The sequence below is a fragment of the Lepidochelys olivacea genome, assembly GCF_965140295.1.
Source record: "Lepidochelys olivacea isolate rLepOli2 genome assembly, chromosome: 4".
Lineage (NCBI taxonomy): Eukaryota > Metazoa > Chordata > Testudines > Cheloniidae > Lepidochelys > Lepidochelys olivacea.
In genome coordinates, this window is record NC_140414.1 from 3,683,709 (window position 1) to 3,755,234 (window position 71,526).

At 51.4% G+C, this 71,526-nt stretch overlaps 1 protein-coding gene across 1 annotated transcript; it reads left to right on the plus strand.

Moving 5' to 3' along the window:
• Positions 1 to 7,375: 7,375 nt before the first annotated feature.
• On the plus strand, positions 7,376 to 57,058 carry LOC311520111 (uncharacterized protein; the record flags this gene model as incomplete). The annotated part of the gene is made up of 5 exons (XM_084627351.1): positions 7,376 to 7,381; positions 29,627 to 29,725; positions 33,399 to 34,227; positions 56,631 to 56,766; positions 57,010 to 57,058. The coding sequence occupies 5 exons, from the start codon at positions 7,376 to 7,378 to the stop codon at positions 57,056 to 57,058; spliced, it is 1,119 nt and encodes a 372-aa protein (XP_084483477.1).
• Positions 57,059 to 71,526: the final 14,468 nt, after the last annotated feature.

A 71,526-nucleotide genomic window follows, 5' to 3' on the forward strand; every position in this document is an offset into this window, starting at 1 on the left:
AGTGGTCTACGTTCTTGGAACAGACCCATGAGGTTCGGAGGTGGAAATGCTCCAATTTGGTGAACAGAAAATAACCCACGTAGATGGGGTTGGGAAAAAGGACCAGATTCCTAGTGCTGGAGCCTGACCCAACTAACCAGCGGGTGCCTTGAAATTGAAGGGGGAAGCCACCAGTCAGGCTTAGGGGAGATTCTCCTGCCTCATATCCAGCTCCTCACAAGGAGGAGGGTGTTGGGCTTCCTACAAGAGATCTCTCCCTAGACCCTGCCTGGGGCAGCATCTCCGGTATCAGTCTGTGGCTAGTAGGTGTGTGATGGATCTGCTGGGAGAGAGGAGGGGTGTCTCTTCGCCCCCTCACCCTGGTGTTTCCTGGGTGCTCTGAGCGGGGTGGGGGTGGGACTCTGTTGACTGCGGTCCACCCAGAGTTTCGTTTGATTGGCTCCTCTCCCCCACGAGTAGTGGGGCTGTGAGTGGGGCAGCAGGTCCTGAGTGTGGGGCTCTGGCTCTTTCACGGGCCGGTGACCTTCGAGGAGGTGGCTGTGTATTTCACCAGGGAAGAGTGGGCTCTGCTGGACCCCGCTCAGAGAGCCCTCTCCAGAGACGTCATGCAGGAGACCTATGAGACTGTGACCTCGCTGGGTAAGGATTCCTGTCCCCTCGGTTCTTGGAAGGGGAACGGAAGAGATGAGGTTCACGCCACCCCCACAATGCCACCTCTGCTCTGTCCTGTTCCAGCATCACCCCAGCATGCCAGTGACACACACACGACCAGAGACCCTCCCCTGCTGCAGAACGCTGTGGGAAGAGAGCACAGGAGCAGAATCGCACAGTGTCAAATATCTCCTGTTTGCACAAGTAAAACGGGGGGTTAGGTTCAGCATAACGAGCAGAAGCTTCCTACCCCTGGCCTTCTCTCAAACCCTGAGCCTTTCCACCCAGACCAGAAAGTGCTTGGGGTGTAAGAAGCAGGCTGCTGGGGTCAGAGCGGCTGGTCCAGGGTTACTGATCACACAGACCTTGAATGCTGGCTGGGACAAGGGAGCTCCAGCAGCAGAACATTGAAACTCAGCCAGGATTACACTGCTCCGGATTGCCCCGTGCATGGGACAATGGCCTCGGTTGCTGGTGAAAATCCTTGAGACCTGGAGAGTTGCTTCCCCCATCCCCATGTGCACTAACCACAATCTACCTTCTCTGCAGACTTGGTTTTTTGAGTCCCTCATTCCTGAAGTCACATGACCCCGATTCTTATTTTTCACATTCTGCTTTTCTAGACTATTTAGAGTCTGTTGCTTCTGAATGATAGTTTCTAATTTCCCAGTGTTCTCCACACCCAGGGATTTTCCTACTCCCTCCCATTGCAGTGGACTCATTAGATTCCCTAGTATTTCAGAATGGCCACACTGGGACAGACCAAAGGTCATCTAGCCCAGTGTCCCGTCTTCCGACAGTGACCAGCACCAGGTGTCCCAGAGGGAATGAACAGAACAGGGAATCATGAAGTGATTCATCTCCTGTCACCCATTCACAGCTTATGACAAACAGAAGTTAGGGACACCATCCCTATTGTAACCCTATTATAATCTTGTCCTTCACAACGTCCTCTGGCAAGGAGTTCCCCAGGTTGACTGTGCGTTGTGTGAAGAAATACTTCCTTTTGTTTCTTATAAACCTGCTGCCTATTAATTTGATTGGGTGATTCCTAGTCCTTGTGTTCTGAGAAGGAGTAAATAACACTTCCTTCTTTACTTTCTCCACAGCAGACATGCTTTTATAGACCTCTCTCATATGCCCTCTTGTCTCTTTTCCAAGCTGAAAAGTCCCAGTCTTACATATCTCTCCTCATACAGAAGCTGTTTCATACTCCTAGTCCGGGTTTTTTTGCCCTTTTCTGAACCTTTTCCAATTGCAATGTATCTTTTTTGAGATGGGCCGACCACATCCGCACACAATATTCAAGATGTGGGCGTACCATGGATTTATATAGAGGCAAGTGTAGCCAGACAGACAGCCCCCCCCCGCCCCCAGACCAGCATTGCTGGAAACACAGGAGGAAGCAGGAACAGGGCATTTAACATATATTCCAGTACAGCCTTTGAAGCTGTGAAAGCACAGGTGTGCTGCTACAATGTGCCTCTGGGAACAGATACGAAGATTAAGCTCACAGCAGGCAGAGGCCCTGTGACAGACATGGCTCTTAGCCCCTACTAAATAGCGTGATGCACACACCCCAACATCCTAGGTGGGAAAATATTTACCCTGATAAAAGAAATGTCCAGTAGTCAACACTTATTGTTTCTCTCCTTTGCAAGTGTAAACTACTCTTGCGAAAGCTGGCGTCACCCAGACAGACCAGCCTCAATTTGGCATAAGAAAGGAGAAAGAGAATAAAGGAGTACAGAGGTATAAGTAGGGGACCTACAGCACCGTGATTCTTGAGTGCTTTTCACTATCTATCTGCTGGTCAGATAAGTGACAGCCTCCCAAGGCTTCTGCAGCTAAGAGGGTCCCTACGCCTTGTCCCTTATTCGTCTTTCCGCGGAATTGAGTGACCGATCCTGGCTTGGCACCGCTGGAATCGAGAGATGCAAGGAGGGTAAGAAGCACCCACACCTGATCTCCTATCTTTAGTGTACACATATTTTGAAATAGAGCTCTATACTTTGTTTTCTTTCTTTGGGATTGTGGCTTCAGTTTTGTAACTTGTTTGTGTGTGTAACATCTCTACATTTAAATAAGTAGGCACTACCAATTTTGTAACCACATGATTAGAATCTAGCTTAATAAATTTTGGTAACCATTTGTGCATAAGCCTGACTTGTTTTCTCTGGTTTACTGTAAAGCAGCCGACACAATTAAAGAACCTCAGCCGTTTTGGCTCTAAAGCCTGGCCATTAGGTGAGAGTACTAAGAGCCTAGCGTTGAGTTGTGCCGCCTCCACGGGGCAAACTCTTGGGGCACCTGTCAGTCAATCCTGGCTGCCCGCTGCGAAGGAGCTCTGAGCTCTAAAGTCACGGGCAGTTAAAGTCACGGGTGTGGAGAGGCTCTTAGTGCTGCCATTGGGGCACCTGTCAGTCAGTATTGACTGCCCGCTGCGAAGGAGCTCTGAGCTCTAGCAGTTAAAGTCACGGGTGGTTAGGACCTTGGGGCATCCGTCAGCCTAGCCCGGGCTGCCCGCCGCGAAGGGACAGTGCGTCCTAGCGGTTAAAGTCACGGATGGTATAAACGGGCATAGCTGGCACCTCACCAAACATCCTTGGCCGTCGGCTAACACAGCCCCAATGAGCCACTTGGTGTGAGAGCTCGGACCTGCCCCTGTCCCAGAGGGAGGGGGTCATCTGCGAGGGGACTGCACCACTGACCTATCAACTCTTAACACCCAAACTTTCAGTCACTCTATCATCAGTGCCTGTGCGTGTAATTTAAACAGCAAAACCAGCATCACTGGGCTAGACCAAAGGTCCACCTATCTCTGTATCTTGTCTTCTGACAGCAGCCAGTACCAGGTGCCCCAAAAGCCACTCAACAAGGCACCACTGGGAGTTGAACCCAGGATCTCCTGTTTACAAGACAGGTGCTTTAGCCAGCTAAGCCATGGTGCCCGTCTCTGGCTAACGTATGGTGTCTGCCCACACCTGACTCCCTGCCAACGCCCCCCACGGCCGGACAAGCGTTGCTTGTGTTGGATTCTGTAAAGCAGAGAAGCAGGTGAAGTTTTGCTCCCAAGGTGTGTGTGTGATTCTTTGGACAAGTCTGCGCTACAAAATTAAGTCAGTGTAACAACATTACTTTGCGGGGTAAAAAATTAAACCCCCCTGAGCAATGCCATTATGCCAACCTAATCCCAGTGTAGATAGCACTGGATTAACAGGGGGACTTCTTCCCACCCACTCTGCCTCCTTGGCTGAGGCCTGCTGGTCCACCTTTCACTCGCTCCTCTCCTCCCCCAAGGCCTCATTGCCGGCTGCTCGTGCCTCTCCGCCCCCTACCCCATGGTCTGCCTGCCACCCACACTTCTCTGCCCCCTCTCCTGATACAGACTCTGCCCGCCACCCACACTTCTCTGAGCCCTCCCATGAGACCTGCCCAGCCTGCCACACACTCCTCTCTGTCCCCTCCCCTCACCTGCCCTGAGAACCGCTCACACCTCTCTGCCCCTCCCACGAGGCACCTGCCCGGAGGAAGTTGTGGCTCTTCAGTTTCAGTGCCTGAGCATCCTTGGCCCCAGTGGGAGCCAGGCTACGTCTACACGACAGAGTTATGCTGCTTTAGTTAAAGCGTTTTAATTAAGCCGCTGTTGCATGTCCACACTAGGCTGCTTGTGTCACCGGAGCGCATCCAGGCTAGCAGCTCTTGGATCGCCACAGAGAGCAGTGCATTGTGGGACGCTATCCCACTGTGCAACTGGCCGCAGGGTGCTTTGGGAAGGGTTTGCAATGCCTGGTGGGCAGCCACACGAGGCAGGTTTCTCTATCCCATTGTTCCATGGGCATCCGACTCGATTGCCAGCTGCTTTTCAGCTGCCGTGGGCATGGTGGGCAGAGAGTGTGTGTGTGTTGGGGACGGACAGTGTGTGTGTGTTCGGGGAGCGTGTGTGTTGTGGAAGAGTGAGTGTGTTGGCACGCTGTCCCTAAGTTCAGACAGCTGCTGGAAGCAACCAGTCCTGAGTCAGGGGGAGCGGGACACCCCAGTCCTGAGTCAGGGGGAGAGGGGACACCCCAGTCCTGAGTCAGGGAGAGCGGGACAGCCCCGACATCAGCCCCCACTTCCCGCACTGGCTCAGCACAGCCCAGCAGTCTCTGTCACATACACACACTCACACACACTGCTGCCTGCCTGGCTGTGTGTCAGGGTGCAGGACGAGGGGCGTTTAGAGGGCCATGGGCCCAGCACTTTTTAGCAGCCCTAAGAACGGACGACGGACGGGGGAACAAGGTGGAGCCTTGGGGGAAGAGGCGTTCTGTGGGTGTGGCCTCGGAGGGAGGGAGGGGTGGCATCAGGGAGAAGGGGCGGTGTGAGATTGGGGCCTCAGGGAGAAGGGGCGGAGTGAGTGAGGGCTGGGGGGAAAGGGGTGTCATGGCGGCGTCACAGTTCGGACGCCGGTGGCCCCCCCACTGTAAGGAAGATTCCCCCACCCCTGCTCTGGGTCCTAGGTGTGGTGAATTTGTCAGGTCTGAGACAGGAGTTGCTTGTGAATGACAGTGACCCCTTTGCCAATTGGCACCAATAAGCTTTTGTCACACATTGCGACGACGCAAGGCAAGACGGCTATAGTAAAGTAGTGAGGAACAGGTATTTTAGCCCCAGGCTAAACAAATCCTTGGTACCATAGTAACCAAATGACAGTTGTTTCAGGTTAATCAAGACACCTGGGGCCAATTAAGATCCTTCTAGAAAGCAGTGGAGATAGCTAGGTTGATTGGAATACCTGAAGCCCATCAAGGCCTGGCTGGAACTAGTGAAAAGCCTCCCAGTTCGTCAGTGAGGCGCATGTGTCAGGATCTGTAGGAGGAAGCCGTGCTGTTGGAGGAACCAAGCAGTGCAAATCCACATCAGGTGCAAGGAAGGAGGCCCTGAGGTAACAGCGAAGGAGATACTGAGTGGGGGCTACTGTGGGGAAGCGGCCCAGGGAATTGTACACGTCCTATTTCCCAAAAGTCAGCTACCATAGCTGCTACTATTAGGGTCCCTGGGCTGGAGCCCAGAGTAGAGGGTGGGCCCGGGCTCCCCCCTCCCCCCCTTCCCTCCCCTCCTTGATTAATCATGGATACTGGGAAACAGAGATTGTGCGAGGGAGGGTTGCTTCTCCTCACCTCCCTTGCTGGCTTATGATGGCTCAGTAAGCTGTGGCCCTTGCCTCTAGAGAGAGAGAAGGGCTGTGTGGACGGTCACAGTGAGCCTCTGAGGCTAGCAAAATCCACCAGGAAACGTGGGACCCATAGAGACAAGGACAGAGCTTTGTCACAACATGCACTGAGCTATACCCTCACCCCCTGGTATAACAGAAAGACCAGCACAAAAAACAGAGAAAGGAACAATAAGATACTAAAATAACAACGGTTGGAACTCTCCATTTCTCTCAGTCTTTGGGTGGATGGGTACGAAGAGCTGTAGCTAGAGTTGAGGAACCAGGCGATCGGACAGCTGGCCCAGCCCTCCATACTAGTACCTCCCTCACATATAGGGAAATGGGTCAAAATTGGAATTCATGTCATGACTCACTTCCCATAGGGGATCGGTCGGTCTCAGGCTCTGTCTATACTTCAAACACTGGAAGTATTCTTCTGACAACCTAACACTGTCTACGCTGGGGCTGAGGTCACATTAACTACTTCTCTCAGTGGAGTGGACTTTTCACACCCCTGAGAGAGGTGGCTACGTCAACATCGCTTTTCAGCAGAGACCAGACTTTAGATGGCTTCTTGACCTAAAAGGTAATGGACTTCAGCCTTTTCCTTGGTGGTTGAGGACTGCAACTTTCCTACCTGCTGAACACATCCTAGGACAGATGACTTTCCTTTGCAAATTAGAGAAGTGGGGAAGTCAGTGACCCTTACAGTCTAAGTGTAAGAACTTGTAAAAACTTCTACAAATTGTCTCTTCGAATAATTTTGCTTTCACTAGAAATAGACTTTGAAACTAAGCAAAATAAGTTCTATTTGAAACACAAAAATTTAAAATCTATACTGGGCCAATATTCACTTATACACTCTCACACACATTCTTCCACCCCAACCATTGGAGTGAGGTTTTCTACCAGAACTCCTTACACTACAGGGGGTAAATTAAAGCAAATTAACTTTTCAAGATCAGCTGTCACTTCCTGTATGACTAACAAAACAAAAAAAACAAGACACTTTGTTTTACAAAGTGATTCAGATTATCACACAATTAGTCTCCTACTCTTTAACCAATAAATTCATTTTCATTGGAAACAATAACATATTCAAAGAGCTCAAATTCTTATCATATGAGTTCATTTTCTTTTAATCCCCGTTGCCAACAACTGAACCTTGGCTCTAGTTCTGGTTTGTCCCAACGTAGGTCCCAACCAATTCTCTGAGTTCATATATCGCTGGTTCTTCTAAAAGGCATTTATCGGTATAACTATATTGCTCAGGGGTGTGAAAAATCCAGAGTTGAGCAATGTAGTTACACAGCCCTAACGCCCTGTGTAGATAGCGCTACGTCAGCAGGACATATAGCTTGAGGGGGCTGGACTAATGAAGTCCGACGGCAGAGATCTCTCCCATTGGCTTAGAGCATCTGTAATAGCATGCTACACCAGTGCAGCTACATGGGGGCAGCTGTGCCAACATCAGCTTTATTGTGAAGCCGGAGCATCAGACACAAAACCAGAGAATCAGGACTCAACATGCGAGTATCTGGAAGTCTGAAACTGGAACCGGACACGTTCGTTGCCTCACTGGTTACCATCATTTCCACAGCCTGAAAGTCCTTGTTTCTGTGAAAATAGAATGAATTATATTGAAATTATAATTCATTAAAGAAATGCTACTTGAAGGGTTTGTTGAAATATAGTTGTCAAGAAGAGAAACATTAAGGAGTGTGAGACAATGGGTCCTCAAACTAATTAACTTAGAGCTCCTACTGAGCTGGGAGATTGGTAAACATTAGTATGCAAGTAAGACATGTATGTATATTTGTCAGTTTCTGCTTCCTTTTGTCTCTTATGTTAAATTGGCTTATCTGTATAAATAAGTTAGCTTGAGCCTTTGTAGGGGGCTCACATATCTGGGTGCATTGGCAAAGTGCTTTGCTAATAAACAGAATGGTCTGACAAATTATGTGAGTCCTGAATCTGACTTTGACATTACCCAATCAGGCACCCAGTTTGGAATCCATGAGGAGGGAATGTCCTATGAAGCACTCTCTCTCTTTGGATCCAAATGGTGAAGGATGATTGTTCTCAATCTAACCCTGGCATGCTTTGGATCTGTAATCAGTGAGTTGTACAAACAAACAATTTTCCTTGGGGCTTTGGTCAGCTTCTTTTACTGGGATGGAAACCAAGAACGGAGCGTGTACTCATTCAACCCCAGTTCTTTCCAAATCCTTGGCCTTGCTTAGGGTAAATGTACACTTCAGAATCCTTTACAAAAGCACTCAAAATCTCAGCAGTGTTAGTGAGGAATGGCTTCCTGAAACATGCCCAGCTTTTCTTTAATTTGGTGGCACAATTCCAGGCAAGGGACTGGATACAGGCCTGTTAGTTATCAGAGCTGGAGTTTCTATTCAAAACTAGCTATTTTTCTGCAGCTATTAGATTTCCAACACTGATTTCATTTCATACACTTTTTTTTAGCACCTACAAAGGATAAATTCAATAAAAAACCCACTTCTATTTCCTCAACATCTGCATCATGAAGGGGACCATTCCCCATGCCATAGAATTAGTTAGGTTATTTAAAAATTTTTAGTAACCTAGCATCCCCCATAATGGGGGACAAAACAGCCCCCTTGCCAGAAGTGGCTCTACCAATTGATGGAACCTGGGATTTAAACTCCAAATGATCACACGGTGCTTGGGATCCATCTGAATTCCCCTTCCAGGTTTTTGACACTTTCATCTCCAGGCATAGTGACTCTGATATAGGATTAAAGAAGTCAAAGCATCGTCTCCAAGCACAGACAGCTGAGAACGCTTCATCACGTGACACTTTGAGAAGTGGAGGGATAGAATGTGATGAAGATCCCTCCTGTCTGAGCCATGCAGAGTTAACAGGTCTGGAGTGATGGGGAAGGAGGGAATCTCTGAGTCACCCCATCTCCTTCCAGTGTCACAGAGGCTGAAATGACACTTCTTTTCCTGCCCCTGCTCCTCTTCCTTTAAATATAATTGGGAAAGTTCCCAATATAACTGCTCTTCAGCACAACCCAGAGCAACGTGAGAACAACTGGCAATGATACAATCTGAATCATTGGTGATTCCGAACAATAATTTTGCAATAGGAGGAATGGTATAGATGTGATGCTCCCTGGTTCCTGATAGGAAGGACACACTCAAATTATTCGTGAGACAATGGTGTAGATAGGAAGGACAAATGGGTCCACCTCAAAACAAGGTGAACTGCAAAAGGCAAAAATGGGCCACTCATTTGGACACGCTGAGGGATAACGGTGCTGCAAACAGTTCAAACAACTTTAAAAGTTACTATGTGGGAATCAGGAAAAGTATTAAAGAAAAAAAAGTACGGATAGCCCTAGAGGTTTTTATGGTGTTGATCTCCTGTGCAGATTCTTTGATGGCTAACATGGGCTGAGTGCCAAGAGAAGGTTTTCCCACACTCACGGCATTCACAGGGCCTCTCCCCTGTGTGGTTCTCTGATGGGTAACAAGGTTTGAGCTGCGATTGAAGGTTCTCACACTCACGGCATTCATAGGGCCTCTCTCCTGCGCGGATTCTCTGATGCTTTAGAAGGGCTGACTGGTCATATATGTTTTTCCCACACTCAGTGCATGCATTTTTTCGTCTTTCCCCTGAGGATTTCCTGCTGTGTTGTGCTTTCCTTGAGCTCCTTCTGAGTTCCCCGACAGGAAATTAATTTACCCACTTTATCCCTTGGCCGATTTCCCTGCTCGCTCTCTGGTCTGTGCTGAATCTCACAGGATTTTCCCTGCTCATGACTCCTGGACACGTTCCTTTCCGATCTTTGTGATAATGCTCTGTGTTTATCCACTTGCCCAGCATCTTCCTGCTGAGAATTCTGCTCCTCGTTCTCACATGCCATCGCATCACCTGCTGCGGTAGAGACAGAAACCTCAAACAGGGATGGAAAGGGGAAGGCCAACGAAGAAAAGTGCTGGAGAGAGGTCAAACAAAAGCAGGAACTGAACTCCTCCAAACACTTCCCCTAAATGGGAGAGAGGAGGGGATCAATTCAGCCTTCACATCCCATCCAAATTCATGGGGGGAAGGGAGGAAGCTACTGCCTGATGTCTGCTAGGATCTACAGGAAGCCGTGAGCTATAGTTATCCTGAGGTTATGACCCCTGCTCGGGACAATAATGAACTGAGTGACCTCCCAAGGGCTTCGTAGGGCAGCCCAGATGTTTCCTTCAGGCCCTTACAGATTCTGAGTTGGTTTCATGTTTCCTCACCTTTGCAGGGAGCTCTCAGGGTCTGTCTTTCCTCTGAACCCTGGAGCTCTGAGACCCATGGCTCTTCCCCTTCTTCCAGCTGGGAAAACACATCAGGTTTGGAAATGGGAAACCCTGCTCAGATGAAAGAAAACAAAGGAGTTCAGGTGATTGCATAAGACTCTGTCATAAAAAAACAAAACATTCTATTAATTTCACTTCAGTGCTTAGTGTGACCTGGTGTGCCTTGGGGAGTCCTGACTGAAAACGCTAAGGTCAGGGCAGGCTAAAAAAGGGAGAGAAGATGCTCCCAGAACTGATGGCTAACACTGAAGTTAAAATCACCGACCACTCACAAACTATGCTTCTGATCCCCCACACTGGTTATTGAGAAGCTGAAAAAGATCACACAGCCCCCTTTATTGCATTCCAGTTCTCTGACTCCCAATCAGCACCTGTGTTCGGTACAGTGAGAGCTTATTTAAAAATTCTGGTCACAGAAACACAATGTTCTGACCCCAAAGGGTCAGCCATATTACCAGGTCAGCACAGGTTTGAATCATAGAATCTCAGGGTTGGAAGGGACCTCAGGAGGTCATCTAGTCCAACCCCCTGCTCAAAGCAGGACCAATCCCCAATTAAATCATCCCAGCCAGGGCTTTGTCAAGCCTGACCTTAAGAAAACGGTTTGGATCTTACCCAAAATACCAGGCTGCCAGCCAATCCTTTAGCCTCTAAACTAAAGGAAAGAAGGAAAGGTCAGATACATTCAGAAATCTATATATCGGGTTCTTCACAGTATTGGTGAGTTCCTGGCTTCAAAGTCCGTCTGGAACACATCCACAGCTTGGATGGGTCATTCAGTCCTTTGTTCAAGGCTTCAGTTTGCAGAGAAGTTGCTCCAGAGGTAGGAAGAGGGATTGAAGAGAAAATGAAGATGATGCAGCTGCCCTTTCTATTCCCTTTGCCTTGTGGCTTGTACTTCCTGTGTCCCAAACACAAGCTTCACAGCACATGGCATGGAAAAGCCCTGGAGTTCTCAGTACACAGGCATACCCCTGCATGTCTTGCTGACTCAATAGGCGTATCCCCTTGGTTCTTTTCATGGGCTCATTGTACAGCTGATGACCCTTGACAGGCCAGTGAAGAGGCTCGGCAGTGCTGATGCCAGTCTGTCCGGGGGTGTCACCCAGAAACACTGCACAAGTCTGGAAATACAGATATACCCTACATCTCTATAACTCACAACACAAAGGTGGTACAAAACATAGAAACAAAATGATCATACTTGGAAAATCATAGCATTTTCACTGACACCTTACATGGCATATCTAGCATGATTCATTGCAATTTCATCATATTGGTATTTTATTATTAATTATTATTATTAAAGTGTCTCACAATTCCCTACAGTGTCACGCCTAGTAAACCAGTGAATTCCCAGGACCAGCTCCCTGGGTCCCTGAAGATGCTGAGCACTCTGCTTATGAGGGATTGAAATACCCACATATCTGCTGGGGACACACACAGACAGGCACAGTCTGTACCCTGTGACGAAGTTCCTGCTCTACCTTGGTGGGTCTTGCGCTTATTGGCGGATTTGCTCGCCTTGGAGCTTCCCGGCAGCCCTCAGCTTGGTCGTTTTTCTAAACCCACAGTCCAGGCTGACGACTCCTGCATCTGACCAGGAGTTGGGAGGATTTGGGGGGAACCCGGGCCCGCCGTCTACTCCGGGCTCCAGCCCAGGGCCCTGTGGAATGCACCTGTCTAGAGTGCCTCCTGGAACAGCTCTGCGACAGCGACAACTCCCTGGGCTACTTCCCCATGGCCTCCTCCCAACCCCTTCTTTATCCTCACCATGGGACCTTCCTCCTGGTCTCTGACAATGCTTGTACTCCTCAGTCCTCCAACAGTCCGTGTTCTCACTCTCAGCTCCTCGCGCCCCTTGCTCCCAGCTCCTCACACGCACCTCACTAACTGAGGTGAGCTCCTTTTTAAAACCCAGGTGCCCCGATTAGCCTGCCTCAATTGATTCAAGTAGCTTCTTGATTGGTTGCAGGTGTTCGAATCAGCTGTCTTACTGGTCTCCAGAAGGTTCCTGATTGTTCTGTTACGTTACCCAAGGAAAAGGGACCTACTTAGCCATCTGGCCTGACCCTGTCACAACCCCTATGTTCACTCTTCTAGAAAACTATGATCAATTATTTACATAGTATGGCTTCTTTGAGGTATCATTTGAAAATGCATAATCTACAGAATATTATCCTCCTGTTAAAATATGTGTAGCAACACTATGTAAAATTATGAGATTTTACTGTATCCTATTAGTGAAAAAGTTACAATTCTGTGGAACACCCTCAGACCAGTTCCTCAGAGACAGCAAGGCAAGCAGCTAGTCAAATTGCCATTCTCCAGGAGGGGGAAGGTGTGAAGAAGACATTTACATTCCTTCACAGGGACCACTTGAAGCTCATAGCTACAACAGACAGCCGGTCACCATGACTCAGCTGAGAACTGAAGTTGTTTGTCGTACAGAGGACTGAATTATAAAAAGAGGGGAGGAAAATGCTTGAGACTCTCTCTCTCCCCCTTTTCCTCTGCTCATGACAGCTCCTGAAGAAACTGAACTTGGCAGCAGGGGCGAATTAGGGGGACTTCTGGCTGAAAGGACAGCCAGCCTGCCTCAGGATATAGTGAGAGAAACATTTGCTTTGTATCCGTTTTAGCTTGTTAACTTAGATGTTAGTTTGGGTTTTATCTTGCATTTCTTTTGTAAACAATTCTGGCTTTTATACCTCACTACCTGTAGTCAATTAATATGGTTTTTTTGCCGGTAGTTAGCCATCTCATTTTATTCTTTCATCTAACCAGTGTGTTGGGATTAAAGTGTGTTGGAAAATCCATTTGGGATAACAAGGCCGGCACGTGTCATTTTCCACTGATGAAATGACAGACTTCATATGACCTTGCGTCGTTCAGTAGTGTGCTGGACAGTGAAAGATGCACAAAAGTCCGGGACCAGAGAATTTTCTGGGGTTCTCCTGTGGTGCACTGGAACTGCTTCTTGCAGTTCCCTGGAACTGCTTCTTGCAGAGAGAGAGAGGTCCAGACACAATGAGAGAGTCCTGGGGAAGCTGGGAACACTAAGAATGGGCTGGTGGGGTTCAGTGGAGAAAGGGAACAGGAAGGGCAGGGATATCACTGAATGCAGGATCTCAGCAGTCCTAGATGTCAGGATAGCACCTAGTGCAGCCCATTGGAAAACATAATCCCAACTATACATATAAAATGATGGGGTCTACATTAGCTGTTTCCACTCAAGAGAGGGATCTTGGAGTCATTGTTGATAGTTCTCTGAAAACATCCACTCAGGGTGCAGAGGCAGTCAAAAAGCAAACAGGGTGTTGGGAATCATTAAGAAAGGGACAGATAATAAGACAGTACATAACTTGCCTCTATATAAATCCATGGTACGCCCACATCTTGAATATTGTGTGCGGATGTGGTCGGCCCATCTCAAGAAAGATACATTGCAATTGGAAAAGGTTCAGAAAAGGGCAAAAAAAACCCGGACTAGGAGTATGAAACAGCTTCTGTATGAGGAGAGATATGTAAGACTGGGACTTTTCAGCTTGGAAAAGAGACAAGAGGGCATATGAGAGAGGTCTATAAAAGCATGTCTGCTGTGGAGAAAGTAAAGAAGGAAGTGTCATTTACTCCTTCTCAGAACACAAGGACTAGGAATCACCCAATCAAATTAATAGGCAGCAGGTTTATAAGAAACAAAAGGAAGTATTTCTTCACACAACGCACAGTCAACCTGGGGAACTCCTTGCCAGAGGACGTTGTGAAGGCCAAGATTATAATAGGGTTACAAAAAACAAAAAACATCATGAGAAATCTATCGAGGACAGGTCCGTGAATGGTTATTAGCCAGGATGGGCAGGGATGGTGTCCCTAACTTCTGTTTGTCATAAGCTGTGAATGGGTGACAGGAGATGAATCACTTCATGATTCCCTGTTCTGTTCATTCCCTCTGGGACACCCAGCGCTGGTCACTGTCGGAAGACAGGACACTGGGCTAGATGGACCTTTGGTCTGTCCCAGTGTGGCCATTCTGAAATACCAGGGAACCTAGTGAGTCCAGTGCAATGGGAGGGAGTAGGAAAATCCCTGGCTGTGGAGAACACTGGGAAATTAGAAACTATCATTCACAAGCAACAGACTCTAAATAGTCTAGAAAAGCAGAATGTGAAAAATAAGAATCGGGGTCATGTGACTTCAGGAATGAGGGACTCAAAAAACCAAGTCTGCAGAGAAGGTAGATTGTGGTTAGTGCACATGGGGATGGGGGGAGCAACTCTCCAGGTCTCAAGGATTTTCACCAGCAACCGAGGCTATTGTCCCATGCACGGGGCAATCCGGAGCAGTGAGGAGTTGTGTCATCTGTAATCCTGGCTGAGTTTCAATGCTCTGCTGCTGGAGCTCCCTTGTCTGGATTCCCCCAGCCAGCATTCAAGGTCTGTGTGATCAGTAACCCTGGACCAGCCGCTCTGACCCCAGCAGCCTGCTTCTTACACCCCAAGCACTTTCTGGTCTGGGTGGAAAGGCTCAGGGTTTGAGAGAAGGCCAGGGGTAGGAAGCTTCTGCTCGTTATGCGGGACCTAACCCCCCGTTTTACTTGTGCAAACAGGAGATATTTGACACTGTGCGATTCTGCTCCTGTGCTCTCTTCCCACAGCCTTCAGCAGCAGGGGAGGGTCTCTGGTCGTGTGTGTGTCACTGGCATGCTGGGGTGATGCTGGAACAGGACAGAGCAGAGGTGGCATTGTGGGGGTGGCGTGAACCTCATCTCTTCAGTTCCCCTTCCAAGAACCAAGGGGACAGGAACCCTTACCCAGCGAGGTCACAGTCTCATAGGTCTCCTGCATGACATCTCTGGAGAGGGCTCTCTGAGCGGGGTCCAGCAGAGCCCCCTCTTCCCTGGTGAAATACACAGCCACCTCCTCGAAGGTCACCGGCCCCTGAAAGAGCCAGAGCCCCACACTCAGGACCTGCTGCCCCACTCACAGCCCCACTATTCACGGGGGAGAGGAGCCAATCAAACGGAAAATCTGGGTGGACCGCAGCCAACAGAGTCCCACCCCCACCCCACTCAGAGCACCCAGGAAACACCAGGGTGAGGGGGCGAAGAGACACCCCTCCTCTCTCCCAGCAGATCCATCACACACCTACTAGCCACAGACTGATACCGGAGATGCTGCCCTGAGCAGAGTCTAGGGAGAGATCTCTTGTAGGAAGCCCAACACCCTCCTCCTTGTGAGGAGCTGGATATGAGGCAGGAGAATCTCCCCTAAGCCTGACTGGTGGCTTCCCCCTTCATATTTAAAGGCACCCACTGGTTAGTTGGGTCAGGCTCCAGAACTAGGAGTCTGGTCCTTTTTCCCAGCCCCATCTACGTGCGTTATTTTCTGTTCACCAAATTGGAGCATTTCCACCTCCGAACCTCATGGGTCTGTTCCAAGAATCTAGGCCACTTATTAAACAACTCCCAGCAGGTCTGCCACCCCCTGGTCTCCTCCCTTTCTCAACCCTGTGCATTTCCTGTCCCCGCTCCAACCTCCAAACCAGACGGTGCAAACCTTCTCCTCTCCCGTGTATTTGCTGTCCCTCTCCCTCCTGCAGGAACAGATCAGAACCCCCCCAATAATCCCTACCTGAGCTGGCTCCCCTGCAGCTATGTCGCTCCCCTGTCCCATGGGAGGACGGGATGAACCGGAACGAAACGTGAGCGTCGTTCTGCAGCCTGATCGGGCGAGAAGGGCCGTTGTGGAGGTTTGGGAACGGGCATTAGTTCATTTCACATCACGGTTCCCCTGGCTCTTTCCTTGCAGAGCGAGATCCGAGATTCTGCCGTGCTGAGAAAATGCTAAAAGAAAAGGAGTACTTCTGGGACCTTAGAGACTAACCAATTTATTTGAGCATGAGCTTTCGTGATCTACAGCTCACTTCATCGGATGCATACCGTGGAAACTGCAGCAGACTTTATATACACACAGAGAATATGAAACAATACCTCCTCCCACCCCACTGTCCTGCTGGTAATAGCTTATCTAAAGTGATCATCAAGTTGGGCCATTTCCAGCACAAATCCAGGTTTTCTCACCCTCCGCCTCCAACACAAATTCACTCTCCTGCTGGTGATAGCCCATCCAAAGTGACAACTCTCTACTCAATCTCTGGATTACAGCAGAGACCTGGCCCCTCCTGCTGGCTAGGCCCACAGACACACTTTTAACCTCTTTTCTCTCTCCCGCATCCCAAAACAAAGTCTCTGAATGCAATCCTAGAAAAAAGCAGAACCAAAGGAGTCCCTTTCGAGGATTCCCTCTGACACTGACCCCACGGCAGCCACACCCCAGCAGGAGGGACATGGAGTCAGGAACTGGGTTTTCCTCTGTCTGATCCTCGTCTTGTCCACAGGAAAGTGATTCTCCCCACAGTACAGTAATAGATCTGTCTGGGCAGATGAGAGAGCTGGAAATCTCTTTCAAAACTCTTTTATCCCACGGACCCTGTCAGTCTCTCTATCTCCTTTTCCCCGTGCCCTCTCCATGCCTGTCTGCTAGGAAACTCTCATTCCTGGGTTGTTTGCTCCCCCATGGCTGGATTTGCTCCTGCAAATGGCAGGAGAAATGGGGTGGGGGGCTGTTACTGTAGAGTCATTTTATAGGCCTTCACTGCCTGCCTGGGATTTCCCCATTGCCTGCCTAGGACCCCCACCTGCCCTCCACCAGGATCTGCCAGCCCATTTGCCTGGGACCCCCTCCTCCTCCCAGCAGGACCCCCTGACGCTTTACAGGAGGACCCCTCACTCTGTGCCAGGGACCGCCCCACCACAGCTCTGTGCACTGGGCATGGCAATGGTCCCAGGAGCCAGCTGGGCAATCCCAGACAGAGCCCCTGGCACAGCACCAGGCAGCGTCTAATCCCCTGCCCCATCTGCCCAAGAGACCCCCACCCCCACTGGTCTGCAGCCAACAGGCCCCCAGCGATACCCACCTCCAGGACCCATAGCTTTAGGGCTGGGCACATCAGAACTACCCCCCGAAACCCCAAACCCTCCAGAACCCACCAACCTGACTAGAGTCCCCCCTGCCCAGCCACCCAGAGGCCTCCCCCTACCACAATGCCCCTTCAGCTCCCGCTGCCATCTCCCCACACAGACATGCCCCCCCCCAGCAACAGTGTTCCCTCACAGTGTCTGACAAGTGGACAGAAAGTTATCACCACCCCCTGCTGGCCAGTCACACAGGCAGGGGGAGCCCGGGGGGACGCCTCTTTAACAGGAGAAGGGAAGCCATGGAGGGCCAAAATAAGTAAGACATTTCCATACTCTGTCACTAGCAAATAATGGCCACCGTGGATCCACCCCAGAGTTGGCTACAGCTTTGCACTGCGGGAAGCCCTCCCTCACGGAGACCCTTTGTCATGGGGTTTGGGAAACTTCTGGACCCACGCTGCACTCAGAGGGACCTCCTCATCCCTTGCCAGCTGGAGAAAAGAAAAGGGTCCAGCCAACTCGACCTATTCGACATTGGTGAGGCCTCTATTCGACATTGGTGAGGCCTCATCTGGAGTACTGTGTCCAGTTTTGGGCCCCACACTACAAGAAGGATGTGGATAAATTGGAGAGAGTCCAGCGAAGGGCAACAAAAATGATTAGGGGACTGGAACACATGACTTATGAGGAGAGGCTGAAGGAACTGGGATTGTTTAGTCTGCAGAAGAGAAGAATGAGGGGGGATTTGATAGCTGCTTTCAACTACCTGAAAGGGGGTTCCAAAGAGGATGGCTCTAGACCGTTCTCAATGGTAGCAGATGACAGAACGAGGAGCAATGGTCTCAAGTTGCAGTGGGGGAGGTTTAGGTTGGATATTAGGAAAAACTTTTTCACTAAGAGGGTGGTGAAACACTGGAATGCGTTACCCAGGGAGGTGGTAGAATCTCCTTCCTTAGAGGTTTTTAAGGTCAAACCTTTTAAGGTTTTTAAAGCCCTGGCTGGGATGATTTAACTGGGAATTGGTCCTGCTTCGAGCAGGGGGTTGGACTAGATGACCTTCTGGGGTCCCTTCCAAACCTGATATTCTATGATTCTATGAACTCTCTTGTTACCAACTGGGAACCACCCATCCTGCAAACAGGGGGAGGCCCCTATCTTTGATGGGTATTGAATATATGGCTAGTCTCTTTTATCAGCAAACATTTTTAACAGAGAGAAAGGAGGGAACAAATGATTCTCAAAGGAGAAGGAAAGATGATCATTGTTGCAGGGGGGTTAATTTCCCAACCAGGATGGAGAAGCTCTCAGGGCGACAGGTTCCCCCCAAAGAAGGACAAGTTGCTAGGATTTAGAGACATGGGGAACAGCCCCAAACTCGAGAGGATTTTTAATTGACATTTGATAATGACATCGTAAGAGGGAAACCTGAGATTTGAGATCAGTGTTCAGAAATGAAAGAGAAAGGGTGGAAATCTGAGGGATTTTGGATCCATTTATGCAAATTATAGAGAGGAAAGTGGAAAATGAGAGGGATTTTAGAGCAGTTGTTGATAGGAGGTTGTCACGGAGTCCCTGGGCGTTGCTCTGGAACTGCTCCCTATGAAGCCGGGCAGGACTCTGGGGAAGTCGCCTTTCTGTGAGCAGCCTGTCTTCAGGACACACGGCTCACCCAGCTTCCACCTTCCTGGGTCAGACCTCGGAGCATTCAGCCTCCTCTGCCCCTCCGTCCGCTTCTCACAGCGAGTCCGCTCAGGCAGGGCTCCTGGGGAAGCCAGAGGGTCCTGCACCCCAACTCCGCAGTCAGACGGGACTCTCAGCCAGCCAGTAAAACAGAGGTTTATTATATGACAGGAACATGGTCTAAAACAGAGCTTGCAGGTGCAGAGAACAGGACCCCTCAGCTGGGTCCATTTTGGGGGCAGTGAGCCAGACAACCACGCCTGCACTTCACTCCAACTCCCTCCAGCCCCTCCTCCTCTGGGCTTTGTTCCTTTCCCGGGCCAGGAGGTCACCGGATTCCTTTGTTCTCCAACCCTTTAGCTCCCACCTTGCAGGGGGGAAGGGCCCAGGCCATCAGTGGCAAGGAAACAGGGTGTTGGCCATTCTCTGTGTCCAGACTCCTGCACACACATGCCCTCTAGGGCTCTGCAATGATCATACACCCTTATCTCACCACCTAGATACTAAAAAACTTCATAGGGGAAACTGAGGCACCCCCACACTATTCAGAGGAAACATTAAGAACAGTCCCACTTTGTCACATCCCTCCCCCCTTCGAGATCGAACTGAGCGGGGTCACTTTAGCCGGTGACCTGGGGAAGTTCGAAGCCACCAACGTTCCCATGGGTGCCCCAGCATCTCTCCCATTCCTTGGGAGGAGTTACACCAGGCCCTTCCAGTTTCATGCCCTCCCTTAGGTCGGTGGTGGTCGATAGCACTCGCAGGCCGCATGTGGGAAGGTTTCTGCGGCCCATGCCCTTTGGCCACCCCAAAACCCCAGGGGGTCAAACTGGGATTGGGTCTTCTCCCCAACAAGCTGGCCAAACACAGCCACTTGGTTATGGGACTGTTTAACTTTCTTAACAGCTTTCACTTCATCTGAGACCTTCTCAAAGCTCTCCACACTGGGTCTTTCAACAGGACTGTCAGTGGATCCATTCACAACAGAAAATTTCTGGCTGTTAGGAACTGAAACTTTCTTGATAAAATCACTTTCACACCCGTCAGTGGCAGTAAACTGCTTGCAAAGACTCCATGAGGATTCCTTTCCCTAGGGGCTTTTCTATACAATAATTCACCTCTCCCAAAAATTCTGCCCTTACCCTCTTCACTGAGGGCTTGCTCTAGAGGAACACTTTCCTGAGCAACAACACACTCTTTCTGGGTCTCCCTTACATCCAGAATCACCTCTGGCCCATCCGGCGGATTCCTACACAATCCCCTTTCAGGCAAACTTACAGACTTCCTAGACAAAAGGTCAGAAGCATTCTCCTTCCCTTTGCCACACACAAGTTCAGGAATCTTTTCCTTCTTGCTACTGGTTTCCACACCCTCAGGAGGTAACACAATCACATCACCTTCCTGCTCTCCTTGTGCCCTGGCTAGGATCTCACCCTGATTAGACAGAGTTGCTACACCCTTTCCAACAACACACTAGCAACAGGCAAAATACAAGCACCAGAATTGTCTCGTCTCTGGGATTTTACATAGACCCTAACTGGATGCGACCTAGTTACAGGGCTATTCTCCCGAGCAGACACAAACTTAGGACCCTTCCCTTCCTGGGCTTTAGCTGAATCCAGAACCAGCTATGAGACAACTGCACGACCCTCAACCATTACAGGCTGAAAGGCCCCTTCTGTCTGCTCCACAGACAAAGAAGAGCCGGACACACTTTCTCCTTTCCCAGACACCCAGCTTGGGACCTCTCTCCCCTTGTCCCAGCACACAAGGCTGGTCACAGACAACTGCTTGGAGATCAGAGTAGCTCCCTCCAAAGGCAAGTCAATACCCCTGACAGACACAGGTACGTTTCCTTCACTGTCCCAATTCTCCACCCAGCTAACAGGTAAGGTCCAGGGACACTCCTCTTCCACTCTCCTCGACTTCCCACCCTGCTGACTAGACACAGCCATCAGCTCACAAGGCTGCCTAGGCTCATCCAGACTTTCCTTACCCAGCACCTTGCCACTCCCCACAGATCCCCTGCCCTGCCTGTGTCTCCCCCCGCTCAGCTGGGGTCTCAGCTCCCCCCTTGCTCAGCACTGCCCTTGCTGTCCCAGTGGGGGTAGGCAGCGAGCTCCCTGCTTTCCTCACAGCACCAGAGCCAGCGTGAGCCCCCTCTCCGGTGTGCAAGGGGGGCGGGGAGCATCTCTCTGTCCCACCCAACTCCAGGGGTCTGGTTAAAGTCAGGCAGATAGCTTGAGCCTAGCCGCTCCTCCCTGCTGCCAGCCAGGTCATCTGCATTTGCACTGACCATTTCCCTCTTCACCGATTGGTTCCCCAGATTCAAACCCTTGGCAGTTACAGGAGTACGGCCTGGATCCTGTCCCAAAGAGACACAGTCACCCCATAACAGGGTCTTGCAGCTGGTGTCCTGGAGAACCCTAACGACCAGCCAGCCTCACCCCTCCTGGGTCTGCACAGGGATCTGGGCCGTAGGGAAGGCGAGGGGCTTCGTCCCTGGGACCCTCACCCAGCTCACACAGCCCCTCAGCCTCTGAGGCTGCACCACCCAGGGTCTGACACCAGTTCTCTCTGTCCCAGGCTCTCGCCACCCCAGGAATGTCTCCCCATTCACCATCACCTTCCGCTCCCACTGGGGGTCTGAGGGGCCTGGCCCAAGGAAACTCCACACAGACATATAGGTTGGGACCAGGAGTGGGAGCCTGTCCACCTCCCCACCCATCTGGCTGACGGAGTCTATGGCCTTGGGACCCAGCAAGGGAGCTAGACACCGGGGCTTTTCCGCAGGGTCCCCCGGTTCAAATCTCCAGCCTGCTCAAAGGCAGTGAGGTGGGCATCCACATCCCCCCCTCCTTAACCAGGAGCAGCAATTTAGTCTCGAGGTTCCCTGCGGAACTGGCCCCCCGGGGTCTATCCCCACTCACCCCTGGGGGGTCCCCTAGGCCTCTCCACTCCCCCACCGCCAGTTCATGCTGCTGCTGCTTCTGCAGCTCTTTCTCGGGCTCTCGCTGTCTCTCACGGTCCTCTTGCTCTCTCGGACTCAGCTCCAATCCTGTCCGACTCCGATCCCCGGATGGGGAACCCGATCGTGAAGACCCTCGTCTGGTCGGGGACAGGAGTCTTGGCGATGCTGGCCACCACTCCAGCTGCTCCCAGATCCTGCTATAGCCCCATTTCGGGTCAGGAATCTGTCCCTTAGAGCGGTCATCCTCCTCCAGCTGCACGATTAACTGTGCTTCGGTGAACTTTCCAACGCTCAACCCTCTCTTTCTGCACAGGGTTACAATGTCCTTCTTCAGGAGACGGTGACAGGCCCTCACTCCGCCCTTCCCAAGTTGTGGACTCACAGGCCTGTGTGCTCTCAGCTCCCCACGGTTTCCAGGGAGAACCCCTAGTGTGCCAGCCCTTCTCGAGATCACCCCCTCTTTGTCAGGGTCGAGCGGCAGACTCCTCCGTCCCTGGGACCGCTCGCTGCAATCCCCAGGGGAAACCTGTTACTGCAAAAGTCCTTCTCTCTGGTCACACACTTCCAGGAGTTAACCGCCCCCTGAAACTGTCTCTCTCTGAATCTTCAGCACGCCTGGTCCCCGTCAATCCCCCTTCGTTTTACTGCTCCCCAGTCACTTACTGCAGGAAGCGCTGTCCACGGGGTGCAGTACATCCCACCGCTACCACCAGTTGTCACAGAGTCCCTGGGCGATGCTCTGGAGCTGCTCCCCATGAAGCCAGGCAGGACTCTGGGGCAGTCGCCTTTCCGTGAGCAGCCTGTCTTCAGGACACACAGCTCACCCGGCTTCCACCTTCCTGGGTCTGACCTCGGACCATTCAGCATCCTCTGCCCCTCCATGCGCTTCCCACAGCGAGTCCGCTCAGGCAGGGCTCCTGGGGAAGCCAGAGGGTCCTGCACCCCAACTCCGCAGTCAGACGGGACTCTCAGCCAGCCAGTAACACAGAGGTTTATTAGATGACAGGAACATGGTCTAAAACAGAGCTTGCAGGTGCAGAGAACAAGACTCCTCAGCTGGGACCATTTTGGGGGGGGGCAGTGAGCCAGACAACCACGTCTGCCCTTCACTCCATGTCCCAGCCAGCCCCCAACTGAAACTCCCTCCAGCCCCTCCTCCTCTGGGCTTTGTTCCTTTCCCGGGCCAGGAGGTCACCGGATTCCTTTGTTCTCCAACCCTTTGGCTCTCACCTTGCAGGGGGGAAGGGCCCAGGCCATCAGTGGCCAGGAAACAGGGTGTCGGCCATTCTCTGTGTCCAGACTCCTGCACACACCTGCCCTCTAGGGCTCTGCAACGATCATACACCCTTATCCCACCACCTAGAAACTTAAGAACTGCCTAGGGGAAACTGAGGCACCCCCACACTATTCAGAGGAAACTTTAAGAACAGTCCCACTTTGTCACAGAGGTAAAAGCTGAGTGTATTTCCCACCACTATTTGGTCAATGAATAGAAATGGGCAACATTGGCAAACGTTTTAGATCCATATTCAGGAATCTGAGAAAAGGTGTAAATCTGAGATTTTCGTCGTAATTTATAATTACGGAGACAGGGAAAGCTCTCAGAGGCATATTCAATTAGAAGTAGACAACTAGAGTAAAAGTGGGGCAAACTTTTTTATCAATCTTTAAGACGTACAGAGAAAACGTGTCACAAACTACGCAACTGAGAACATGGGATAAACGCCAAGACCAGGGGGGATTTTATGTGGCTATTAAAGAACTAGCTGGAAAAGGGGGGACCGTTTGTCATATAAAATCCAGCCTGTCCAATACATAAACGGAGAGTGATCGTCGTCGTCCCCCCCCCGCCCCCGTTCACCTGGGCAGCAGGGAGCCCTCTGAGGGGCTGACTGAAGGGGGCGGGAGCTGGAGGGCTCCCTGGGGGAGGGGAGGGGGCGGCAGTGGGGGATGGGCAGGTAGGGGGCAGGTGGGGGCTGGAGGCAACGGTGCGGCAGTTGGGGGCAGCAAGTGGGACTGGGAAGCCGGGATCGGGGGCAGCCCCATGGGGGACACGTCCCCTCCCTTCCCCGCCCCGGCAGAGACCCGGCGTCTCCTCCCACCCCCACGCCGGGGCAGCCAGGTTGGGGGATGGCTCCGGGCTCCAACTTCCCACCGACACCGGGACAAATCGCTGCGGATAAAACGGGGGGGAGGGAAATCCCGCCCCCCCCACGGGAGGGGAGTTTCAATGGACATGTGAGGAGGAGGGAGAGACTGGGGGGGGGGATCGGGGAGACCAGAGAGCGGATCAATGGGGGGGTGGGGGGGAGTTTACAACCAGGTGGGAGCTACCGAGAGGGAAAAGGGGAAAACCGGGGGGCATTTGTGCCCGTGGGGGGGGAGGGGATCCAATTAACTCCCCCGCCGCCCCCCACTTCCCCCCCGGGAATTTCCTGGCTGCACAGAGACAGTTCAACCCCCACCCCCGCAACTCCGGCTTCTCCCCCCAACACCCCCCAAGGGACCCCGCCCGCCGGGCCCCAGTCTCTGCCCCCCCCAATCCCAGCCGTGCCGGGGGCAGAGAGTCACTTTTCTGCCCCCCCGCGGGGTCTCCCACTCACCGGGTCGGGGGCGGGCAGAGCCGGGGCTGGTCCCAGCTGGACAAAGCCCCCCCCGGCCGGGCACGGGGGGGTTAATGACGGGCCCCCCCAGCACAGACCCCGGAGCGGAGCCGCAGCTGCTCCTCCGAGAGACCCGACACGAGGCAGCGTCTGGGGCCGGGGCCTGGAGCAGACCGGGGGCGGGGCAGCGTCTGGGGGCGGAGCCCGGAGCAGACCAGACGCTGCCTCGTGTCGGAACTGTAGGAGGAGCAGCTGCGGCTCCCTCCGGGGTCTGTGCGGGGTGGGGCCCGTCATTAACCCCCCGTGCTCCGGTGAGTGGGAGACCCCGGTGGGGGAGCGCTGGGCGGGGGGGGCAGGAAAGTGACTCTCTGCCCCCTCCCTGCCCATCCCCCACTGCCGCCCCCTCCCCGCCCCCAAAGAGCCCTCCAGCTCCCCCCCCGCCCCCTTCAGTCAGCCCCTCAGAGGGCTCCCTGCTGCCCAGGTGAACGGGGGCCGTGGGGGGGGACCATCACTTTCTGCTTCTGTATTGGACAGGCTGGATTTTATATCACAAACGGTCCCCCCTTTTCCAGCTAGTTCTTTAATAGCCACATAAAAGCCCCCCCGGTCTTGGCGTTTATCCCATGTTCTCAGTTGCGTAGTTTGTGACACGTTTTCTCTGTACGTCTCAAAGATTCCTCAAAAATACCCTCAACGTTTGCCCCACTTTTACTCTAGTTGTCTACTTCTAATTGAATATGCCCCTGAGAGCTTTCCCTGTCTCTGTGATTATAAATTACGACGAAAATCTCAGATTTACACCTTTCCTCAGATTCCTGAATATGGATCTCAAACGTTTGCCAATGTTGCCCATTTCCGCTCTATTCATTGACCAAATAGTGGTGGGAAATACACTCAGCTTTTACCTCCTATCAACAACTGCTATAAAATCCCTCTCATTTTCCACTTTCCTCTCTATAATTTGCATAAATGGATCCAAAATCCCTCAGATTTCCAACCTTTCTCTTTCATTTCTGAACATTGATCTCAAATCTCAGGTTTCCCTCTTACGATGTCATCATCAAATGTCAATTAAAAATCCTCTTGGGTTTGGGGCTGTTCCCCATGTCTCTAAATCCCAGCAACCTGTCCTTCCGTGGGGGGAAACTGTCGCCCTGAGTCCTTCTCCATCCTGGTTGGGAAATTAACCCCCCTGCAACAATGATCATCTTTCCCTCTCCTTTGAGAATCATTTGTTCCCTCCTTTCTCTCTGTTAAAAATGTTTGCTGATAAAAGAGACTAGCCATATATTCAATACCCATCAAAGCCAGGGGCCTCCCCCTGTTTGGGGGATGGGTGGTTCCCAGTTGGTAACAGGAGAGTTGGCTGGACCCTTTTCTTTTCTCCAGCTGGCACGGGATGAGGAGGTCCCTCTGAGTGCAGCGTGGTCCAGAAGTATCCCAAACCCCATGACAAAGGGTCTCCGTGAGGGGGGGCTTCCCGCAGTGCAAAGCTGTAGCCAACTCTGGGGTGGATCCACGGTGGCCATTATTTGCTAGTGTTGCCGGCACCCAGTGCCGAGAGGCTGAACAACAGCTTGAGTGGTTTGTTACCCGGTGTGCTACACCCAATAATTACAACGGGGTGGAGAAGCAGAAAAGTTTATTTGCAGCTGCAAAAAGGTACAGGGAGAATAAAATCTTAAATCCTGCACAACAGAGCAGGAAGTTACACAGGCTTTTATATATATATATTTTTAGCATACTTATTTAATAGCAAGCTGCTCCAAGTATTCATATAGCCAGCCAATTCAGTTCCCAGCTAGTTCCCTGATTTTTTGTATTATTTGTTAAACTATATATAAAGCAGCTTTATTTAGCATTGTTTTTTTATATTGTTTTTGTTTGGCCTTGCTTAGTTTCAGGCAGTCTGACTCTGCAACATACTGTTGCAGATTCTTAGCATAACTGCTGTGTGTGCCTCCAGGCGGGGGGGCCAAGGACACTTGGGCCTAGTATGCAGAGCTGCTGCGAATGCCTCCAGGCGGGGGGTGGGGGCAAGGACACAGGGGCCTAGTGCGAGGGGGCTTCATCGACACTCGTGGTCTTCCATCCCCTCGAGTTACCTAGTGGCCATGCCCCAGTGTTCCCAACAACTCCCCCCTTTGAGAACATTTAACAGCCTTGGCTTTGAGTTTTTTTATTTGGGCTATTTATTTTTTTATAATATGATTTTTTATAAGCATTTTGTGATAGCCCTGAAGAGAATGATTTATTAATTTTTGCAAAAGGGCCCTGATATATGATATTGCACAGCATAATACTAGTAATACAAGCAATATAGGAAAGAGAAATTTTAATAGCAGGCTAAATAAACCACCAAGCCAAGATGACAAACTTTAGCCTGAAAACAAGGGTTATAACCAATTGTTTTTTGGGGCAGTATAGGCAACCTGTGCTTTGGCTTGGGCATGGGTTTTAGCCTGTATTATTTTTTTATAGATTTTATAATTGCTATTATTTATATATATATAATATTGGGGCCCGATGAGGGCATAATTTTTTTTTTGGGATGCTAAGAGATAGTTTAAAGCTAGCCTGTTTTGGAGGGAAAATGTTTTGAGCTGCTATATTTTTTTATTTAATGTTTTTATTGTTGATTTTAAATTATTAATTGAGTTTTTTAATTTTAAGGCTATTTTTTTAAGTATTATTTGCAGCTTTATAGTATAGGTCTCCGTGAGGGGAGGCTTCCCGCAGTGCAAAGCTGTAGCCAACTCTGGGGTGGATCCACGGTGGCCATTATTTGCTAGTGACAGAGTATGGAAATGTCTTACTTATTTTGGCCCTCCATGGCTTCCCTTCTCCTGTTAAAGAGGCGTCCCCCCGGGCTCCCCCTGCCTGTGTGACTGGCCAGCAGGGGGTGGTGATAACTTTCTATCCACTTGTCAGACACTGTGAGGGAACACTGTTGCTGGGGGGGGCAGGTGTTTGTGCGGGGAGATTGCAGCGGGAGCTGAAGGGGCATTGTGGTAGGGGGAGGCCTCTGGGTGGCTGGGCAGGGGGGGCCCTAGTCAGGTTGGTGGGTTCTGGAGGATTTGGGGTTTTGGGGGGTAGTTCTGATGTGCCCAGCCCTAAGGCTATGGGTCCTGGAGGTGGATATCGCTGGGGGCCTGTTGGCTGCAGACCAGTGGGGGTGGGGGTCTCTTGGGCAGGTGGGGCAGGGGATTAGATGCTGCCTGGTGCTGTGCCAGGGGCTCTGTCTGGGATTGCCCAGCTGGCTCCTGGGACCATTGCCATGCCCAGTGCACAGAGCTGTGGTGGGGCGGTCCCTGGCGCAGAGTGAGGGGTCCTCCTGTAAAGCGTCAGGGGGTCCTGCTGGGAGGAGGAGGGGGTCCCAGGCAAATGGCCTGGCAGATCCTGGTGGAGGGCAGGTGGGGGTCCTAGGCAGACAATGGGGAAATCCCAGGCAGGCAGTGAAGGACTATAAAATGACTCTACAGTAACAGCCCCCCACCCCATTTCTCCTGCCATCTGCAGGAGCAAATCCAGCCATGGGGGAGCAAACAACCCAGGAATGAGAGTTTCCTTGCAGACAGGCATGGAGAGGGCACAGAGAAAAGGAGATAGAGAGACTGACAGGGTCCGTGGGATAAAAGGGTTTTGAAAGAGATTTCCAGCTCTCTCATCTGCCCAGACAGATGTATTACTGCACTGTGGGGAGAATCACTTTCCTGTGGACGAGACGAGGATCAGAGAGAGGAAAACCCAGTTCCTGACTCCATGTCCCTCCTGCTGGGGTGTGGCTGTCATGGGGTCAGTGTCAGAGGGAATCCTCGAAAGGGACTCCTTTGGTTCTGCTTTTTTCTGGGATTGCGTTCAGAGACTTTGTTTTGGGATGCGGGAGGGAGAAAGGAGGTTAAAAGTGTGTCTGTGGGCCTAGCCTGGCAGGAGGGGCCAGGTCTCTGCTGTAATCCAGAGATTGAGCATTTTCTCAGCACGGCAGAATCTCGGATCTCGCTCTGCAGGGAAAGAGCCTGGGGGAAGCGTGATGTGAATTGAACTAATGTCCGTTCCTAAACTTCTACAACAGCCCTTCTTGCCCGGCCAGGTTGCAGAACGACGCTCATGTTTCTTTCTGGTTCATCCCGTCCTCCCATGGGACAAGGGAGCGACATGGCTGCAGAGGAGCCAGCTCAGGTAGGGATTATTGTGGGGGGTTCTGATCTGTTTCTGCAGGAGGGAGAGGGACAGGAAATACACGGGAGAGGGGAAGGTTTGCACCGTCTGGTTTGGAGGTTGGAGCGGGGCAGGAAATGCACAGGGTGGAGAAAGGGAGGAGGCCAGGGGGTGGCAGACCTGCTGGGAGTTGTTTAATAAGTGGCCTAGATTCTAGGAAGAGACCCATGAGGTTCGGAGGTGGAAATGCTCCAATCTGGTGAACAGAAAATAACCTACCTAGATGGGGCTGGGAAAAAGGACCAGACTCATAGTGCTGGAGCCTGACCCAACTAACCAGCGGGTGCCTTGAAATACGAAGGGGGAAGCCACCAGTCAGGCTTAGGAGAGATTCCCCTGCCTCATATCCAGCTCTGGGAGTGGCTAAGTCATTATGCAAGGTAACCTATTTCCCCTTGTTTTTTCCTGCCCCCCACCCCCCCGACGTTCTTGTTAAACCCTGGATTTGTGCTGGAAATGGGCCACCTTGATTATCATACACATTGTAAGGAGAGTGATCACTTTAGATAAGCTATTACCAGCAGGAGAGTGGGGTGGGAGGAGGTATTTTTTTCATGATTTGTGTGTATATAAAAAGCTCTTCTACACTTTCCACAGTTTGCATCCGATGAAGTGAGCTGTAGCTCACGAAAGCTTATGCTCAAATAAATTGGATAGTTTCTAAGGTGCCACAAGTCCTCCTTTTCTTTTCACAAGGAGGAGGGTGTTGGGCTTCCTACAAGAGATCTCTCCCTAGACCCTGCTCAGGGCAGCATCTCCGGTATCAGTCTGTGGCTAGTAGGTGTGTGATGGATCTGCTGGGAGAGAGGAGGGGCTCTCTCTTCGCCCCCTCACCCTGGTGTTTCCTGGGTGCTCTGAGCAGGGTGGGGGTGGGACTCTGTTGACTGCGGTCCACCCAGAGTTTCCGTTTGATTGGCTCCTCTCCCCCACGAATAGTGGGGCTGTGAGTGGGGCAGCAGGTCCTGAGTGTGGGGCTCTGGCTCTTTCAGGGGACGGTGACCTTCGAGGACGTGGCTGTGTATTTCACCAGGGAAGAGTGGGCTCTGCTGGACCCCGCTCAGAGAGCCCTCTACAGAGACGTCATGCAGGAGACCTATGAGAATGTGACCTCGCTGGGTAAGGATTCCTGTCCCCTCGGTTCTTGGGAGGGGAACGGAAGAGATGAGGTTCACGCCACCCCCACAATGCCACCTCTGCTCTGTCCTGTTCCAGCATCACCCCAGCATGCCAGTGACACACACACGGCCAGCGACCCTCCCCTGCTGCTGAACGCTGTGGGAAGAGAGCACAGGAGCAGAATCGCACAGTGTCAAATATCTCCTGTTTGCACAAATAAAATGGGGGGTTAGGTCCAGCATAACGAACAGAAGCTTCCTACCCCGGCCTTCTCTCAAACCCTGAGCCTTCTCCACCCAGACCAGAATGTGCTTGGGGTGTAAGAAGCAGGCTGCTGGGGTCAGAGCGGCTGGTCCAGGGTTACTGATCACACAGACCTTGAATGCTGGCTGGGGGAATCCAGACAAGGGAGCTCCAGCAGCAGAGCATTGAAACTCAGCCAGGATTACAGATGACACAACTCCTCACTGCTCCGGATTGCCCCGTGCATGGGACAATGGCCTCGGTTGCTGGTGAAAATCCTTGAGACCTGGAGAGTTGCTCCCCCCATCCCCATGTGCACTAACCACAATCTACCTTCTCTGCAGACTTGGTTTTTTGAGTCCCTCATTCCTGAAGTCACATGACCCCGATTCTTATTCTTATTTTTCACATTCTGCTTTTCTAGACTATTTAGAGTCTGTTGCTTCTGAATGATAGTTTCTAATTTCCCAGTGTTCTCCACAGCCAGGGATTTTCCTACTCCCTCCCATTGCACTGGACTCACTAGGTTCCCTGGTATTTCAGAATGGCCACACTGGGACAGACCAAAGGTCCATCTAGCCCAGTGTCCTGTCTTCCGACAGTGACCAGCGCCAGGTGTCCCAGAGGGAATGAACAGAACAGGGAATCATGAAGTGATTCATCTCCTGTCACCCATTCACAGCTTATGACAAAGAGAAGTTAGGGACACCATCCCTGCCCATCCTGGCTAATAACCATTCACGGACCTGTCCTCAATAGATTTCTCATGGTGTTTTTTTTTTTTTGTAACCCTGTTATAATCTTGTCCTTCACAACGTCCTCTGGCAAGGAGTTCCCCAGGTTGACTGTGCATTGTGTGAAGAAATACTTCCTTTTGTTTCTTATAAACCTGCTGCCTATTAATTTGATTGGGTGATTCCTAGTCCTTGCGTTATGAGAAGGAGTAAATGACACGTCCTTATTTACTTTCTCCATGGCAGTTTTGATTTTATAGACCTCTCTCATATCCCCCCTTTGTCTCTTTTCCAAGCTGAATAGTCCCGGTCTTTTTAATCTTTCCCCGTACAGAAGAGTTTCATACCTGTAATCATTTGGGTTGCCCTTTTCTGAACCTTTTCCAATTCCAATATATCTTTTTTTGAGATGGGGCAACCACATCTGCAGGCAGTATTCGAGATGTGGGTGTACCATGGGTTTATATAGAGGCGATAGTATATTTTCTGTCTTCTTATCTATCCATTTCAGAATGATTCCCAACATTCTCTTTGCTTTTTGACTGCCGTGGCACACTGAGTTGATGTTTTCAGAGAACTGTGCCCAGTGACTCCAAGATCCCTCTGTTGAGTGGAAACAGCTCATTTAGAGCCCATCATTTTATATGTGTAGTTGGGATTATGTTTTCCAATGGGCTGCAATATGGTGCTATCCTGCTATCCTGTTCCCATTCTCATAAAAGAAGAAGAGCATCCAAATGCGTGTTTACCTTCATTCCCTCAGCGGTCCTCATGGGAATCCCTGATCGGTTCCAAAGTGTATTAAAACCTTTGTGAAAGGGTTACCTCCTGGTGGTTATCAGGTCCTGTGAGTTTGTAGCCCAGAAAGACCCCCCTCAGTCAGCTCAAACTCAGCTGTTTATCCCCCAAAAGTCTGTCGTCTTCAGTCTCCTGAATGAGGGTGACTCCCTTTCTGCATTGGGTAAAGCTTCAAAAGGTGGAGCTCTGCATAACCAGCCTTGAGATCTGGCATTCATCACCCCGTAGCGATACCAGCTTGCACAGGAAACCCATCCCGCAGCCCTTCCTGGTATCATGTGGCGCATCTCGGCATCATAGTCTGTGAAGAATTCATGCTTTCAAGGGCTGGCTTAGATATAGAGATAACAGTCATAATTAGGGCAAGAGTTTGCAGGCGATGAAAAGAGAGTAATTGACAAACGTGAGCAATATCTAATCCTTTAAAGCCTGAAAGTGCCTTGGGGGGAGGGGACAGGAGCCGGCTGTGTGGGGGCGGTGGGGCTCAGATACTGGGCATTGAGAGCCTAGAGCCAGCTGTGCGCTGGAGAGACGGGGCATGAACCAGCTGTGTACAGGGGAGATGAGCAGGGGAGAGGTGCTGTGGACACAGCCGTGAGCAGCTGTGAGTGCCGTCCTCTCTGCAGCATGATGAGAGAGCCTGGCATCCCACTGCCGATCCCAGACATGTATGAGGAGGGAAGAAATTGGCATCAAGTCTCAACCGCAGCCAGCCTGTGCCCTGGGGAGGAGACGGGTGTCTCCAGGGAGAAATCTGGGGGATTGTGACCCTGCATGCCCCACCCACCCTCTGATCAGCAATTCCGGATATTAACGGTGATTCCAGAAACAAAGAGTAATTTTGGGAAAAAATGCAGTCCTAGCGACAATTTCCGGAAAACACTGGCCCTGGTTGGAACATTAAATCCGATAGTCTCAAGATCTAGGCCTGTGTTGATCAGATCTGCCACTCTGCCTTCACGGAGTTCACTCTGCTGGTGGGTTCTACCCCTTCCCCCATTCTGTGTCTGCCTTGTCTATTTAGATTGTAACTTCTTCAGGGCACGGGCCATCAACGCTTCTCGGTTTGTACTGTGCCTAGCAAAATGAGGACCCACTGTTAGTTGGCCCTTAGGCACTAAGGTAATGAATATGATTTATAATAATCATCTCCTGGCACTTTGAGCCAAGGAAGCCGGCCTTGGGATGTTACTACTTAAAAGTGAGCTGGGCTTAAAAGCATGGAATATTCTTTGTGACAAGTATCCCACAAATTCCACTGACCTCCCTTGTTTTCTTTGCCTTGAGCAGGGTTTCCAGTTTCCAGAACTGATGTGATCTCGCAGCTGGAACGAGGGGAGGAGCCGTGGGTCCCAGACCTTCATGGCTCTAAGAAAAAAGTGCTCCCGAGAGCTGCCTGCATAGGTGAGGCATTGGTTAAACCAACCCCAAAACTGTCGGTGAATACAGGAAACATTTGGGATGCCCTACAAAGACCTTGTGAGCTCTCCAAGTTCAGGATTGTTCCCTGCAGATGTAGAATCGTTAGGCAGAGGTCACTCATGGCTTCCGACCTATCCTGACTGACAACTGGCAGCAGGTCCCTCCCCAATCTCGCTGTCCCCTGAGATTTCTTCTGAGATACGGACCCAGAACTGATCCCTTCCTTTCTTTCCTCTGGGGAAGGTTGAAGGGAAAATCAGCTCCTGATAAGTTTGATCTGTCCTGTACACATTTTGGTTCCTTCATCCCTTTTTCCATTCTTCTCTCTGAGATTTCCTTTCTCTCTGGCGCAGGCAGAGACTTACGTCTGGATTCTCTCGGTCTCCCATCAGGTGTTGGGATGGTGAGTGAAAACGAGGAGGAACCCCAGCAGGAAGATGCTGAGCGAGTAGAAGCCCATGGGATGTTGTCAGGAAGGTCCAAAGGGAATGATTCTGGGAGCTGTGCACGCCCAGAAAAAACAAAAGCCTGTGAGAGTCAGCAGAGGCCAGAGGAAAACTTCGGTAGCCAGTCAGACCTTATTACACGTGAGAGAATGAACTTGGAAGGAACACGCTACACATGCCTCGAGTGTGGGAAAAGCTTCAAAGGGAGCTCGGACCTTCTCACACATCAGAGAATCCACACGGGTGAGAAACCTTACGCATGCTGTGTGTGTGGGAAATGCTTCAAGCAGAGCTCACATCTCATTGCACATAAGAGAATCCACATAGATGACAAACCTTATGGCTGCCCTGAGTGTGGGAAACACTTCAAGCAGAGCTCACACCTTATTACACATTGGAAAATCCACATGGGTGAGAAACCTTACGGATGCCCTGAGTGTGGGAAACACTTCAAGCAGAGCTCACACCTTATTACACATCGGAAAATCCACACGGGTGAGAAACCTTACGGATGCTCTGAGTGTGGGAAACACTTCAAGCAGAGCTCACACCTTATTACACATCGGAAAATCCACACGGGTGAGAAACCTTATGGATGCCCTGAGTGTGGGAAGCACTTCATTGACAGTTCATCCCTCCTCTCACATCAGCGAATCCACACAGGGGAGAGGCCCTACATATGCTCTGAGTGCGGGAAAAGCTTCAGTCAGAGCTCTACCCTAATCACACATCAGAGAACGCACACAGGAGAGACCCCCTACATGTGCTCTGAGTGCGGGAAAAGCTTTAATCGGAGCTCTGTACTGACCACACATAGAAGAATCCACACAGGTGAGAAGCCTTATGGATGCTCCGAGTGTGGGAAACGCTTCAATCGGAGCTCATACTTTATCATACATCGGCGAATCCATACGGGTGAGAAACCTTATGGATGCCGTGAGTGTGGCAAACACTTCAATCAAAGCTCAGCCCTTACCACACATCAGAGAATCCACACCGGTGAGAGGCCCTACATATGCTCTGAGTGCGGGAAAAGCTTCAGTCAGAGCTCTACCCTAATCACACATCAGAGAACGCACACAGGAGAGACCCCCTACATGTGCTCTGAGTGCGGGAAAAGCTTTAATCGGAGCTCTGTACTGACCACACATAGAAGAATCCACACAGGTGAGAAGACTTATGGATGCTCTGAGTGTGGGAAACGCTTCAATCGGAGCTCATACCTTATCATACATCGGCGAATCCATACGGGTGAGAAACCTTATGGATGCCGTGAATGTGGCAAACACTTCAATCAAAACTCAGCCCTTACCACACATCAGCGAATCCACACAGGAGAGAGGCCCTACACGTGCTCTGAGTGTGGGAGAAGCTTCAATCAGCGCTCAACCCTTATTAGACATCAGAAAATCCACATAGGAGTGATCTCTAACAAATGCCTTGACTAGGGCTGGCCAAAGGTATTTTTTGCTTTTAAATCACATTTGCTAATTCCCACTTAGTGATCTGTGCCCCATCTTCACCGTGGTTACTCAGCTCCCCCAGATGAGTTGCCTGCTCCTGCCTTTTGCAGCTCACCCTTCTTTGGGGTCAATCCTGTGATGTTTTCTATCAACTCCTTTCCTTTTGGGTCAAAGGAGCGTGTGTCCCTCCAGCCAGGAATGTTCATCAGCTCCAGGTGGGGGAGAGAGGTTTGTTCCCAACAAGCTACACTGAGGCAAAAACTACCCGTGCCTTACATCCACTAGGACTGTACATGGCGTTGGCTGCTCAAGTTAGTGATCTTGGTGTTAAAAGACAATTACAGTTGTCGTGCAGATGCAGCCGAGGTGCAGTGGTTGGCATTAGCTTTCCCCTTGACCTGACCTAAACTCCATCACATGTCCTAGTCTAAACAAAGCCTGAGCATCACAGTTATACTGTTCCCCCATTTAAAAACAATTGTTAGTCATCAAGTTCCCCCACCAGGATCATATTGTTTCATTCCCAGTTGTCACAGTTCAGAGCGCTGTTGCTTCACGTTTTCCTGAAAGCAGATATTTTTCCTCCCGTTTTCCTCCCTTAAAATATATTGAAGTATAACAAAGAGCAGGAATAGGGAAGGGATAGGGAAAAATGTCTTTTCCCCTCTGTAACAACAGAAGAACATAGGGTAAATCAGAGGGATTCTCCATCACCATCTCTATCCCCCTGTTCTTCAATTGGTAAGGTCAATATTTCCCGAAGGGGCTGGGAAGAGGATTCTCTAGTAAAGGATTTGGAACTAAGCAAAAGACCCATTCATTTGCCTCCCAAAGCAGTTGTGGCCCATGCCCTGCAGGAGGTTGCTCCTGAAGATCTTCCCTTCCTAATCAGGTGCATGTTGCCTCTTATTTGGGAAATGCAATCCCTTCCTAGGTAGAGATGGGAAAAATGGAAGTGACATTTCTGTTCAGCTCACTCCTGGCAGATGCTGTAAATGTGTAGGAAATGACATCCATGAGGAATGTGATAGAGCTGCAGAAAGACACCCATTTTGAGTAGATACCTGACATTTGGTGTCTTAGAGGGATTCTAAGGCGCACCTGAATTTAGTCCCTTATTTAAATCTGTTGCACCAGATTAAAGAAACAAAAGGGCATATTTGGGGGAGTTCTACCTCAGTATCGCTACTGGTATGTTGTGTGGTTGGTGAAGAATTCTACGCCAGAGCCGTGTAAAATTGCTACAACTAAGGTCAAAGATTTGACAAGAACTCAGGTAGAAATGAGAGGTACGAGTGGTTGATTTTCACCCCAGAGATGGACGCTATGGTGACCTGTGGCCAAGGTAAACTGTTTTTAGAATTGCTCACACTTCTAAAGGATGCCATGATGAAACTGGGAAGAACTGTCTTTTACCATTTGGATCCCAAGTTTCCTGAAGCACAGAGAGAAACAGCTGATTCCTTCAGAGCCATGCCATGCCTATGGGTCCCAAACTGGCTGCCTTGCTGGACAAGAAGCACTTCCGTGTTGGTTAAATGATGGTAGCCAATGAGGGAATGTAACAGATTCCAAGTTCAGACTGCAGGATACATGAATGCTGAGTCCAGAGTCTGTGGTTTGGTCTCTTAGTTTTGCTTTTGAGTCTAATGCATTTGTCTCACTGTTCCGCCTCCTGCTACTCTGAAAGATTAGAAAGTGTGAAAGTAGAGCACAGGTGGTTTTTCTCATGATGCAGCCTTCCCCCGTAGTGTGAGACCCCTTCCACCCACACTTCTGGGAGAAGACCCAGGGAGAAATGAACCCTCAGAAATGGAAGGCTCCTAGGTTATGGGAGAATGTGATTTCACACAGAGCTCACTGGGTGAAAATGGGAATTAAGAGAAAACTGCCCTAAAGGTTTATAGTTTGTAATCTTTGAAGAAATTGTTACCAGCAACAAGGAAATTGCACATGAAGTTTATTAGTGTAAGGTAAGAGGCTGATTCTGTGATCACTTTCAGTGTTACAGTATAATTCAGGTTTTCTTCTAGCCCCCTCCTACAAAATAGCAAATGGTGGCTAATCCTGCAATAAAAACCTGACTCCAAAGGAATCAGGTTTGGGGGAAAATGTGAGAGAAATAGCATGTACGAGAATAGAGACCCAGTATAGACTGGAATGATTTCTGTTTCAAATGGAATTTATTTGGTAAATTTTAAAATAAATCTTCTGTTGGGAGGAAAACTACTTGAGAGAAGATGTGGAACCTTTTCCCCAGTGAGAGGGAAAGAGCCAGAGAGTTCCCCAGGGCTCTTGTTCGCAAAGCAAAGATGTCACATTAGGCAGGAGATGTCAAGATCTACAATGGTGATGGGCGAGTGATGGGAGCTTTTCTGGGTGGTTGTTGTTTGGTTGTTTTTTTCCATGTAAGTTTTGTTTTGTTTTTGCAACTAGTTCTTTTTATAGCTGCTGAGCCCCCTTGTCCTTTTGAGCACAGCTCTTTAACCCTCAGGCCTGGCTCTGGAAACCTCAGAACCGGCTTTGCGTTTTTTTTTTTCATGTTTGCTATCTTTGGAGTTCGCACATCCACACGACATGCGGTTCACAGCAACGGATACTTTGAGAAACCTGCTGGGTGAAGCAGGCCTTTTCCAAACTGACATTGGCCCAAATTCTGCCTCAATTCAGCTGGATTGGGACACGTCTGTGTCAAAGGAGTGGTTCACACCTGATTTGCCCAGAGACCTCAGAGGAGGGGTAGTTAGATATAGGATAAGTAGGAATCGACAACAATGAAGTTAAATATAAAGGTGAAAGACCCTCACCTTGCAGGTCAACAAGCCTGTTCTGTTCTTTCCCTCCAATGCATCTGGCACTGGTCGCTCTCAGGTAGCACACTGGGCTTGACGGACCATTGGTCTGACCCAGTCTATGACCTGTCGTGCGTTCTTATGGAAGTCCTCTGCGGGCTTGTCTACACGGGCAAGTTTCTGCACAGGAAAGCAGCTTTCTGCGGTGTAACTCCCGAGGTGCGCACTCAGATTTCGTGATGCATGATAGGAAGGGGCCATGACAGGGACACACTGCCGTGCGGGGTCAAAATGAAGGAGCTGTGACATGCCTACCACAAGGTGCAGGAGGCAAACTGCTGCTCCATATTGGGGCCTAACTAACCCCAGCATCACGGCAAGAATCTACCTAGCAGCTGGAGAAAAAATATGAATGAGAGTCAAAGACACCTCCACGTGGCCTGTCTCTTCCCCAATCTCAACACCTGGAAGATTGTCTGGAAGACTCAGAATTTGAACTGCAGAGATTGGTCTCAGGCTGAGAGGGAATTCAGTCTGTGTATTAAGAACTCAACATGTCCTGGAGCAAGCAGTGAGTGAGAAAAGCTGTTTGATCCAATTCTTGCTTAGTATATTCAAATTAGAGTTTAGACTGGGAGTCTGTTTTCATTTGTTATGTAACCACTTTTGACCTCTGTGACCAATACTTATACTCAGTTAAAATCTAACTTTCTGGAGTTAATAAACTTATTTTACTATTTTATACTTACTCCTGAGTTTGTCCAAAGTGCTTGGGAAAGTTGCTCACATGACAAAGGCTGGTGCATGTCCCCTTTATTTTTGATGAAGTGGCGAACTAATTAATGAGCTTACACTTTTCAAGAGAAGGACTGAGACGATCGCATTCTGACCTTTTACTGACACTTCTTTAATAACTAAAAAAAAAGAACAGGAGGACTTGTGGCACCTTAGAGGCTAACCGATTTATTTGAGCACTGTCCAGTTTTGGGCCCCACACTTCAAGAAGGATGTGGATAAATTGGAGAGAGTCCAGCAAAGGGCAACAAAAATGATTAGGGGACTAGAACACATGAGTTATGAGGAGAGGCTGAGGGAACTGGGATTGTTTAGTCTACGGAAGAGAAGAATGAAGGGGGATTTGATAGCTGCTTTTAACTACCTGAAAGGTGGATCCAAAGAGGATGGATCTAGACTATTCTCAGTGATAGCAGATGACAGGACAAGGAGGAATGGTCTCAAGTTGCAGTGGGGGAGATTTAGGTTGGATATTAGGAAAAACCTTTTCACTGGGAGGGTGGTGAAACACTGGAATGCATTACCTAGGGAAGTGGTGGAATCCCCTTTCTTAGAAGTTTCTAAGGTCAGGCTTGACAAAGCCCTGGCTGGGATGATTTAGTTGGGGTTGGTCCTGCTTTGGGCAGGGGGTAGGACTAGATTCCTCCTGAGGACCCTTCCAACCCTGATCTTCTATGATTCGATGACCCTCCTCCAGGAGTGACAGAGCCTGGCATGTGCTGGAAGAAGCGGGGAGCTCTGGTGCCCACGGACCTGTCCTGGCAGCTTTCTCAGCAGCAAAGAAATCAATTCTCCCTGCCCCTGAGCAACCCACCCACAGCTAATGGCAGCATTGGTGGGGGGTCCCAAGCTTTGCACCAATGTCCACATTTCAGACCTTCCTCTCATGGCACTTTCCATGTGAATTAGGACAAGCAAGCTGGGGAAGCTCCATGGGGTAATAGAAACCAGGGCTGCAGGGAAGGTTTGAACTCACAACCCCAGCAATATTGCCCTTTGCACTAACCACTTGCACCCCTGCAGGGGCTCCTTGGACAGCGCTGGGAAGTCGGCCGTGATCCGTCTCTGTGGTTCGCACCTTTGCCTGGCAATTGAAAGGCTGCCGGTTCAAACCTCACTCAAGGTGTGGCTTTCCAGCAATGAGACTCCAGTCCATTTTAACAGGAAGAAAATCTCCTCTATTCTGGTTTAGCCCCATTTGACTCCTTCTGCCCGTCTTCTTCCTCCCCCATCGGTCCCTTTCCTTCCCCATTGGGGCCATGCAGAGGGGAGCCCCAGTCAGTCTCTGGCACCGAGAGGCTGTATCCCATAAGGGGAGGGAGGGGTCGCTGTAAAGCATTGATAATGGGTGGGGGAGGGGTGTGCGTGGTTAGGGGGAGAAAGTCTGGAGAACTAACAGTGGGGCCCAGAGAGATTCCCCCACAGACTGGGGAGATCCCCTGCTGCCCACCATCACCCAGCTCTGGGAAGAACAACTTGGGATTGCTTGGGGAACCCACCTTTAAAAACACAAGTGTTCCATGCTAGTTACATTTGAATAAGGCCAAAGCCGCCTCAAACCCAGTGTCACAGTCACTGGGACGACTTCATCCTGACATTTTACCGGCCGCAGCCACAAAGCGAGTCAAATTACGGCTCCCGTTCGGCGTCAAGGCTCACAGATGAACCCAGAGGCTTTTCCTTCCTCAGGTTCTGCCGTCATTTCAGTGCTGGCCTGTTCCGAGATTCATCGTTGTGCAAAGCAGCGTCAGGCCCTGAAACTGGACGAGCCCAGAGCAGAGGCTGCCTTCATTTAACCCTCCAAAAACCAACCCGCCGAAACGTGGATTTGCACCCATGCTCCTCCAGCCGCAGGGGAGGCGCCTCATCTGGGCCCCTGGTGCCCATGCTCCAGCAACATAAGACCACGGGGGCCTGGCTCCACCCAAGTCCGGGGGCCGGTGTCTCCCCCAGCCCCACCTGCTGCCCCCGGGCCATTTAAAAGGGCCCGGAAACCCCCACCGCCATCACCGGCAGCACAAGGGGGCTAAGGCGGCTTCCTGCCCACCCTCGCTCCGTGTAACCCTTCTGCCCGTCAGAGTTGGCAGCAACAAGGACCGGGTTCAATATCTAGGGGATCCATTCCAATAACACAATGCAAACCGGCTCGAGCCCCCACCCAGTGACCTGGGACAAATATGTACCACCCCCGCTGGGCACCTCCCAGAGGCAATACTTCCCCTCTCGTAAGCACCAAGTCTGAGTGTAGCAAAAAGCCTTTTAATAACAGAGAGAAACAATGTGGCATTATGTTGGGGAAACACCACCAACAGGATTCATAACACAACTCACGAGCAAAAAAAAAACCCACCCCAAGCAAATTGGGGCATGCCCTTTCCCTTTGGTTCTTGAGTCCAGCAACCCCAAATCACCCAAAGTCCCAAAAGTCCAATGACCCAAAAGTCTCTGTCCCTGGTCAGGGCAGCCCCAAAGTTCAAAAGTTTATCTGCAGAGCTTTACCTCCCAACCTGGGTGGAGATGGGGGCGGGGGTAAAAGGCACCTTACATGATCTGAAGCTGACCGCCCCACAGCCCCATAGGCCTCCGCTCCACCAGCCGTCTCACAAACCTCTCCACAATAAATCTTCAGGCTCCCCCACTACTGAACACAACGCTCAGTGATTTCGGCTCTTACTCAGTTCAGCTCTTTGGTGAAGTCAGCTTGTAGTAGGGGAGCCTCAGTACTGGGACACCATTAGCCCGAAATGAGCTTCGCAGCCTGTAACTAGAGTCCTAACGGAATCAAAATTAGCTCTGAGATTCCACAGTGGAGAGAAAAGGAAGAGCAATTAGCATGTAAGTCCATCACCAAGGAACCCATGGCACCAAGTATTAATACTTGTCCCCACCCTCTCTCAATTCACAGCGTTTTGGAACCCATGACCCTTGCCTAGCGAGTGCTACTTAGTTGATGGTGAGTCCCTCCATCATAACAAAAGGCCAAGTACAGTTCCCAGCACAGTTCCCATAATCAGGGTAATAACAATTTATTCTTCCTGCCCCAATAACAGAGACACTGGGGATCCCACAGCAGCCAAAGTGAGCATTTGGGCAGCTATGGCCTCGTTCTAGGCGGGGTGGGTGTGCCTATGCAAATGAGATCAGCCCCTGAAGTTCTTTTCCACAACTTGCCAGACCTCACCACCAGATGTCAGGGTGAGGCTCACCCTGACACTGCTTACACTCCGTGTGGCCTGCCAGTCTCGGAAGCGGCTGGCGCGTCCCTGCTGCCCCGGGGGTGGGGGGATCTCCACACGCTGCCCCCGCCCCGAGGGCCGACTCTGCCATCTGTGGCAATGGGAGCTGCTGGGGTGGTGTCCGTGGGCAGCGATGGGCAGAGACCCCCCACCTAGGAGCTGCTGCCAGAGGGGGGTGTGGGTCGCTTTTGGGAGATCCCTGAGGTAAGAGCTGCATCCTCACTCTCTCCCGCACCCCAAGCCCCAGCCCAGACCCCAGCCCCCTGTACCCAAACTCCCTCCCAGAGTCCACCCCCTGCACTCCCTCCTCCACCCTACCCCCATGCCCCAGCCCAGAGCCCATACCCCACACCCAAACTCCCTCCCAGAGCCTGCGCCCGCACCCCCTCCTGCACCCCAACCCCCAACCCCAACCCAGATCCCGCACCCAAACTTCCTCCCACAGGCCTCCCCCCACACCTGCTCTCGCACCCCAACCCTCTTCCCCAGTCCAGAGCCCACCCCTTGCACCCAACTCCCTCCCAGAGCCCGACCTGCACCCTCTCCTGCACCCCAACCCCCTCCCCCAGCCCAGAGCCCACACCTGAACTCCCTCCCAGAACCTGGCCACCCCACCCATTCCTGCACCCAATGCCCTGCCCCAGCCAAGACCCCACACCTGCACCCAAACTGCCTCCCACAGCCTGTACCCCTCACCCCCTCCCACACCCTAACCCCCTGCCCCAGCCCAGAGCCCACACCACACATCCAATTCCCTCCCAGAGCCTGCCCCCACACCTGCTCCTGCACCCCAACCCCCTGCCCCAGCCCAGACCCCGCACCCTTCATTCCCTCCTGCACCCCAACACCCTGCCGCAACCCACAGCCCACACCCAAACTCCCTCCCAGAGCCCAACCCCTTTCCCTCTCCCTCCCATACCCAAACTCCCAGAGCCTTCGGCAGATGTGGGGGGAAGTGGACGGGGAGGCAGGACTTGGTCCCATTCTGGAAACCACCAAAAATTGTAGAAACCTGCCGCCCCTGTCCAGCCCAACCTTCTGCAGGTGCCCCTCAGGCCCCACCCGTGCAGGGTTTGAAGCTTGCATTGCTTAAATTCCAGGATGCTGGGGGACTTCAGCTCCCCTTTCTCCAGCGGGAACCTTCAGCCCACTCCCAACCAGATTCTTGTCCATGGCATGACTGTCGCGGGGCTGGGCCCCTCTTTGTCTTTTCTCTCTGGGACAGGCCAGGGTACCTAGAACTGGGGTATCTGAGCACCCAGGACCTTCTATGGAGATGCCCTTCCCCTTCCCCTTCTGTGGTCCCATCTGTCATTGACTCCAGCCTGTTTTCTATCCATCATCAGCACCATCCCAAGCCAGCTGCACCCGCCTCAAAAAGACAGTGTCCCCTGATGGGTGTAAATCATAGAATCATAGAATATCCTCATTTACACATTTCTTTGGCAGTCATGACAGGAGACAAAGGGTTTCTATTCCCAACTTGAAGGCAAGGAGTGCATTAGGGGCAACTCCAAGGGAAAGACTATTGATGGAGATCTCAATCTAAATTCTACACGAGTTTTGTTATCTCCCCTTTTGGTTCTATCCCTGGAAATTCCCCCCGACTAGTCTGCTGAAAGATAAAATCATCTAAATCTGCCTCCAAAGAACCTGACCGGCTGAAGCAGGAGGAGACCTGAGAGATGGCCACTTTCAAATCAAAAGGGAACGCTGAGACCTGCCTGTTGCCACACCCGCCCCCACCCGTCCCGAGGAGAAGGAGGCACCGACCTGTCGTGTGCGATCTAATGAGCAGGGAAAGAATCTGGGAATTACCTTCTGTAAAAACTCATCCTTTTGTTCCTCAAACACCTGTGGAAATAGCTGATTCAAGAAGTGGTTGACAGAGGGATGGTCCGCGTCTCTCAGCAGCTCCTTGGGTCACCAGCCGTTGTCAACCAAGCCAGTTGGCAGACTGACGGCAGGGCAAGAATGCTGACCCCCAACACTCTTTGCTGTTGGCCTCCGTGACATCACCATCAGCTTGTGCATAAACACACACAGACCCCACCCAGAGAGACACACCCCCACTGAGCAACTCCCCACTCTCCTTCCCAGCACTTCCTGCCCACCCCAGAACAGCTGTTTCATGGAATTGAGGATGCTCCGGGAGGGTCGGTTCGGGGCGGGGACATGGCACACTTGGGGCAGTGCATGGGATTCTTCTCTCCTCAGTGCAGGGCTCAGCACTTGTCCTTGCTGAACCTCATCAGATTTCTTTTGGCCCAATCCTCTAATTGGTCTGGGTCACTCTGAACCCTATCCCAACCCTCCAGCGTATCTCCCTCTCCCCCCAGCTTAGTGTCATCTGCGAACTTGCTGAGGGTGCAATCCATCCCGTCCTCCATATCATGCACGAAGATGGTGAAGAAAACCGGCCCCCAGAGTGACCCGTGGGGAAGCGGGGGAGGGGGTGGAGGAGAGGAGGCAGACGGTGAGTGGCAGGGACCCCACAGAGGGGGGTGCAGTGGAGGAGAGGGGGAAATCATCCAGGCAGCGGTGGGCAGTGTGGGCTGGGAGAAGGGGTGAGGCAGATACAGGAAGAGATGGAGCACAGGCGGGGCACTGGGGCCCAGGCACCTGGGGTCTGGTCATCGTTGGCACCAGGAGAGGAGAGAGACAGAGACAGAATGTGTGTGTTGGCCAACATACTGGAGGAGAGACAGAGAAAAACATGGTAGGATAGCAAGCAACTCACCTCCTGGAGTCATCTGTGATGAAGCGGGACTTCATGTTTCCTCTGAATTGTGTGGGGGTGCCTCAGTTTCCCCTATGCAGTTCTTAAGGATCTAGGGGGTGGGGTAAGGGTGTATGATCGTTGCAGAGCTCTGGAGGGCATGTGTGTGCAGGGGTCTGGACACAGAGAATGGCCGACACCCTCTTTCCTGGCACCTGATGCCCTGGGCCCTTCCCCCCTGCAAGGTGAGAGCTAAAGGGTTGGAGAACAAAGGAATCGGGTGCCCTCCTGGCCGGGGACAGGGACAAAGCCCAGAGGAGGAGGGGCTGGGGGGAGTTTCAGTTGGGGGCTGGCTGGAGACATGGAGTGAAGGGCAGACGGGGTTGTCTGGCTCACTGCCCCCCCCCCCCAAAATGGACCCGGCTGAGGGGTCCGGTTCTCTGCACCTACAAGCTCTGTGTTAGACCATGTCCCTGTCGTCTAATAAACCTCTGTTTTCCTGGCTGGCTGAGAGTCCCGTCTGACTGCGGAGTTGGGGGGCAGGACCCTCTGCCCCCCCCAGGACCCCGCCTGGGCGGACTGGCTGTGGGAAGCGCAGGGAGGGGCAGAGGAGGCTGAAGGCTCCGAGGTCAGAGCCAGGAAGGTGGAGCCGGGGGAGCTGTGTGTCCTGCAGACAGGCTGCTCCCCGAGAGGAGACTTCCCCAGAGTCCTGCCTGGCTTCCTGGGGAGCAGTCCCAGAGCATCGCCCGGGGACCCCGGGACATCCTCCTCCTCGATGAAACCTTCTGCCGTGTGACGTGTTGTGTGTGTCGTGTTGCGTGTGTCGTGTGACGTGTTGTGTGTGTGACTTATGTGTTGTTTTGTGTGTGTGAGATGTGTTTATGTGTGCGTGTTGTGGTCCGTGTTGAGTTTGTGTGTGTGCCATGTTGTATACCGTGTTGTGTGCATGTGACGGTGTGTGCCGTTTTGTGTGCATGTTGTGTGTGTCGGTGTCATGTGTTGTGTGAGATTTTTGTGTCTCGTGTTGTGTGCCGTTTTGTGTGTCGTGTGTCGGTATCGTGTGTCGTGTTGTGTGTGGGTGTGTGATATTTTGTGTGCGAAGTTTTGTGCATCGTGTTGTGTGTGTGTGTCACGTGTGCCGTTTTGTGTGTCATGTGAGGTGTTGTGTGTCATATGGTGTGTGTGTGTCGGTGTTGTGTGTGATTTATTTGTCACGTTGTCTGCTGTTTTGTGCGTCATCAAGTGTGTGTGTGTGTATGTGTCGGTGTCGTGTGTTGTGTGTGATTTTTGTGTGTCGTGTTGTGTGCTGTTTTGTGTGTCAGTTTATTTGTGTGTCATGTTGTTTGTGTCTTTCGGTGTCCTGTGTTTTGTGTGTGTGAGAGTGTTCTCTCTGTGTGTGTCGGTGTCGTGTTGTGTGTGTGTGTGTCAGTGTTGTCTGTCGTGTTTTCTGTGTGTTGTCTTGGGTGGCCCCTCAGGGTACTGCACAAACCATTTCCATCGTGGAGAAACAGTGACACCAGGTGGCCAATCCAGATAATGTACAAACCATTTCCCTCACAGAGCAACAGTGACACCGGGTGGCTAATCCAGGTATTGCACAAAGCATTTCCCTCATGGAGCAACAGTGACACTCGGTGGCCACTCTGGGTAATGCACAAATAATTTCCTTAACGGAGCAACAGTGACACCGGGTGGCCAGTCAGTGCAATGCACAAATCATTTCCCTCCTGGCCCAACAGTGCCACCGGGTGGCCACTTGGAGTAATGCAGAAAGCATTTCCTCACGGAGCAATGGGGACACTGCGTGGCCAATTCAGGTATTGCACAAATCATTTCCCTCCTGGCCCAACAGTGACAGTGGGTGGCTAAACCAGGTATTGCACAAATCATTTCCCTTATGGAGCAACAGTGTCACCGGGCGGCCCCTTGGAGTAACACACAAATCATTTCCTCCCGGAGCACCCGTTGCACAAACTGAGTTTAATAATAATAATAAACAACAAATAGTTTCACTAGAAAAGGTAGATTTTCAGTGATTATAAGAGATAGCAAACAGAAGAAGGCAGATTACTAAGCAAATACAAATACACACACATACTAAGCCTAAGATCTAAAAGAGACTGGATTCAAGAAGTCATTTCCCATCCTAAAGGTCTTTTGGCAACTTGAAGAGTTTCTGTAGCTTAGACTTCCCGTTGTTTCTCTTTACAGACTAGACTCCTGTCTTAGTCTGGACTTCCCCCTTCTCATTCCCTTTGTCTCTTCAGGTACTTTCTGCAGCCTTTCTACTGCCCTGCATGATTTTCGTCCGCTCCGACGTCTCCATGGCTCCCGAGACCTCACCTGTGGGAATGCACACCTACCCGTGTCCTACAAAGGGAGACGGCACCAGGAGAGCAGAGGGGAGAGAGCGAGTTGGCGAACACACGAGAAGATGGCGAGTGCGGACGAGGAACTGGAAGCGCCGACCTGGCAGCCGGGTCTGCAGCGGGCAGAGAGCGGAGGCCTGGTTCCGCCTCCTTGGAAAGAGGCCCAAGCGGCTCAGGCCCCTCCTGCCGCGTTCCCCTCCGGCGAGAGCTCCGGCACCATTCCTCGCCAGAGCCGCTGCGAGAGCCGAGCCGGAGCCCTCGCTCCACAGTGCTCGACGGGGGCTGGGAATCTCGCCCTCGGCCCTGCCGCCCTCTTCCCTCCCGCCCACACCGGCCCCACGCGCCGCCCAGAGACCGAGTTCCCCCGACCGTCCCCGCTCCGCTCTCGCCCCCGCGGGGGTCGTCTCCGGGGTGTGATTTCGGTGTCGTGTCCTCTGCCGTCTTGTGTGTCGTGTGACGTGTCGTGGGCGTGTGAGACGTCATGTGTGTCAGTGTGTTTGCCGTCTCTCTGTGTGTGAGTCGTCGTGAGTCGGCGGGTGTGTGTGTCAGTGGGTGTGGGCGGGTGAGTGTGTGGGCGTGTGTGGAAGTGGGTGTGTGTTGTGTGTGGTGTGTGTCTTTTGGCGTGGGCGTGTGTTGTGTTGTGTGTGGTGTGTGGGTGTCTCATGTCGCGTGTGTCGTGTGGGTGGGTGTGTGTTCTGCGTGTGTTGTGTGGGCATGTGTGGGCGTATGTGAGAGAAGTTGTGTGTGTGTGTGTGAGACATTGTGTGTCTTGTGTGTGTGTGTGTGTCAGTCGTCGTCTGTGGTGTGTGTCGGTTTCATGTGTGTCAGTATCGTGTGTTGGCATGTGTGTGGTCTGTGTCTGTCGATGTGTGTGTGTGAGACGTCGTGTGTTGGCGTGTGTGTTTGTGACGGCATCTGTGAGAGACATCGTGTGTCGGCATGTGTGTTTGTGTCGGCGTGTGTGCGACCTCATGTGTCGTGTGTGTGTGTGTGGACGTGTGTGAGAGCCGTCGTGTGCCTTGCATGTGTGTCGGCGTGTGTGAGAGACGTGTCTCTGTGTGTGAGACATTGTGTGTCGTGTGTGTGTGAGACGTGGTTGTGTGTGTGTTGTCTTGAGTGTTTTGTTCAGTGTGTGATGTGTTGTGTGTGATTTGTGTGTGTGTGACGGGTTGTGTGTCGTGTTGTGCGCGCGTGCGACGTCTCCCATGATCACGCAGTTTCCATGAGTATTTACTTCATTAAAAACATTAAAGAGGGCTCGATCCATATCCACATGAGATCCCGGCGGTCTCTAGCACACTCCAAGCACTATCCCAGGGGAGGCTCGAGTCGTTTGCTTCCCCAATGTCATTTTTGCCCAGACGGACTCTGTCTTATCCATTCCATCGCTGATTTCTTTACATTCGACCTCCTCATTGATAGACAATCCTACTCCACCACCTTGACCTTTATTTCGGTCTTTCCTAAACAGCACATACCCTTCAACACCCGTAGTCCAGTCATGACGACTATTCCACCCTGTTTCTGTTATCCCGAGAATATCTGGTTTCACTTCCTGCACCAGTACCTCTAATTCCTCCATTTTGTTACCTAGGCTCCTCGCATTGGTGTACAAACATCTTCATTTTTGCTGTTTGGCCTCGCTCACGTTCTTTACCCAATGAGGCACGGTCATTCCACAGCCAGCAGAACCTACTAGACTGGTGTCCACACTGCCCTTCCTCCTTATAGCCATTCTCCTACCCACGGCTGTATCCTTTCTTACTTTCTTTTCTTCCCTCTCAAGGCTAAAATCCGGCATGGAGATTACCTGGACATTCCCCAACCTATCATCTCCCCCAGATTCCTAGATTAAAGCTCCCTTAATCAGTTGTGCCAGCCTCCATCCTAGAAGTCTGTTTCCTTCCCTACTCAGATGAAGTCCATCCCGAGAGAACTGTCCTCTGTCCAGGAATGCCTCCCAGTGGCCATTCATCCCAAAGCCCGCCTTCTAGCACCACTGCCTGAGCCATCTGTTGATAGTCATAATCTTGTCACGCCTTTGTTGACCTTCTCCAGGAATAGGCAAAATCCCACCACAGATCACCTGAGCCTCGATTTCCTTTAGCGTCTTCCCCAGCCAAGCACAGTCTCCCTTAATCCTTTCCAGCGAGAATCTAGCTGTATCATTTGTTCCCACATGAAGGATAATTAGGGGATTCTTTCCCGTTCCCTTTAGGATCCTTTTCAACCTCAGATCTACATCCCGTATCTTAGCACCTGGAAGACAGCACACCCTTCTATTCTCTGGATCAGCTCTGGTTACAGGCCTGTCTAGTCTTCTCAGTAAAGAGTCCCCGATCACGTAGCCCTGCCTTTCCCTGGTGACGGTGCTATTCTCCAGTCTATCCCCTGTTCCCTCTGGCTGCAAGTTCTTTCCATTCCTATTCTCCCTTGTAATCCTCTTCAACCCATCCTGTATCCTCCTGCGGCTCATATTTGGTGTAGTCTCCATTGACTCTTCCCCTTTTCCTATAGGACTAGCCACTCTTCTCTTCCTCCTTGTACCTCCACCTTCAGTGACTACCTGTTGAGCCCCTTCTTCATTTTCCAACTCTCAAAAACTATTCCTGAACTCTATTTCTCCTTCACTAGCCCGTCTTTTCCTCTGCCTGGTTTTTTTTTAGTCACATGCTTTCACTGACCACTTTCCTCACCCAGCAGTCTCCCCTCAGAATTCCCCAGTCCTGCTTCCATCTGCAAGTCAGAGCTTTTCCCTTCAGATACCTCATGTCTTTGCTCCATCATCTGCTCAAACCCCTTTCTAAACTCAACCAGACTTTCCACCTGCATCTCCAAACCTCAGATCTTCTCCTCCATCAGCTCGAGCAGACGGCATTTCATGCAGACAAAACTCTTACCAGGTCCCCCCTCCAGGATCATGGACATGTGGCAGTTTCCACAGCCAGTCATCTCCATTGTGTCTTCCACGACATGAGTCACTCCCACCGCTGCCTCTGTGTCTGTCATCGCCTTCCCACCTAAATCCTGTTCACCTGGGAAACACCCAAATCCCACCCCCCACAGGAACAACAAACCCCAAACAAGCACCACAAGACAAACTCCCCCTCAGACTCCCCTGTTTACAGCCCTGTTTGCTGGCTCCTGTTCCACGGCCTGACTGGCTGGCTCCCTTCATAGGACCCCGAGTCAGAGAAGCCCTGGCCCCGAATCAGGGCTCAGCTTCTCCCCCAGCACAAAGCCCCCACAAGCCTCGACACGTACACACAATACCAACACACAACCAAATACCAACACCTTCTCCCCCACACCATTCACAGCTGTTGGTGGGTCTTGGGGAAACCCTGGTGCACCAGCGGGGGCGGGTGTCTGACGGGGTGGGTGGGGTGGAGGGGGCGGGGAGGGGGCCCAGCTGGGAGGTGGAGGGGTCTGTGTGGTGGGAGCTGTGGGAGGGTAGGGGATGGATTGGTGCTGTGGGAGGAGGAGAGGGGGGTTGTGGACAGGTGGCAATTGGGTTGTAGGGATGAGGACTGGGTCTGGGAGGGATGTGGGGGAGGGAGAGGCTATAGGGGTCCTGGATTGGGGACTTGGGTCAATGGCATGGCTGCGGCTGTTGGGTTGGGTTGGGAGGGGCAGCACCATGGCAGCTCCCAGGGGGACACAGCATGGCTATGGGGGGCTGTAGGGAGGGGAGGGGTCTGTGGGGTGGGGTGTCTCAGCTGGGTGGGGTGGCTGTGACATGTGGGGAGCGGGGGGGGGGGCAGAAGAGGGGCCGGGGGCTCTGAGACGTTCTGGAGAGCCCCCGGCCGCGTCCCTGCCGTTCCCCCCCCCGCAGCCTCCGCTCCCAGCGCCGCCGGCCCATGCTCCGGGCAGCGGGGCAACGAGCCTGGCCGACCCCGGGGCTCTCTGCAGTGCGGCCCGGCGGCTGGTCCTGGGGCTCCAGACTGCGCGGTCAGGGGGCAGGGAGCAAGGGAGGGGTGGGGTAGAGGGCAGGGGAGTTCGGGGGGGTCAGGGGCTGGGGGGTGGATGGGGTCAGGGTGGTGAGAGGGCGGGGAACAGGGGGTTGAATGGCAGCAGGAGGTCCCGGGGCAGTCAGGGAGAAGGGCTGGTTGGATGGGGCAGAAGGTCCGGGTGGCAGACAGGAAGGAGGGGGGGTTGGATGGAGTGGTGGGGGGCTGTTAGGGGAGGGGGATCTGGAGCCCCTCAGAGAACAGAAGGGTTGGATGGGGCCGGAGGCCCGGGGCGGCCATCCGGGGGCGAGAAGCGGGGGTCAGATGGGGGCGGGGGCCGGGCCATGTCTTGCTCTTTGAGGAGGCCCAGCCTCCCCTAACTGTCCCTCTGTACAATTTCTGAAACCCGATCCGGCATCAGGCCAAAGTTTGCCTGCCCCTGGCTTAGGGCCTGATTCATGCAAAGACCCATTGGGAGTGTGTGAACATTGCCCCATTTCTGAAACTGGAAACAACCCCCTGCACAGGGCTGGGAAAACAGAGCAGAGCTCTGGAGCCTGAACCCCCTCGTGAGAGACTGCGATGAAATCCTCTCAGGTATGGGCATCCAGACAGCAGGAGTATCTGGCTGTGTCGACTCTCTCCTCAGGCCCTGCGCGACCAGCATCCCTAGCCAGATATACCTGAGATGACGGGGCGTCCAGGATTTCCAGGTTTATGGATCTTGGGTAGCAGATAGAAGACCCCTGGTCGGGGTTCTAGGGGTGGGTCTGTGCAGATTTGTTCTTGTGCTTTTTCAGGGAGTTTCTTGAGCAGATGATGCAGTTTCTCTTGGTCACACTGAGTGGGATCAGAGGGGAATGGGCTGGAGAATGTGGAGTTGGAGAGCTGCCGAGCAGCCTCTTGTTCATATTCCAACCTATTCAGGATGACGACAGCACCTCCTTTGTCAGCCTTTTTGATTCTGATGTCAGAGTTGTTCCTGAGGCTGTGGACGGTGTTGTGTTCTGCACAGCTGAGGTTATGGGCCAAGTGATGCTGCTTTTCGACCACTTCAGCCCGTGCTTGTCGGCTGAAGCACTCAAGTTTAAGTCCAGTCTGCTGTTTTGACCTTCAGGCAGAATTCTTATTTTTGTCGTGTTGGTCGGAAGGTCTCTGTGGATTAGTGTGTTGTTCAGAGGTGTGTTGGAAATATTGCTTCCGTCGGAGACGTGGAAAGTCGCATTCCAGGTCACCGCAGAACTGTATCATGTTGGTGGGGGTGGAGGGGCAGAAGGAGAGGCCACCCAGGACACTCACTTCCTAGACACTACAGTGCTAATAAGCAATGGTCACATAAACACCACCCTATCCTGGACCGCTATACTTACCTACATGCCTCCAGCTTTCATACAGACCACATCACACGATCCGTTGTCTACAGCCAAGTTCTAAGATACAACCGCATTTGCTCCAATCCCTCAGACAGAGACAAACACCGACAGGATCTCTATCAAGCATTTGTCAAGGTTCCTCCCCCACTCTGAACTCTAGGGTACAGATGTGGGGACCTGCATGAAAACCTCCTAAGCTTACTTTCACCAACTTAGGTTAAAACTTCCCCAAGGTACAAATAAATTTTATCCTTTGTCCCTGGATCTCCACTGCCACCACCAAACTCTAACTGGGTTTACTGGGAAACGTAGTTTGGACACGTCTTTCCCCCCAAAATCCTGCCAACCCTTGCACCCCACTTCCTGGGAAAGGTTTGGTAAAAATCCTCACCAATTTGCATAGGTGACCACAGACCCAAACCCTTGGATCTGAGAATGATGAAAAAGCATTCAGTTTTCTTACAAGAAGACTTTTAATAGAAGTAAAGAAATCCCCTCTGTAAAATCAGGATGGTAGATACCTTACAGGGTAATTAGATTCAAAACATAGAGAATCCCTCTAGGCAAAACCTTAAGTTACAAAAAGGACACACAGACAGGAATAGTCATTCCATTCAGCACAGTTCCTTTCTCAGCCATTTAAAGAAATCATAATCTAACACATACCTAGCGAGATTACTTACTAAAAGTTCTAAGACTCCATTCCTGTTCTATCCCCGGCAAAAGCAGCATACAGACAGACACAGACCCTTTGTTTTTCTCCCTCCCCCCAGCTTTTGAAAGTATCTTGTCTCCTCATTGGTCATTTTGGTCAGGTGCCAGCGAGGTTACCTTTAGCTTCTTAACCCTTTACAGGTGAGAGGATTTTTCCTCTGGCCAGGAGGGATTTTAAAGGGGTTTACCCTTCCCTTTATATTTATGACAGCATTCTTCAAACTACAATCCCCACCTGCTGAAAGGAAGAATACTCAGAAGTCACCTACTCCAGGACAGGCCCAACAAAGAAAGGAACAGAACGCCACCAGCCATCAGCTTCAGCCCCCAACTAAAAGATCTCCAGGGCAGAATCGAGGATCTACAATCTATTCTTAAGGACGATCCCTCAATCTCACAGGCCAGTCCCCACTTACAGACAGCCCCCCAACCTGAAGCAAATACTCACCAGCAACCAGACAACAAAAACACTAACCCAGGAACCTATCCTTGCAACAAACCCACTGCACATATCTAGTCTAGGGACACCATCCTCGGACCTAATCACATCAGCCACACCATCAAATGTGCCCAAATACATTTGTTAGTCTCTAAGGTGCCAGAACTACTCCTTGTTTTGTTTTTTTGTTTGGTTGGTTGGTTTTTTTTTGCTGATACAGACTAACATGGCTCCCACTCTGAGCTAAATGATTGCATCTCTCCCCAAAATCGATCTGTAAGCACAAAGAACACACTGGAGACCAGGCCTTTAAACGTTAGGAAACATCAGAGTTAAGGTGACGTGTACACACTTCGCGCAGTGCTGTTGTTCATGTGTGTTATGATACAGACTCACAAGTGTGGCCTTGGGGTCAATTCCCTGCCCCCCACAGCATCAATTTCCTCCAGACTCCCAAGGGAAGTGGTGCTTCCTCCATCCCTTGATGAGATGCCTTTCTCGAGTCTGCTTTGGTCCAAAACTCACAACTGCGCCATGCAGGAGGCCTGTGATGTGTAGGGGGCCAGATGAGATGATCTAAGAGTCTCTTCTGGCCTTCAAGTCTCCAAACCTCTGCAAAACCGAGTGCGGCACATTGAGCATCCTCTGATGGTTCCACGTGTGGCCTGCGTGAACCCTTGCACGACCACTGAGTGTGTGGGGGTGACCCAGGGGGAGCAGCTCAAACACGCACAGGAGCCGGCTCGGGGCAGGACATGAGCCCTGCAGGGCAGGGGTGGGGGTGGCAGTGACATCACAAGGGCCTTTTGCAGCACTCAGCTGATTGGTGAAAGGAGGTTGGGAGGCGGTGACCTCACAGAGAGTCCACGACAACGGCCAGGGAGGACAGGCTGCAGGGCAGGGGGATCTCAGAGACCCCCGGGGCTTTGCTGCAGGGAGTCTCCTTCTGGAGGTGTCTCCTTGAGGACTGAGAGAGAATTCAGGGTCTCGTATGTGAGCGCGAGGTGGAGCCTCTCTGGAGTTTTCTCCTTTCCCACTGCTCACTGAGCGAGAAGACAGACGTCCCTGTGGAGAAGGGAAGAGCCCCAGAGAGGTTTGGTACCGAGGCAGCCTGATCCGCCCGGTGCTGGCCAAATTCTCGGCACGGAAAATAGGAGGTTAAGGTGGGACAATTTTCCCCCAGCTAGGCCTTTGTCCCTTCGAGTCCTTGGGGTTTGTCTTTTTTGCTTTCCCTTTTCCTGCTTCCCTCCCTCCACTGGTGAGGAGGGGGCTGCTCTGTAGCCCTCATGGTGGGAGGCCTCCCAAAGAGATGGGACAGGAAGCGTGTTCTGAGAGTGATCCTCACCGGTGACCTGAGCCATCCCTGGGCCATCTGGGGAACCCTCAGCCCACCGCCAGAGTCTCCACGCTGATTGGCTGAGCAGGGGGTGTCGTGGCAGGGAGGAGACTCAGTACTTTGTTGTTCTCTTTTAAGGCCCAGGAAATAAGCCAGAACCAATCATCTGCTTGGTGAATTGTTCTCCCTCTCGCTGCTGATTGTCTCTGAGCCGTTCCTGGTTCTCGCTGGTGTTCTCGTGCTTCTGAAACACTTGCTGAAGAATCAGTGTGAATGGTTGTTAGTCTGTAGCTCATTGCAGGTCCCTTTATTCTGATCATTCAGTGTGTGAAACTCCAGACTGATGGTTCGTTTGAAAGTCAGGACACCCGGGTCCTGTTCCCAACTCTATCCCGACAGGTTGTGTGAGGGAAGAGAAGGCCCTTCACCTTTCTCAGCCTTTGTTTCTCCTTCTGTCAGTTGGGGAGAACAATCCTTTCGCACCTGCCTCCCGGTGTGGGGAGGCTGGGGAGCTGTGGGGACCTATTTGAGAGCGTCACTCGGAGCAGTGTATCGCAGGAGGTGTCCCATCGGGTTGAGTCATTCCAGAGGATGATGTCGTGCAGCAGAAGCCCGTTTTCCCAACCTGGCGTGACACAGCTTTGCATGGGAACCGAACCAAGGGCGCACACAGGTCCAGAAGCCGGCGATTTCTCCTTTGTCCGCTAGATGGTGCTGCAGGCTCCCACTTCCCCTTCTCCTGGTCAGCGCAATGCGGGTTAGTCTCCCCAAAAAGAACGCCCGTCTCGCTTTGAACGTTCCTTGATGTGCACCCTGTGGACTGTCGGGATACGTGTCCAAAAGTTGCAGGGCTTGTTTCATGGTCTCCACAATGACAATCTTTCTTCCTTTTTAGACGTGACGACCTTTTTGGTCAAGATCCTTGATTATTCAGGGACTTATCCCGGAAGACCCAAAGTATTTGGGACATAAGACTTGTCTTGAAGGGTGCACAGTGCAAAGTGTTTTTGGCCATAGCAGGTGACTTGTCGCAAGAATAACATCCATCCCCCTTCCAAACAAGCTCCAAATGAGCTGTTACCAGAATTGCCCTTTACCTTGGGGTACGCCCATTTGTTAGGGTTACTCTTCTGGTGGGGGGAGATTCTGCAATTCTGTCAATGTGCTGCTTTTGTCACTTGTGTTTTCCTATGGATCGCTACTCCTTCCTTCTGCAAGTTCCCTCCCAATGGAGCTACCCTGCAGGACCTCGGTTCCCCAGAGCTGGGGTCTTCCAGCCCCCAAATGTGATGAACGTGAACAGACACACAGGCACACACACATGAACATAGCATGTCAGAGAGGACTGGGTCATCAGCACTCGCAAGCTGACCCCTGGTGTGTCCCGGGACTCAGTCGGCTGGATCGAACAGCAATTTAAAGCCGGTCCCCTCATATGTCCTTGGACTCAGCGAGCTGGGCTGAGTGACACCTTAATCTGCCACCCTCCTTTGTCCCCAGGTTCAGCACCTCCCTATCCCCACCTTCACCCCACAACCATTCTGCTAGTAACCCACTTGCTGAGCAAACCCCCGAGGATTTTTGGGGCTGCAGGGATCTTTAGCTTGGGTACAAGGAGCGTTGCTGCAGAGTGAATGGAGAAGCCAAAAACACCCATGGAGGTGGGGTGGGGGGCTAGCAAACTATAACTGATCACAGGAGGCAGGGTCAGGAGGCCATACCTAGAGAGAGACAGAGGCACAGAAAGAGACAGATGGATCTCAGCACTCCTTGAAGCTGGATTCGATCAGGGATCCCAGGTGGCCTTGGTAGCTGAGGGACCGGAGCGCTGGAGCCAGGCAGAGTCCCCAGCACAATCAGTCGGGAAAAGCGAATGAGGAGGACTTGTAGCACCTTAGAGACTAACCAATTTATCTCAGCATAAGCTTTCATGGGCTAAAGCCCAGTTCATCAGATGCATGCAGGGCAAAATACAGCAGGAAGATATAGATATTCATGCTATTTTATATAATTGTTTGTTTAATAAGTTTGCTCTTGTGACTTCGCAGGAGTTACTAACTCCGCATACGTGAGTAAAGTAGTTGAAGCCTTCGGCCGAGGTCGAGCTGACCTGCGAGGAAGGCTGGAGAAGCAGCTGCCAAACCAGGCGGGGCCGCCCGTTATCCCTGGAGCTAAGGGAGAAAGGCAAAAAGAAGAACTCATCGTCCTCAGGGGGCGTCTGGCACCCGCAACGGCCTGTCCACTCAGCAGCAGAACTGCCCGGTCAGGAAGAGCAGAGACCCCGACTCAGATGAGGGGGTCGGACTTTGGAGGTGGGCGAGGGCGGTGTTACCAACCGTCGAGGGTACACACGCTTGCAGTGTCTGGGGGGCGGGGTCCCTCTCCGGAGGCACCCAGCTCGGGCTGTATTTCGGTGGCCTAATACAGGACGCTGGTAGAAATTGGACTCAGAGTTGAGAAGTTCGTGGGATCCTAGAGTCGAATCTAACACCGAAATTGGTGAGAGACCGGCTAACTCATTTTTCCTTTGACAGTCGTGTTGTCTGTGTTTGTGTGTGTGAGCTGTTTTGTGTCTCGTCTTGTGTGCATCGTGATATGTGTGTGTGTGACGGGTTGTGTGTGTGTGTGACGTCTTGTGTGTCGTGTTGTGTGTCGTCTAGAGTGTTGTGTGGATTGCGTGTGTGGTGGTATGTTTGTGGTGACATGTGAAGTGGGGTGTGTGTGTGTGACGTGTTTTGTGTAGTGTTGTGTGTGTGACGTGTTGTGTGTCGTGTTTCTTTGTGTCTATCTGTGTGTCATGTTGTGTGATGTGTTGAGTGTGTGTGTGGTGTTGTGGTTTTGGTGTTGTGTGTGACATAGTGTGTGTGTGTGTGTGTGTGTGTGTGAGAGATGTGGTGTGTGTCATGTTGTGCGTGTTTGTGTCTGTCTGTGTGACATGTGTGTTTTATTGTGTGTGTGACATGGGTGTAGTGTTTTGTGTCTGTGCGACGTGTGGTGTGCTGTGTGTGTGACATGTTGTGTGTGTGTCTTTGTGGTCTGGTGTGTGTGTGATGTGTTGTGTGTGTGTAATGTAGGCCATTTTGTGTGTCATATTCAGTGTGTGTGTGGTGTTGTGCGTGTGCTGTCATGTTACATGTTTTCTGTGACATGGTGTGTGCAGTGTGTGTGTGTGTTGTGTTGTGTATCGTCTTGTGTTTGTTTGTGTGTGTGACGTATGTGTGTGTGACGCATTGTGTGATGTGTTGTATGTGTTGGGTGTCATCTAGAATGTTGTGTTGAGTGTGTGTGATGTTTTGTGTGTCGTGTTGTGTGTGTGTCTGTATGGGTGTCTGTGATGTGTTGTTTATAAGGTTGTGTGCCTGTGTTGTGTTGTGTGCCGTTTTGTGTGTTGTGCTGTCTGTGTGACGTGGTGTGTGTCGTATCGTGCGTGTGTGAGACGTGTTTGTGACTGTGACGTGCGACGTGCTGCGCGTGCGTGCGACGCGCAACGTGTTGTATGTCTGAAGTGCGATGTGCTGCGTGTATAACGTTCGATGCGACGTGTTGTGTGTGTCCATGCAATTATGTGATGTGCATCATGCGACAGCTAACGTGTTGTGTGTGTGCGTGTGAGGTGTGATGTTTTGTGTGTGTGATGTGCACGTGTGTCATGTTGCGTATGTGACATGCAATGTGTTGTGTCTGTGCGTGCGACACACACGTCACACACAACACGTCTCATGACACCACAACCACACAACACACACTCAACATGACACACAACACGGCACACAAGTCAACACACACACACAACACGACACACAACACATCACAGACACACAACAGGTCACACAACACTCTAGATGTCACACAACACACAACACGAAACACAAGACATCACACACACACTGAACACAAGACTCTGCACGACACACAGCACACACACAAGACATCACACACACACAGACGTGTCTCTCACACACACGTGGGCAAACGTGGCTGGTTGCCGTCAGGGTCTGCGTCTCCTTGCGGGTCCAGGGGCCTGGCTGCAGCTCCCGCCCCAGCCCTCCCCCCGGGGGCGTTGGCTGCTGCCCCTTCCCGTGTCCCGGCCCCTCCGGCCTGGGTGTGTGGCTGGTGGCTGGTCTGTGGAAACGCCTGTGGGATGCGGCTTCCTTCGAGTTCCCAAAGGGTTGGTTGGACTCGGGCACGAGTCTCCTTTCCTGTGCGAGAGATCCCGGCGTCACCTTTCCACCACGTCCTTGCCAAGGCTCCCTGCGCAGCTGAGCCGGGAGGGTTTTCTCACCTGTGTTTTTCTCCACCATCCTGCCTGCAGAGGGAGAGCTGCATTCGGGTCTCACTGTGGTGTGTTGGTCAAGGGGTCAGATTCTCACTCGGGGCGGGAGAGAGTGCGGAGAAGACCTTGGAAAGGTGAAGTCAGGAGCAGGACATTTTCAGGTGCCTGTTTTTGTGGGGGTTTGTTGAATGTTGCTTTTGCTGAAATGGAGAGAAAGGTTGTTGGCTTTTCGGCCTGAAGGCTTGTTCTGTCCAGCAGCCCAAACTGCCAGCCTTGTTTCACCTCTTTAATGTTGGACAGGGACAGGGTCACGTGAGCACCTTTCACTCTTTTGGAGCCCCTTGACTCGACTGAAATGACCACAAAAGTTCCCACCCCCTGTGTGAGTAGCATGTGGGAGTGAGCCTCTTTTTTCCTTTCTCCCCTCTTGGATGTCAGAAGCCCCCTAGACAGGTGCATGGCTCCTTCCCCTTCACATGGCATGATAGTGGGCACAGGCTGAGAGAAAACAACTATCCCAGGGCCAAGTGCAAAGTGGGGAAGGTGACTGGTGGGGTCGGACTCTCCTTTGCATTATTACAAACCCAGGGTTCCTGCATTTCCTCCAAAACAAAACCTGTTTTCTAAGTCGCTTCTCTGCTAAGGCTGCATCTACACTCCCCTTTGTGTCAGTAGAACGTATGTCGCTCAGGGATGTGAAGAAGCCACCCCCCGAGTGAGACAAGTTACACCGACCTAAGTGCTGGTGTGGACAGTGCTCTGTCATTGATTTCCCTGCAGTAATAGGCTTCATCTCTCGCTCTGCAGAGCCAAGCCTCTCAAAGCCTTTCAAGGAATCCTCGGGTGCTTCAGGGGTGTCTGTGCTGAGGACAGCTGAATTAATGTGAACTGGCTGAGGCTTGGTTTTTCTCAGCTCAGGGCCCTGATTTCTCTGGTGCTCTGGGTAGTTCCCCTGATCACACTTCCTCAGGCTCTTCCTTGACAGGAGATTTATCATAGGAATTACGCAGAGAGGAATGATCATGGGGAAGTCAGTGATGAGCCTCCCAAATCTGCACCTTTGTCTTTCTTTAATGAACAGATGGAAGATCAAAGCATTGTATTCAATCCTTGAAGTGTCCATCCCATTTCTGTGCACACTGGACTTGAATAGTTGTCCTTCTTTGTCTGTACACCACACGTGTCCATTTTAAATCAAAAGATGCATAATTTTTGAGCCATGGGCTACTTCCCTATGACACAGAGGGTCACAAACATGGTAGTGAAGAGGACAGATTACTAAGTAATCACAGTGGGTTTCAGCCCCGTAGGATCACCTGGAAGGATTTTTCCTTCCTTTAAAAATGGCAGAACTCAAACCCTATTCACAAGCTGCAGGGAACCTTACAATACATTCTTCCCACATGGTCCTCTTTGTAAAGCCAGTCCATCAGAGAATGCCTTAGCACAAGAAAATAACGCCAGGCAGTGGTAAGCACACAAACAAGACTTTATTTACGAGAGGGAAAAGGACTAGGCTAGGCTAGAGAAGGGGTGGATTAACAAAACTTGAATTCTGGAAGTGCTCCAGTCTCCCAAACAATTACACCCAGGAGATCATGCTGATGTTCTCTCTCCCTTCTCTTGCAGGGACAGCGATGGACGGCTGCTGCTCTCTTGACATTGGACGTCAGGGAGGGACTCCATGATGGACACAGGAATAGGTGAGTAGACCTCACTAAAAACCCTCCCTATCCCTCTTTGTGTCGTCTCTGCCTGGATGTTAGACCCTATCTACGCGGATTCAATCCGCGCGTGGGAGTGTGCTTCCCAACCCAAACTAATATAGGAAATGGCTAAAGGTCACCAGCTTCTTTTCCCAAGTCCAAGATGGCCACCTGACAGATAACCCAAAAGGTACATGCCTTTCTTCCCTTCTTTTAGGAAAATTTGGCAGGGGCAAGCAGCATTTTACACACCCGGAGACTGGATTTGACCAATCAGGGGACGTTGCGGGGCAGGGTGACCCACGCAGAAGTGGGTTGTATATCCCCTCTGAGAACTCCTCCCTGTGTCCTCTATCAATTGAAGTGGGCGTCAGCCCCGTAGGACCACCCCGAGAGGGGATTTGACCAAAGAAGGGAAATGCTGCAGTGGAGTGACCTGCCCGCAACAGGATCCCGTGGTCCCTCTAAAACGTCCCCACACCACCCTTTAGCAGTTGGCGAGGGTTTCACTCCCACCTTAGGCCCAACAGCACTTCAATGGTCACTGAATGAGGGTACTGTGGAAAAAAATAGTACAATTGTGCAATTAAAGACTGTGTCAAAATGCACATGCACAGTACTCAGACTCCCTGAATCCTGGCGTTTCCGAACTTTCCATTGCTCAGTTTTGCAAACTTACTAATTGTTATTTTAATGCAGATTTTTATATATTTGTTGGGCGTCTAAAGATATAAAAATACAGACATCGATTCATATCATTGTCGTGCAAACATCCCCATTTTATTGTTTGTTTTTAAAGAAAAAAGTACAGGACTAGGTTCTGGCAATTTCTGTATTGAGCTGTAAAGAAAGATATTTTTAAGGGTTTTGAACTGTTGAAACAGAGGCCCAGAGATTGTCTCACACAGGGAGGAGTGGGTGATGCAGTGCACACTTTCCCAAGCCAGCAGAATTGCTGGACCCCAAGAGATTCCCCCTCTATTCCTGAGTCAACCTTTGCCAGAAGCAAGCAGACAGAAGGACAAAAGTAGCTCTCCATTTTAATAAAGGCTCTTGTAACTTCCTGGGTAAATTGTCCCTTCCATTCTTTAGCTGACTATTACTCAGGCTCTTTTCTTACTGGCGAACTTGAATTTTGATTTTTCTATGTCATGGCCAGTCTTTATCGTCTCTCTTGTAAACTTGAATGTGCCAATTCCTGAGAGGACATACTTTCTTGTTTTTTCCTGGTTCAGCAATCATAGCTCTGGGGATTGAGCTCCCATTTAAGGTACTTTTAATGATGATCCCCTGTCCTTTATTTCATCTATCAGGATGTTCAAAGAGAGCAGCTACCCTTCACTGAACGCCACTGCTCTGACTTTGGATTCCCTTGTAGAATGTGTGGGGCTGGGGTAGTTGTCTCAGATGGATTCTTAATCCAGAGGAAAGACGCTCTCTCCTGTTCAATCAAGATCAGGAATGGCACATAGATTTGGGAGAAAAAGTACATTTTACTTTTACTTTATTTTCTTATTTCTCAAAAAGAACAGTACAACAAAGATAAAAACCCCATTGTGAATAATCAATATCGGTATTGGTGTATCTTGTCTGAAATGGGACAGCTGCTCTTCTACTCTCGGGATGGATGCCATATCAATAGATAAGATAAAAAGACAGGCCTAACTGAGAGACTGAACCCATATGAGGGCCAAATTCTGCTCCTCGGTTACATGAGTACGTCGCTCCCCGACTAGGGCCCAAATCTGTGTAAAGAAGAGTAAATTTGGTCCTGAGGGAGTATCGAACAACTTCCAAACTGTTTAAGAAGGGTGTTTGAGTCTAAACTATAAAGACATTTCCAAATATGGACCGCAGTTCAGGAAAGCAGCCTTATTCATCCGAGCATATGAATGATGTAAGAAAATTCTGAAAATGTGGATCTTAGATCATGGTCATAATTTAAAAAATTAATTGACACAGCGGACACCATTCACATTTGAAACATAAAGTAGCTTAAAACTGTCCTAGCTTGAAGTGGTTTGAAACTGCTTCAGGAAATGTGGTCCTCTTACAAGTGTAGATGTGAGGTTGCATATATGGTAAAGCCATGTATACAGAATACATGCTGATTTTAATCCTACAAATTTCCTAAACACTATACAGAATATCTAATTGCTTATTTTTAAATCCTAATCAGAGAAAAATTAAAATGATTTGTGCAAATAATTGAATTCTAAGGATTGTGTAACAACAAACACTCTTATTTTCTAGATCTACGGAGAGCTAGCTCTGAGAGAACAAAACAGTATTTTCAGTGTTTATGGTTCTTTACTGAAGCAGGTCTATTCTTTATCTAAGAACAGGAAAACAAAAGAATTCACAATATTGTTATCCCTTTTGACCTGAGCAATTAGTGACTATTTTGGGTCTTGTGAGTTGTTTCCATTAGGGGGAGAAATGGATGATGGAGTCAGATATTTTTTTGACACAATCCTGCTTATTTACAAAGAATGTACCCAAAGTTCTATTTCCCTAACGACAGCAGGAATAGTTTCTTGGCTCACAATTCCAAGCCTCTTTCTATCCAGCAGTCTACCCTAAAGCTCACTCTCTCTCTCAACTTTTTCTGAGATCACACTACAAATACTTCTCTGGGGCTCCTTTGTGCTTCTGCGGTGTCACACTCCCTCTCTTCCTCCCCCCCGCCCCGAACCCCATCCCCCTGCATTTGCATTCAGACCCTAGTGAAAGCCCCTTCCACTGTATGCCTCAACTCCTATTCCAGCTTTACTTGATGGTGACTTCTATTAAGTCAGCCATCTATTCCACAAAAGAGCTTGATTGTTTTACATTGATCCTGAACAAAGGACAACTGGTATGCCCACCAGCTTCAATAAGGCTTCCCCTTTCCCCAGCGTAACTACCTGTTTTCATGTTGTTTTTATAAATCTGTATCTTGTACACGTCCGCAAAACCCACAGCATTCTTTTATTTTTACTAACCTGAAACAGGATATTGAATGCATAATTTCCGTTACACCAATGTAAATCTGTGGTAATTCATTAGAATTATTCCATATTTATCCTGGTGGCAAAATATGTTAGCACGTCACTAGAGAAAACATGACACTTTTTGATAATTGTTATTGTTGCCGGCGCGCAGTGCCGAGAGGCTAAACAACAGCTGGGGTTGGTTCGCTACCCAGTGTGCTACACCCAATAATCACAACCGGGTGGAGAAGCAGAAAAGTTTATTTGCAGCTGCAAAAAGATCCAGGGAGAATAGAATCTCAAATCCTGCACACAGAGCAGGAAGTTACACAGGCTTTTATACATTCTTTTCCCCAGCATACCTATCCAATAGCAAGCTGCCCTAAGTATCCATATAGCCAGCCAATCCCTTTCCCAGCTAGTTCCCTTGTTCTCTGTATCATTTGTTAAGCTATACATAAAGCTGCTTTATTCAGCATTGTTCTTCCATATCTGCCCTGTTTGGCCTTGTTTAGTTTCAGGCAATCTGACTTTGCAACTTATTGTTGCAGATCCTCAACATAACTGCTGCGAGTGCCTCCAGGCGGGGGGGCCAAGGACACTTGGGCCTAGTGCGAGGGGGTTTCATCGACACTCGTGGTCTTCCATCCCCTCGAGTTACCTACTGGCCATGCCCCAGTGTCCCCAACAACTCCCTGCTTTGAGAACACTCAACAGCCTTGGCTCTGAGTTTTCTCACTTGGGCTACTTATTTCTTTACAATAGGACTTTGCATAAGCACTTTGTGATAGCCCTGAAGAGAATGACTTATTAACTTTTGCAAAAGGGCCCTGACACATGAGACTGCACAGCATAATACCAGTAATACAAGCAATACAGGAAAGAGAAGTCTCAATAACAGGCTAAATAAACCACCCAGCCAAGACGACAAACCCCAGCCTGAAAACAAGGTTTGCAACCAATCGCTCTCGGGGGCAGTATAGGCAACCTGTGCTCCGGCTCGGGCATGGGCCTCAGCCTGGGGACAGTGGAGCCGGAGCACATACCCAGCAATCAGTCTGGTTTGTTAAAGTAGTAACATGGTGTGCAAGCGAAACAAAGGAGTTATGCTCCCGATATGCACAGTTTGGAAATACCAATACAGAGAATAACAATGTTACCCAATTAATTATCACCAGAGTCTTCCAAAGCCAGCATCTCCAGTACCTGCGTGGGCCCATTTTAGCGTTAAGGTGTCCACTATTTGTGTCTTTTAAACAGTAGCTTTAGCCCGAGGTCGTCACTAGATGAGGAGTCAGCAGGTTGGACGGTCCACTGTCCTGCTGACGAGGGGGCGGGTACTGCCTTCAGACGAGAGTGATGGATCCAGTTCTTGTGTCCCTCGATCTTTGCCGCTGTATGGGAGACCAGCAGGACGGTATAGAGTCCTTTCCACTTTTCCTGGAGAGGCTCGTCTTTCCAGGTGCGAACAAGCACGGAGTCACCAGCTGTAAGGAGTGGACGGGAGAGTCCAAGGGGAGAGGCTGGGAATCCTTGGTATACCTGTGAAGAGACAAGAGAACAGCAGACAGGGAACACATATACTGTGACAAAAAACCATTACCCAGCTCCCATTCCCCTGACAGAACCGGGGTGCCATTCATAGGCCATGCCCTTCCAAACATAATTTCAAAAAGACTAAGCCCTAATCTACCCTTTGGGAGAGCGCGGACACGGAGCAGGACGAGGGGCAAAGCATCAGGCCATCGCAGTGAGGCTTCTTGACACACTTTTGAGAGATGCCGTTTAAGGGTCTGATTGATACGCTCCACTACCCCACTGGCTTGCGGTCTCCAGGGCGTATGGAGTTTCCAGGGGATCTGTAAGGCATGTGAGATGCTTTGGATGATTTTTGACGTGAAGTGTGTCCCGTTGTCAGATTCCATCCACTGGGGGAGTCCAAAGCGAGGAACGATCTCCTTAACAAACTTGAGGGCCACTGTCCTGGCAGTGCAATTACGGCATGGGAAGGCTTCTGGCCATCCGCTGAACCGATCCACTATGACAAGCAGATATTTGAACCCTTGGGTCCGGGGAAACTCAGTAAAGTCTATTTGCCACACTTGTCCGGGGCCCGGAGTGGGTTCTAGGGCAGCTGGTGGCACAGGATGTCCTGGTCGGGGGTTATTCTTTTGGCAGACTAAGCAGTCCGCTTGTACCTGGGCAGCCAGGGGTCGGAGTCAGGAAGTGATAAAGTATTTTCCCATTAGCTGGATAAGTGCTTCCCTGCCAGCATGAGTGGTTTGATGTAGTTTCTGCAGCACCGGCCGGATCAGGCCCTTTGGTAAGAGGACCTTCCCTTCTGGGGAATGGAGCCATCCTTCCTTTTCCCGGAGACCGAGTTTGTCAGTTAGCTGTCTCTCCTCCCCAGAGTACTGAGGGGTTGGAAGCTCCCCTCCTGATGGGATAAGGGCATGCATATGGGCGTTCTCAGCCTGAGGGGATGGCAGGGTGGCAGCATGCTTAGCCTCTCTATCTGCCCGGGCGTTACCGCTGGCCACATCTCGATCTTCCCTTTGATGGACTTTACAGTGTACCACCGCCACTTCCGAGGGGAGTTGTACGGCTTCTAGGAGCCGGAGGATTTGGGGCCCGTACTTGACTGGGGAGCCTTGGGCTGTCAGCATTCCCCTTTGCTTCCATAGGCCAGCATGAGCATGCAGCACCCCAAAAGCTTACTTTGAATCAGTAAAAATGTTGACCCGCTTTCCTTTTGACAGTTCAAGTGCACGGGTCAGGGCTATTATTTCGGCAAGCTGGGCAGAGGTCCCAGCAGGCAAACCATCAGCTTCCACAGTGTCATGGAGGGTCACGACAGCATAACCCACCCTCCTTTGCCCATCTATTACAGTACTGCTACCATCAGTGTACCACTCATAATCTGCATTTGGGAGGGGTGCATCCTTTAAATCCGGACGGCTGGAGTACTGGGCATCTATGATCTCTAAACAGTCATGTTCCTGTTCCTCTGTTTCTGGCAAGAGGGTGGCTGGGTTAAGGGAGGGGCAAGGCTGTAAGGTGACTTCAGAGTTCTCTAACAGCTTAGCCTGGTACCGAGCAATCTGAGCCTGGGTGAGCCAAAGCCCTCCCTTTGCATCCAATAAGGCTCGGACCATAAAGGGAGTATAGATTTGCATAACCCCTCCCAATGTTAGCTTCTCCGCTTCCTCAAGCACTAGGGCAGTAGCTGCGACTGCCCGCAAACATGCCGGCCAACCCTTTGCAACCTGATCCAGTTGCTTAGAAAAATAAGCCACGGGATGTCTCCATGCTCCTAACAGCAGTGTGAGCACTCCTAGGGCCACCCCGTTTCGTTAGAGATCTGGCAGACCCAGGGTTGGAGCTTCCATCAGCTTCCTTTTCAAGATTTTAAATGCCCTGTCAGCCTCTAGGGTCCAATAGAAGGGGTCATGATCTGCTCCTTTTACACAGTCGTACAGGGGTTTAGCCCACAGTCCAGACTCTGGGATCCATATCCTGCAAAAGCCTGCCATACCCAGAAATGCCCTGAGCCACTTATGATTACTTGGGGTAGGAACTTGATAGATAGCTTCCTTTCTTTCTTTTTTTTTTTTCGCTTGAAAGCTGATGCTCCCCTTGCCTTAGCTGTAACCTGATTCCTCTTCACCTCAGACAACAGGGTTCTCAGGAGGATATTACAGTCATCTCAGTTCGGCTTGTGACTACTGACGCACCCCTCAAAGACTGAAATAAACTGGCTTGGGTTCGTTGAGAATTCCCCAGCCTGTGTTTTAAAAGCTGCTAGGTCTATTGGATTGAATGGCACATGGGTGTAAACTTGCATAGTTGTAGCCTGACGTCCGTCTGCCCCTGGGCAAGCCACAACAGTCTTGGTTAGCAAAGAATAGAGTCCCACTGAGGGGGCAATCTCTGTAACCCGAGGCATCCCACCCTTATAAGGTGGGGGTTGGGAGCCGAAGGGGACATTGGCTCTGCCATTACAGTGGGGGTGGGGGTCTGGGGACTAACATTAGCTACTACCGAACCAGGCGGAGTCAAATTACAGCTCTGCAGAATTACAGCTCTGTTCTGTTTCTTAAAGCCATAAACGCTTGTGCATACAAATGTTCATTCCATTTACCCATTCACTGACAAAACAAAACTAATTGGGGGATCGTGTTGTAATTAATTGACCCTCCTGGTGGCCACCACTCCTGGTCCTCTGGTTGATATTGAGGCCAGTCAACTGTACAGAATCGTTTTAATTGGCTCTTAGTCATCGGATCCGCACCAAATACCTTCAAGTTTGCTAGAATGCACTCTAGGGGCGTACACCGTGCCCTAACCCCCGAGCTCTGTCCCTGTCCCATACCTACAGGGTAACTCTGGGTGTCCCCAGGTTCCAACAGAGCATACAATCCGGATTTCAAAAGGTTCCTACCTTATCCAAGGGATCGGTTCCTCACCGTCACCCACAGCTGCTTCTCCACTATATGAGTGCGTTGCACCGTTGTGCCCTCCGGGGTCGATCAAATTGCGTCTCCTCCGAGGCCCCCGATGAACTCACCGGTGTGCGCTGGGCGTCGGTTCTCGCCGCAATCCTTGACCTCCAGGAGGGGTCCGGGCAAGGCTAAATAGCAGCCTCGTCGCCCACCCAGGGAAGCCAAAAGCTGTTGTCAGCACCCAGTGCCAAGAGGCAAAACAACAGCAGGGGTTGGTTCGCTACACGGTGTGCCTCACCCAATCATCACAACGGGGTGGAGAAGCAGAAAAGTTTATTTGCAGCTGCAAAAAGGTCCAGGGAGAATAGAATCTCCAATCCTGGACCCACAGCAGGAAGTTACACAGGCTTTTATACATCCTTTCTTTAGCATACTTATCCAATAGCAAGCTGCCCTAAGTATCCATCTAGCCAGCCAATCCAGTTCCCAGCTAGTTCCCTTGTTCTCTGTATCATTTGTTAAGCTATACATAAAGCTGCTTTATTCAGCATTGTTCTTCCATATCTGCCCTGTTTGGCCTTGTTTAGTTTCAGCAGTCTGACTCCGCAGCATATTGTTGCAGATTCTCAGAATAACTGCTGTGAGTGCCTCCGGGCCGGGGGGCCAAGGACACTTGGGCCTAGTACACAGAGCTGCTGCGAGTGCCTCCAGGCGGGAGAGGGGGCCAAGGACACCTGGACCTCATGCGAGGGGGCTTCATCGACACTCGTGGTCTTCCATCCCCTTGAGTTACCTAGTGGCCATGCCCCAGGGTCCCCAACACTAGTGAAACACAACTGCAGGAACTGAGGGGTGGGGTGTGTGTTTAGTGGCTTGGCTGCCCTGAGCCAATCCCCTGAGCCCCGAGGGCCGGCAGCGCTGGCAGGGCAAGGGCAGGGCTATCCTGCCCTCGAGCCTCTATCTTCATCCAGTGCCCTGCCGGGGCAGCCCCGGAGAGGGGAGCTCAGTCTCAGGGGCACATTCGCCCCTTTGCTGTGGGACCCTGTCGGTGCCGCTCATCGTGCTGGCTTCTGGGACACAAGTGCCCATCCTGCAGGGCTGAGCCCCCCCGACAGCTGATTTCACACAAAGACCCTAGCACCCCTCATCGCAAGCAGCTCTTCAGAGATCCCGCTCCCAGTCCAAACCCTGCCAGGGCTGAACCAGCAGAGCGGGTACCTCCGGGGGCAGGTCTCATCCCCAACCCAGGGTGACGTGCCGGGGGCAATGGCAGATTAGCCACTGAGCCTGTGCCCAGGGGTTGCCAGGCAGGCAGGGCAAGGGAAGCCCCCACATTCTGATCCCACTCCCTGGCGGAAGCCGTGGGGGGAGGGCCGGAGAAGCCCCTAGTGCCCCCTTAGTCCGCCCCATGCTGCAGCCCCGGGGCTGGAAAACCTCTTGCTGCCTGCCCCGGCCTCAGCTTCTCCAATATGGGGGAAGCGGGGGTGGGGGGAGGCCGTCTGGAACAGGGGCAGGGCCCTGGGGAAGGGGCAGAAAGGGGTGGGGCCATGGGCAGGGAGGCAGAATGGGGGCAGGACCACAGTTGGAAGGGGTGGGGAAGGGCCCCGCACTTGTTCTGGCCCAGGGCCCCAGGAAACCTTAATCGGCCTCTGGCTGTGGGGTGGCCCATACAGGGCACTCAGTGCCCCCCTTCCCCGTTAAGGCAGGGCCCAGAGCAGACCCCAACCCTTTCAGCTCCCCTTAAAATCATAATGAGCTGCCTCTTTTGAGGCCCCAGGTTTGATCGTTGAGGCCATTGGGCCTGTTGTGGGGACCAGGCCCTGGAGGCTAACACTGACATTTAAAGCACTCACATCCTCATCCCCTACAGGATTTGGCCGACCCCCACCGTGCCTCAGTGTTCTGTTAAATGGGCGCAGAGAAGGCAGAGGCCACCTCCCCGCTCCATCAGAGAGCGGCTGCTCTGCACAGGCCCTGGCACCAGCCACTGGTCTCTGCTCCTCCTGCAGCACATGGCTGGGGGAGGCACCCAAAGCCCTAGAGGGGGCCCCACAAAATCACCTCCTTCTCCCAAAATTCTCTCACCAGGGCAGCAGGGTGCATTTACCAAAGTAACTGTGATGCCCTTGGGGCCAGCACCTCAGACCAGGGGAGTCCAGGACATGGTCAGCCCCACTCTGCAGACTGGGGGCAGCTGGCCCCAAGCTCTCCTGCTGGCTCCTGGTCCCAGCTAGACTCAGGAGCTGTCACTGGAGTTTCCAGAGCTTGGGTATCTCCAAGGCCAGGCTGATGGTGCCCCTGGGGGGCCGAGGAACCACCAGCAGCTAGCCCAGCCAGGAGCAGTTGTGGGGGGGCAGGGTGGCAGGGGGCAGAGATGCTGGCTTGGCCCAGCAATGGGATAAGGACATAGACCATCTGGCCGCGGAGGCCCCATAACCGACTCCTCTGGGACCAGGTCCTTCCCGTGCAGAGCCTGGGGCTGGGACATGTGTGGGGAGGGGGGAAAGGGGGAGAGACAGGGCCTCTCGGCAAGGCAAGATTTGCCCTGCAGTTCTGGGGTTTGTCACCATACAGGGACATCCCTCGGTGGGTCCCTTGGCGACAGCCCCTGGTGGCTGCTCTTTGCCAGGCTCGCCTAGTGCTGCAGTCATTTCTCTATTGCCCTCATCTCCCATTGGGTCTAACTGGGTTTCCTGCCGGTCCTGAGGAACCGGGCCAGGCCTCTCCTCCCCAAGGGTAGTGTTGGGAACACTGGGGCATGGCCACTAGGTAACTCGAGGGAATGGAAGACCACGAGTGTCGATGAAGCCCCCTCGCACTAGGCCCCGGTGTCCTTGCCCCCCCCCCCTCCTGCCTGGAGGCACTCGCAGCAGCTCTGCATACTAGGCCGAAGTGTCCTTGGCCCCCCAGCCTGGAGGCACACACAGCAGTTATGCTGAGAATCTGCAACAGTATGCTGCAGAGTCAGACTGCCTGAAACTAAGCAAGGCCAAACAGGGCAGATATGGAAGAACAATGCTGAATAAAGCAGCTTTATGTATAGTTTAACAAATGATACAGAGAATCAGGGAACTAGCTGGGAACTGGATTGGCTGGCTATATGGATATTTGGAGCAGCTTGCTATTGAATAAGTATGCTGGGAAAAAGGATGTATAAAAGCCTGTGTAACTTCCTGCTCTGTTGTGCAGGATTTGAGATTTTATTCTCCCTGTACCTTTTTGCAGCTGCAAATAAACTTTTCTGCTTCTCCACCCCATTGTGATTATTGGGTGTAGCACACCGGGTAACGAACCACTCAAGCTGTTGTTCAGCCTCTCGGCACTGGGTGCCGGCAACAGTAGTGTGGGCAGAACAGCTGGTAGTGGCCCCTACACCATGGCATGGCTAGCTGTGCCTCAAGCAACCAAGCCCCTTAGGCCTGTCAACACCACAGTTAGGCTGGCATACATTGCCTTGCATTCACCTCGCTGTGCCCATGTCTACACTTAAATTTGTCTTTGGCCAATGTAATTGCTCCCTTACGGTGATGCAGTAAAACCACCTCTGCAGA